The sequence below is a fragment of the Arachis hypogaea genome, chromosome 8, assembly GCF_003086295.3.
Source record: "Arachis hypogaea cultivar Tifrunner chromosome 8, arahy.Tifrunner.gnm2.J5K5, whole genome shotgun sequence".
In the NCBI taxonomy this organism is placed as follows: Eukaryota; Viridiplantae; Streptophyta; class Magnoliopsida; order Fabales; family Fabaceae; genus Arachis; species Arachis hypogaea.
In genome coordinates this window covers 50,258,803-50,330,891 of record NC_092043.1, presented here as the reverse complement: position 1 = coordinate 50,330,891, position 72,089 = coordinate 50,258,803, and the positions used below count along the sequence as shown (strand labels likewise).

General features: G+C 29.5%; 5 protein-coding genes across 13 annotated transcripts in view; 3 read left to right on the top strand and 2 right to left on the bottom strand.

The window, feature by feature from the left end:
• The window catches only part of LOC112708132 (omega-hydroxypalmitate O-feruloyl transferase), a 5,203-nt gene extending 2,691 nt beyond the window's left edge, over positions 1–2,512 (top strand). The window contains exons 3-4 of the mRNA XM_025760287.3: positions 724–1,081; positions 1,785–2,512. Coding sequence (XP_025616072.1) covers positions 724–1,081; positions 1,785–2,287 — 861 coding nt within the window. The 3' untranslated portion in view covers positions 2,288–2,512. The remainder of the gene's footprint in view (positions 1–723; positions 1,082–1,784) is intronic.
• A 15,113-nt stretch (positions 2,513–17,625) lies between these two features.
• On the top strand, positions 17,626–20,203 carry LOC112708131 (TPD1 protein homolog 1). Its single transcript, XM_025760286.3, has 3 exons — positions 17,626–18,349; positions 18,639–18,776; positions 19,427–20,203. The coding sequence occupies exons 1-3, from the start codon at positions 18,256–18,258 to the stop codon at positions 19,783–19,785; spliced, it is 591 nt and encodes a 196-aa protein (XP_025616071.1). The 5' UTR covers positions 17,626–18,255; the 3' UTR covers positions 19,786–20,203.
• Positions 20,204–22,322: 2,119 nt separating this feature from the next.
• LOC112708130 (membrane-anchored ubiquitin-fold protein 3) lies at positions 22,323–29,714 on the bottom strand. Of its 4 annotated transcripts, none has more exons than XM_025760284.3 (4): positions 29,516–29,714; positions 29,119–29,312; positions 24,509–24,679; positions 22,323–22,875 (listed from the first exon to the last, which is right to left on the bottom strand). In XM_025760284.3, exons 2-4 carry the CDS (start codon positions 29,246–29,248, stop codon positions 22,820–22,822), a joined length of 357 nt encoding a protein of 118 aa, XP_025616069.1. In that variant the 5' UTR covers positions 29,249–29,312; positions 29,516–29,714; the 3' UTR covers positions 22,323–22,819. The 4 variants fall into 4 exon arrangements, with proteins under 4 accessions (XP_025616069.1, XP_025616070.1, XP_025616068.1 ...); XM_025760285.3 differs by having other exon boundaries at positions 29,119–29,337; positions 29,516–29,683; XM_025760283.3 differs by having other exon boundaries at positions 29,384–29,659.
• A 7,166-nt stretch (positions 29,715–36,880) lies between these two features.
• On the top strand, positions 36,881–42,750 carry LOC112708129 (RNA pseudouridine synthase 7). 6 transcript variants are annotated; one of them, XM_025760276.3, is made up of 12 exons: positions 36,881–37,169; positions 37,262–37,305; positions 37,419–37,496; positions 37,957–38,057; positions 38,144–38,231; positions 38,944–39,022; positions 39,254–39,336; positions 40,136–40,201; positions 40,711–40,767; positions 41,183–41,293; positions 41,798–42,036; positions 42,402–42,750. In XM_025760276.3, exons 1-12 carry the CDS (start codon positions 37,052–37,054, stop codon positions 42,511–42,513), a joined length of 1,176 nt encoding a protein of 391 aa, XP_025616061.1. In that variant the 5' UTR covers positions 36,881–37,051; the 3' UTR covers positions 42,514–42,750. The 6 variants fall into 6 exon arrangements, with proteins under 6 accessions (XP_025616061.1, XP_025616064.1, XP_025616060.1 ...); XM_025760275.3 differs by having other exon boundaries at positions 36,892–37,169; positions 37,390–37,496; positions 37,962–38,057; XM_072201783.1 differs by having other exon boundaries at positions 36,918–37,169; positions 37,962–38,057.
• Positions 42,751–56,941: 14,191 nt separating this feature from the next.
• On the bottom strand, positions 56,942–59,890 carry LOC112708128 (bidirectional sugar transporter SWEET10). The gene is made up of 6 exons (XM_025760274.3): positions 59,563–59,890; positions 58,841–58,877; positions 58,543–58,753; positions 58,276–58,437; positions 57,973–58,092; positions 56,942–57,493 (listed from the first exon to the last, which is right to left on the bottom strand). The coding sequence occupies exons 1-6, from the start codon at positions 59,606–59,608 to the stop codon at positions 57,212–57,214; spliced, it is 858 nt and encodes a 285-aa protein (XP_025616059.1). The 5' UTR covers positions 59,609–59,890; the 3' UTR covers positions 56,942–57,211.
• Between the last annotated feature and the right edge of the window lie 12,199 nt (positions 59,891–72,089).

The window sequence follows — 72,089 nt, the reverse complement described above, 5'->3', positions numbered from 1 at the left end:
TAGTCTTTTTAATATAACAAACCAAACCAACAAGACAATTTAAAAAAAAAAATTCACTTTGGCTACACATAATGAATCCGAAAGTAATAATGCCAATATTTTTTTATATATAATTATCCTATTAATAATTTTGTATCATGTTAAAGTACACATGAATGCATGATATTGCTGAATAATGAATTGATATTGCACATTTCCACATATTGATGACGTGACATGTTATTAATAAATTTTACATAACTTGTGACATCATCAATTGACTAATTGCTATTTTATTAGAGACTAAAATGACTTAAGTAAATAAATTTGCAGATTATATATCAACGCTTTTAAAACTTCAAAGCCGAATTAAAATACATTTACATTTTGAATATCAAATAGACTATTTTAATTTACTCTTTTAAATAATGTACAAAATATAATATTCAACCAACTAGTATTCTTTTATATTATTTTTTTTTCTGTCAATATCAGTTAATTTATTCAGAATTATTTTATTTATTTTAAATTTTAAATTATAAACCTAAATATAAATTAAATCTGGCTAAGTAAAAGTTAGTTCTTTATATTTTTTCGTATATGAACTATATTATATTATGTCTTTGTTTTGAACAAAGATTTCAGTTATTGTGTTCCTCCAACTGTCTCATGAATTGAACATGTAGATTTCTTATAAAACATCATAAACCTAATAAAGGTATTGAGTTAAAAATGATGTTTCAGGTGACAAAGTTCAAATGTGGAGGATTCAGTTTGGGACTAAACATGATCCATTGCATGAAAGATGGAATATGTGCCATGGAATTTGTGAATGCATGGAGCAATGTAGCCAGAGGCTTGAGCTTGAAGGTTCCTCCATATCTCGACCGATCGATGCTCAGAGCGCGCGACCCTCCCAAGATCGAATTTGAACACACAGAATTTGAGCAGATAGAAGATGTATCAAACACTAACAAGCTTTATGAAGAAGAGATGATCTACAAATCATTCACCTTTGACCCTAACAAGCTTGAACACCTCAAGAAAATGGCTACCCAAGATGGGGTTTTGAAGAAATGCACAAGTTTTGAAGCACTCTCAGGTATAATATATAGAATCTCGATTTAACTCTTAAAATATTTTGATATTATAATTTTAAATGAATTAGTTGATTTCATAAAATTTGAGTAAATGGTCAAATTAATCTTCGAAAGATCACATATTTTTTAAATTAATTCTAAAAAGATTTTTTATAATCAAATTTATTCTTTAAAAATTTTAAATTAACCATTTTAATCGTTCTGTAAGTTTTGTTGATAATGTCATTAAAATTTATTGACGTGACACGTTAAATAACACTATAACACGCTCCTAGTAATCATAATTGGCAGTTAACATTATAAGTTTATAAAATTAGATCAAATCAGCCCTAAATTGAGGGATTCCAATACTTCAGGTTTTTTTTCTTAATTAGATTTTGATTTGATCTAATTTCATAAACTTATCATGCTAATAGTCAATTAAGACTCTTATGTGTGTGTTGTAGTATCACTTAAGGTGCCACGTTAATAAATTTTAGTGCTTTCGACAAAGAAAATGACAGAAGAACTATTGCGATTAATTTAAAATCTTTAAAAAATAAATTTGATTAATAATATTTTTTAGAGATAAATTTGGAGAACAAATGATTTTTTAAAGACAAATATAACAATACCATTAAATTTTGTACTAAATCAAACAATTTTACGATTTAAATCTTATTACGAATGATTTTATTTATTATGAAAAATCTGGATTTTGTGCAGGATTTGTATGGAGGGCTAGATCTGAAGCATTAAGAATGAAAGCTGATCAAAAGACTAAACTACTCTTTGCAGTTGATGGAAGGTCCAAATTTGTGCCACCAATACCTGAGGGGTACTTTGGGAATGCTATTGTTCTAACAAACTCTCTTTGTAAGGCTGGTGAATTACTGAATAGCCCTTTGTCATATTCAGTGAGTTTGGTTCATGAAGCAATTGAAATGGTGAATGATAGTTACATGAGATCAGCCATTGATTATTTTGAAGTCACAAGAGCAAGGCCTTCTTTGGCAGCTACACTATTGATCACAACTTGGACAAAGTTGTCATTTCACACTACAAATTTTGGTTGGGGTGATCCTTTGTGTTCTGGTCCTGTTACTTTGCCTGAAAGAGAAGTTGTTTTGTTCTTGTCTCATGGCCATGGAAGGAGAAGTATTAATGTTCTTATGGGTTTGCCTGCTTCTGCCATGAACACCTTTCAGCAATTGGTTAACCAAGTTTGATCGCGCTTGATTTGTGTTTTCGTTTTCCATTTTTATTTTAAAAAATGTAAGATATTTAAATTTCTTCGAGAGATCGGTTTGTCTTTATATATTTTGAAATGAAAAATTTAAATATCTCATATTTTAGAAGATAAGAAGCGCTTTTGTATTTTCAATTAGTCAATAATTTATGTATCTTCGAATTAAAAAGTTAAAAATCTATTTATTTTTTCTTTTTATTTTTAATATTTTTGATTTATAAATTTTATAAAAAAAAAAAAAACACAAATCAAACCCATTCTTAGATGTTTTTAAAAAAAGAAAAAGATCTATTGATTTTTCATTTGACATATCCATAAATACATATATGTAAGATTTACTGATACAAATATGTATCGCTATTAGTTGTATATTACCACATTGTACTAGGCCTTTGATGATATATTTTATTACTAGTATTATTATTTAAGTGTTGTAATAAAGGTATTCAATTTACATATGTACTAAGATGTTAATTAAAGCAATGTGAATGAAAAGTGGGATTTTTCTATTATGTTTTTCCTAGCTAGATGTTACATATCTCATGCTTAACTCAAACTTTAAGAAATGTTTCGTATTATATAAGGCAAACATTTTTTGGAACAAAATTAGGATGGCCTGGACATGAAAATGTCACATATTCAAAAAATTATATCAATTTTATTAATTAGCTTTAGCATAAGTTATAATTTAAATATCATAATTTTTCTATCCTCACTTAAAAATTTTAAATTCGAGTCTCATTCTCAATTTAAAAAAAAAAAGGCAAGCCTCCTTAGAGCTGTAAGCCAAGACTTTGGTAATAAATTAATTGCTCTTATCTTCATATCATATATATTTCTCAGGGATTTTAGAAAGATTAAAAAAAACTAAAAAATAATCAAAATTTATTTTATTTATTATTTATTAATTATAATAATAATTAATAAATATTAAATAAGATAAATTTAAACTATTTTTATTAATTTTTTTTATCTCTTAGATATTATTGATATTTCTTTAATTCTTCCTATTGCATTTAGGAATTTCCTTTTCCAACCAACATTCTTCAAATGCCTCCTCAGGTTTCACATACATTAATCAATAATTGCCTAACCTAGCATCATCATTAAAATTAATTTTGTTTTCTTGAACCAACTGGGCTGGAGCCCAAACAGAAAATTACATTAATATCTAACTTTTAGTCTATAAAATTCTCATCACAACATCATTCATTAAAACAGATTTTAACATTTAGAAATAATTAAATTAGTCTCTAAAATTATACAGTACTAATATAAAACATAAAAATATGAATATAATATGACTAAAATTTTAATATGTTCAAATAAATACCTAATTAATCATACTCATTTTAGATCTACGTCAATATAAAACTAATTTCATATATAAATAATGAATTTCAAGTTACAACAACAACAACAACAATAATAATAATAATAATAATAATAATATAGCATTGAAAATTGTTTACCCTCACCATTTCAGAATCCATAACCTTTATATGGACCATGATGATGATGATGCTCACCATTATTATTAGCATAACAAAGAAAACGTTTAGGACTAAGAAGAAGAAGAAAAAAAGTACAATAATACCCTTTTGACCTTATTATTATTATTATTGATATGTTGTTGTTTTGGTGGAATCCATTTGAGCCAAGACTTTGAAAAAGAAATCAAGATTGCAAGGAAGCAAAATTGGCCCATCAAATTGAAAAGCATATTCCAATTCAGCTTCTTCTAATAGCATCATGAACAAAGGGTGGTTTGCATCTTTTGTTTTCACTACAAACCTTTGATTTTCAGGCCCAACGAACATACACTGAGAAGCAACCATTTGGAGCCATCATCATTTCTGACCCATCTTTTTTTTATGAATAATAATAAATATTATAAAGCTTCCATACCTTCATAATCAAGCTCTTCAATTTTCCCTTCACATACCCCATTTATTTGGATTTAAATTAAATCCTGCAACTATAAGGAAAATCGGAAATAATAATTATTATTATAATAATGTTATTATATAGGAAGAGAAATTAATTATTAATAAATACATAATAATATAGATATATATATATATATATATAGAAAACTATTTCTAAAACTATTCACTAAGAGAGAGATACATATATTTGAGTCATAAAAGTGTATATATATATATATATATATATATATATACATATGAGGATTTGAGGAATGGCTACTAACCAATAAGTTGTGTATGAATGCATAACATTGTACTAAATTTATATATTATTAATTTCATTATTCATATATATGGTTGCTGATTTGGTCTTCATCTATGGGTGGGTTTGAGAAGAATTAAGAAGAAGAAGCAAGAAGAACAGCAATGATTAATTTGACAATTTTGGTCGTTGATGTAACTTGCATGCATTGTTGTCAAAATTTGCCGCAAAATTTAAAGTGAGAGATTAATTGTTGTATGAAAGTCAATTAACTCAACTCTATGACAAAGAATGAATTTATGATGCACAACTCATATAGAGACGGACACGAAATGATACGGAATACGAAATGATACTGAACACCTCATATGTAAATTTTAAAATCTTATAAAATATAGGACATATATACATATAAAATATAAAATATTTTTTGGATAAATTATAATGATATTTTAATATTAATTAATCTTTTAATTATTTTTAATATCTTATTTTAATTACAACAACAACAACAAAGCTTTGTCCCACTAAGTGGGGTCGGCTACATGAATCAAACAACGCCATTGTGCTCTGTCATGTATCATGTCTACAGTGAGACCGTTTACATGTAGATCTCGTCTGACCACCTCATGGATGGTCTTCTTAGGTCTTCCTCTGCCTTTCGCCCTTTGTCCATCTTCCATCTCATCCACCCTCCTGACTGGATGTTCTATCGGTCTTCTTCTCACATGTCCAAACCACCTGAGACGCGATTCAACCATCTTTTCCACAATGGGTGCTACTCCAACTCTCTCCCTTATATCTTCATTCCTTATTTTATCCAATCGCGTATGACCACTCATCCATCTCAACATCTTCATCTCTGCCACACTCAGCTTATGTTCGTGCTCCCCTTTAGCCGCCCAACACTCCGTACCATACAGCATCGCCGGTCTTATAGCAGTGCGATAGAATTTACCTTTAAGTTTTAAAGGCACTTTTTTGTCGCATATAAAACCAGATGCACTCCGCCATTTTGACCAACCTGCTTGGATCCTATGATTTACATCATGTTCAATCTCTCCATTATCCTGTATGATGCACCCGAGATACTTAAAACTTTTAACTTTTCGTAGGGTGTTCTCTCCAATTTTCACCTCTATATTGGAGTTTTCCCTTCTCAGACTGAACTTACATTCCATTTATTCCGTCTTGCTACGGCTTATGCGCAGACCATACACTTCTAGAGCTTCTCTTCATAACTCCAACTTCTTATTTAGGTCTTCCCTTGACTCTCCCATAAGGACGATATCATCGGCAAAAAGCATGCACCATGGCACAGGCTCTTGGATGTGCTCTGTGAGTACTTCCAAGACTAATGTGAAAAGGTATGGACTTAAGGATGATCCCTGGTGTAATCCTATACCAATAGGGAATTCCTCTGTCACACCACCTTGAGTCTTCACACTAGTTGTGGCCCCATCATACATGTCTTTAATTGCCCGAATATATGCGATCCTTACTCTCCTCTTTTCTAAAACCTTCCATAAGACCTCCCTTGGTACCCTATCATACGCTTTTTCCAAATCAATAAACACCATGTGTAGATCCCTTTTATTACTACGATACCTCTCCATCATCCTTCTTAATAGGTATATCGCTTCAGTGGTAGATCTGCCTGGCATAAATCCAAATTGGTTCTCTGTTACTTGTGTCTCTTTTCTCAACCTCCGTTCTATCACCCTTTCCCATAACTTCATAGTATGACTCATAAGCTTAATCCCTCTATAATTTCCGCAACTTTGTATATCCCCCTTATTCTTGTAGATAGGTACCAATGTGCTCTTTCTCCACTCATCAGGCATCTTCTTTGACCTTAAAATCTCATTAAAAAGCTTGGTTAACCAGTTGATGCCTTTTCCTTCAAGACCCTTCCAAACCTCAATCGGGATATTATCAGGTCCTACTGCCCTGCCATTTTTCATCTGCTTTAGAGCCTCTTTTACCTCGAAGTCTCGAATCCTTCGATAGTAGTCAAAGTTTTGATCTTCTTCGCTTGTGCATAATCGACCAAGGCTCGGAAGAGTCTTCTGTCCCTCATTAAATAACTCGTAGAAGTAGCTCTTCCACCTTTCATTAATCTTCTCCTCTTGAGCCAACACCTCTCCATCCTTATCCTTTATGCACTTAACCTGATCTAAATCTCTCGTTCTTCTTTCCCGGCTCTTTGCAATTCTATATATACCTTTTTCTCCTTCTTTCGTGCCTAAAGACTGGTAGAGACCCTCATATGCTCTTGTTCTTGCTTCACTTACAGCCACTTTTGTCTCTTTCTTAGCCGCCTTATATTTTTCCCAGTTATCTGCATTGCGGCATAAAGACCACTCTTTAAAGCATTCTCTTTTTATCTTTATCTTTTCTTGTATACTCGCATTCCACCACCAGGACTCCTTGTCTCTTGGTCCTATTCCTTTAGATTCACCAAAACTTTCTTTTGCTGTTCTTCTAATAACTTCTGCCATCTCCATCCACATTTCTTCCGCGCTTCCATTCCCATCCCACTTTGCCTCTTCTCCTACCCGTCTTAGGAAGCTTCTTTGTTCCTCACCTTTCATCCGCCACCACCTCGTCCTTGGGTTCTTCGTATGATATCTTTTCCTCAACTTTTGCTCAACGCGAAAATCCATGACGAGCACCCTATGTTGTGTTGTCAAACTCTCTCCCGGGATAATTTTACAGTTAATGCAAAATTTCCGGTCGACTCTCCTCAACAAGAAGAAGTCGATTTGAGAGCTTGTCATGCCACTCTTATAGGTTATAAGATGTTCATCTCTCTTTTTAAAACATGTATTTGCGATGAGAAGATCAAAAGTTGAGGAAAAGTCCAAAATAGTTTTACCCTCGGCATTGATCACCCCGAAACCATGGCCTCCGTGAATACTCCCATATCCAGTCACTTCTCTCCCAACATGGCCATTTAAATCTCCTCCTAAGAAAATCTTATCTCCCAAAGATATGCCTTGAACCAAACTCTCTAGATCCTCCCAAAACCTTATCTTGTGTTGTTCGTCCGAACCCACTTGCGGTGCATAGGCGCTAATCACATGGAAAGCACCTCCCTCCACCACAAGTTTGATAGAGATGATCCGATCTCCCACCCTCTTGACATCAACTACGTCCTTCTTCCACTGCTTATCCACAATTATTCCAACTCCATTCCTATTCTTCACCTTTCCTGTATACCAAAGTTTGAAACCAGAAGAATCCAACTCCCTAGCCTTTGCACCAACCCATTTCGTTTCTTGTAGGCACATAATGTTAATCTTCCTCCTTGTCATGGTGTCCACCACCTCCATGGACTTTCCTGTTAGAGTGCCTATGTTCCATGTCCCAAATCTCAACCTTTTGTCGCTTCGACCTTTACCTTTTCCTTTGTGAACTAGCTTATTTACCCTCGTCCGTTCACGAAAACGCGAGAACCCTTGCTCATTTAACACTACCGGGCACCGATGCAGCGGCTCTTGCTTTGACACCGTACTCGAGTCATACGGCGCGTTACTTCCGGGTAACGACCTAGCTTTAGCGCAATAATGTCTTTGATTCATGTCATGGGGGGTTCGGCTATATTTTTACGTTGGTTGCCGAAGACCTAACACAACCCTCCTCCTTTATCCGGGCTTGGGACCGGCTATGTACCGCAAGTGTAACATATGCGGAGTTTCTTATTTTAATTATATCAAATATTTAAAATATTTTTTATTTTAATAAATAATAATATATACTATATCTAAATTTATTTTAATAATATATGTTAAGGATAAAATTGGACACATTGACACGTGATGATATTTAAGTGTGTCCAAAGTGTCTGGAAAATAATTTTTTACATTTTATTAAAATACAGTTGGACACAATAAATATACGTGTCAAACAAGTATCGATAAGTGTTGTGTATAAAATGTGTTCGATACGCGAATACGACAACTCAACGAAGTATCTGTACCTCCTAGCAAAGAATTATAAGAAGGTCACTATCATGATTATCTTATTCTCTTCACTCAACTCATCTTCGACCATAGGAATTTTTTTTTAATAATGGAATAATCACGTAAATTGATTTTCAACAAATTTTAGGTGGAATATTTTGATTCTCAACAAATTTTTGTTGTTTAAAAATTTTAAAAGTATTATTTTTATCGAAAAATAGATTGATCCATTCATTGGTTTTATAGGGGACTAATTTCTTTATAATAATATTTTCTAAAAACGTAATTATTTTATAACAAAATTTATTAGGTATTTATTTTTTAACACATATATTATAAAATTTATTTTAAAATGATAAAAAATTAATTTATCTAACAAAAATAATTTTTGAGAATTTGTAAAAAAATTATTAAAAATCAAATTGTCGGACTTAAAATTCTTTGACAACCAATTCGAATATTTTGAGACAACGTCGTTCTTAACTTATAAAGCATTGGTTGACATTTCATTAATATTTTGTTGTTATCGCCATTGTTATTACAACATCTATACATGAATCCTAAGATTATGTCTAAGCATGAAGGAATATTTTATGCTTAACGGTTTCTATTCCTAAATCCTAAGGTATATTTTATTATATATAGTTTATATATTATTATGCCGTAATATTATATTAGTGTAGTTTCATGCTAAATGAAAATATGTATTTAAACATTTAAAAATGTTAAGTAATTAATTTTTTTGGATAAAGTATATTTTTTATTTTTAATTTATTAAAATTTTTTATCAATTTTATCTTTAAATTTTTTTTGTATCAAATATATTATTAACGACTAAATTTTCAAAAAATTTAGGACTAATCAATCAATAATACATAATAACTATATCTGATTTATTTGTATTCTTGTAAAATTATTGCTATATTAATTTTAAATTTTTTAAAAAATTAGCCGTTAATAATATATATTTTATCCTTTTTTCCACACATATATCTTGTATTTGAGTCAATATTAATTAATATTTATATATGAACTAAGATATTAATTAAAAATATTAAGTGATTAATATGTTTTTCATATATATGTATCTTTCTATTTGAGTCAATATTAATTAATGTTTTTTCTTTTTCCAAAAATATCAATCTCCTACACACTATAATTAATTACCTACATCCCAATATCTAAGCTCGTTTTTGTTTTATTTTATTTTTTGTTCTGATACCAAAAATTTTAAATTTTCTAATAAATAAAGGTGGTTAATTTATAAAAGGGTAACAAATTAATTAATGTAGAAGAATGGGAGAAAGTTGGAGGTGGGAAAAGGCTTAGCCGTTTAAACATCTACTGAAAAATTTTGAATGAAGTCCAATGCTACATAACATGAGGCTAAAAGAGGAAATTGACTAAGGCATCTAAAAAGATTATGCAAATGATCATGAAGAGAGAAATTACTAAGTAAAAGCACAATGTAATTAGTGATTCATAAGCATTTAATAATTGCAAATGATGTTCAAAGAAGATATGTGGCATATATAATCAACCTTTGATTGTAATCAAAGTGTTTGTAGAAAGCATATTATATATCAACGGTGCCACCATTTTTGTTTATTGCAATTGGTGTATATTGAGTATTATTGTAATTGTGATTGTAGCTTACTATGTCTGTGGAATTAGAGGCACCATTTTATGGAAAGTCATTTTCTTGTCTCTTCAACTGTGTTTCAAATTTGGAGGGTGGAGCCCTTCTATTAAAGTTACTCAAAAGCCAGATTATGTGATCTCCCAAATATTAATTAATAATTAGTACTTTACTTACTATAATAATTTCAGGTATTACTAATCTTAAAAAGTTATTATCTCTTTATTATTTATGTGTTATTATTATTATTATTATTATTATTATTATTATTATTATTAAAGAGATACCAAGCGGGCCTAATAATATTGAATTTTTTTATGATAAAATAAAAGAACAGCGAGGTACCTTGTTTAAAATAATATCTTAATTAAATACTATCAAGAACATGAATATTTCGTTATATAGAAGACGTTGTTTTATATAGGTAAAAAATTTAATTAAAAATTAAATTAATGGGGGAAAAAAGTGTGTTTAATGTATATACACACAGGGACGCACCTTAGAAGGTGCCCCAACAAACATTTTGAAAAAAAAAAAAGTAATTATATATAACTGAATATATTTGTTTTTATTGCCATATTGTGTATCTATTCCCACCATAAATATAAATTTTCTTAGCTTTATATTAAAGGAAAATTATTTTATTAAAATTAACATACAATAATAGTTATCTTAAAAATTTGATTTAGTATTGAAACTAAAAATAAATAAATATCAAAAGAAAACCAATAAAAAAACCAATAAATAATGATAATGACCGGGTTAAGTACGATTTTGTTCCTTAACGTAGAGGCCGAAAATTTATTTTGTCTTCGGTCTTTTTTTCGCTACAAAATGGTCCCGAAGGTTTTAGTTTGTTTTAAAATCGTTCTTCGAACGAAAATACCCTTCCTCCTTCTTCTCCAAAATCAACCAAATGCAGAGGCGTTGAGACACAAGCAAATGCAGAAACAAAAGCAGGCAGAAGCTGAATGCAGAAGCAGAAAATAGAAGCAGTGAAACAACAACAACAATGAAATAGCAACAGCTAGAAGAACAACACCAACAACAACAATGGATAATGAAATCAGAACAACAATAAAAGTAAAACCAGAAGCAGAAGCAAAAGCAGAAACAGCGAAGAGCATCGATGACTGAGTAGAGAGGAGGAGCAGAAACGGTGAGCGGCGCACGAGTGGCAGTGGCGGTGCTTAACGCGGTCTCCCTCTCCCTTCCGATCTCTCTCTTCTCCCTTTCTCCTCTCTTACTCTCTGTTTCCCCTTCCGATCTCTTTCTTCACCCTTGCTCTTTGTCTCCCCCCTCTTCATCCGTATGTGTGGCGGTTTTTCCTTATGTTCTCTCCATCACAGGCGGTGGCGCGGCGGTGCTACCTTCCCTTCCCCCTTCTTCCCTCCTCTCCCCCCGATTCTCTTTCTTCCTCTCGTCATTCCCTTTCTTTCTCATACTATCTAAAATAACCAACTAATTTTGGGTTCACCCATATCTTTATTTTAAATTTCCTTAGTATTTTTTTATTTCAATTGTTTTGGTTAGATAATTTTTATGTCATAAACATTGTAACAAGTGAACTTGACAATTAAGTGAGTCATAATAAATAATTGAATAGTTATTGAAGAATATATATATATATATATATATATATATATATATATATATATATAATTATGTCAAAAATAAATAATAGAAAACAATTATAAATTAACTTTTCACCATTTTAGATAGTGAAATTTTAAATATTTATTAGTTTATCCGTACCGAAAAGATAAAAGTTACATGAACAAATATTTTTGTGTCTAAGTTTCAACAAAGTTGTATTCTTTAATCTTTATTTTGTTACCTAACAAGTTCTGAATTATTTTGTTACCCAACAAAAATGACATCTGACTTGGTTGAAAATTACTTATACATCTAACATTAGTATTTTTTTTTTTAAAAAATTAGGCATATGTACTTAAAAAACCCTACAATATAATGACCAACCAAGAAAACACTTAGGTATATATAGAGAGAGAGAGAGAGAAAAGCAAGAAAAATCAATTGGGGGAAGCACAGTATTTAGGCATAAGTATGGATGTTATTATCTCATTGAAGAATCATTTATCTGAATCTGAATAATGTTAATAATAATTAAGAGGCAAGAAGAAAGAACAGGGAATAGCTTTACCCACCACCCCACAAAAAAGTGAAGGCAAAGAAAGCGCCACTACTTGAATGGTTAAAATATAAGAATGCAAAAGGTTACTTTTTAGGTGAGGGGCCATAAAAATGATAGGAATGTGTAAGAAAAGGACAAAGTTGAAGTTGTGATGGTTGGTTTATGGTTGGTTCTTTTATGACAATTTGTTTGTAATGGCCTTACTTGCTTGCCGGTCCCAATTTCTGTTGCTTTTAATTTTATGCTTTTGCATTTCCATGTTTTTTGTACTAATTAGTACTACTATTACTAGAGCATAGTACAATGTGTGCACAAATTACTATCAGAATCTGCCTCCTCCTCTTCCTTGCTACCCTACCTTTAATTAAATTCAAAGGATCATCACTTCTACTCTTGGGTAATAAAGGTTGACCTAGAATGGAAAATTTGGAATTCAATTAGGAGAACAATATTCTATTTATATATTACTAGTGTTTTTCAAGAGGTTGTAATTTCTATATGGTGAATATGTGAGTGTAGGGGTGAGCACGAGTAGTGGGTATCTGATTACCTGTCTAAATCCAAACCGAACAAATGCAATTGGTTCTGAAATCAACGGGTAATTAGGTTTAATTCGAACTAAACCAATGGCCTTTATTAGTGATTGGTTCGAGTATCGGCTATGGGGTGTGGAACCCGAAATAATCCGTGAACCCGATCATATATTAATTAAATAAAAAATAAAAATATATATAGCTTTTAGTGAGATTATTCACTATTAATATGTTTAGATTTTAATGAGTTTAGTTTTTAATGTATTTGGTGTTTAACATGTTTAGATTATTTATATTGATGTTACATGTTTATTATACTTATTAAATTTTTAAAATAAAATTTTGGTTTTTTTATGAATTTCAAAGTTATCGGGTACCCAATTATCCGAACCAAACCAATCTGTTCTTAATTGGTTTGATTTGGCTCAAGTATATGTACAAAAAATTTAAATCCAAACCAAATCGAACCAATTATATTTTACTCGGTTCAATTCTGATTTCACTTTGAACCCGAACTAAATCGACCCGTGCTCATCCCTATGTGACTGGTTGGATTACAAAATGGTGGTGAAGTAAATGTTAATATACGAGAGAAATGCTAATTATATATACAACTTGCAAGTAAGTAATAATAATGTTTAATTATTCTGTTATTCTTTATAATTTTATTAAATTTGTAATTAATTTTTTATAATATTTTTAATATTATAATTACTAATTAGGTTATTTTTGTATAAAAACAATAAAATTAATAAAATATTCTTTCTAAAAAATATGTAGTTAAATAAATAAAGAAATAATATATATGAGAGAAATGCTAATTTTATATATACAAAATGGAAGTAAGTAATAAAAAATAAATAATTACACTTTTTTTCTATTTTTTTTTCATTTCTACATATTTGGAGTGTATTGTATTTGATAGCACAAAGTGTACTAAGTGGTTGTTATTTGCTTTTGCTATATATAAATAATATTTGCCTAATATTTATAAGAAAGTGATGTTGTAATTCTCATTATCAATCATCTTCGTTATTTTATTTTCCATAGTGATAACAAATTTTTTTATTGAAATTAATTTAAAATAATATATAATAGAAGATTATTATTATCAATTAGCTAATGACAATATCTACTCCCATATTTATAACATGAGAGTCATATAAAGTGTAATTTATCGATTTTAATGCACAAAATTTAAACGTTGCTATATTTTTTTACTGTATTTTGGTGTCCATAAAACTAGTAATATTAATTTTATCTGTAGATATTTAATTTGATCTAATCCGTTTGAGTAAGATTGGTAATTTAAACCCTGACAAATCAAGTTGAGAATATGTTGGGCTTTGAGTAGGGTTAGATGCGGATTTATATCTAATTCTACTAATTTAATTTATTTGCATTCTTGATATATTAAAGTAGAAAAACTCTTAGAAATCAGTAATTTTTAGTATTTTTATCTATTATTTGACTAATACAAATATTAAATTATCTTTAATAAATAAATTTTATTAATTCATGTGTGTAAACTGTGAAAAATATAGGTACAAACTGTATTGATTCGTATATACAAAATTTTGATAATATATGTATAAATTATATATTTATTATGTATAAAATATTTATAAATATGGGTGCAAATTATTACTGGTCATGTAGTGTTGCTCATTAAAATATATAATTAAAAATTATTATACATATATAATAAGATTAATAGAGATAGAATCTATATTCTCTCATTTTTGTAATTTTAACATAAATTTTATTATATTTTTGTTACTCTTAATTTTAGTATGGAATTAATTTTATAATTTTTGTTTTATTAATACGTTTATAAAATATAAAATAATTAAATATTGTATTTGGTTGAAAAAAATTAATTTGTTGCTGGTAGGATTAGATTTTTTAGGTGTTAAACTTTAGGGTATAATAAGATTAAGATTAAAAATTTTTTAACTCACAGGTAAGATAATGTTAAATTTTATAGAGAATTTAAATCCACAGGTAATATTAGATTAGAATCTAAATTCTACGTTATTAATTGTCAGCCTTAAATGCCAAATAGGTTTTTTTACATACCTTCTAATTTACTAAATAAAAAATTAATTCCTCATAAATCAAAACTTTAATTTATTTATAGATTTATTATTGATTATAAATTATTGTACGCATAAAATACAATTCAAACATTCAACGGTTATTACTTACTCACGACGAGTAAACTAATCACTTTTTTTTTGGGGACAGTATTCGGGTCGGACAACCCATCCCAAACCAGACGGCATTACCCGACCCAACCTAAACCCAGCAAAGAACCAAGGACCAAGCCTCTCCGTATTGGTAACTTGTGATAAAGTATACTACTAATAAATTGATTAGTATCGTATTTCGTATATAACTAATATATGTAGCCGTTATTTTATTTTAAAAGTATTACTGCAGAATAGAATATGGTATTGGGGATGTTGATGTTCCCAGCCACAAAGCACCTGAATGATTTGTTGAAGAGTTTAAGGCGTTTACTTTTTGAAAGGTAACAATAATAGTAATAATAACAACAAGGATAAACTATAAAATATTACCAAAAGTTTATATCACCTAATAAAAATAATTTTGGAGAATATGAATAATAAATAAATGTTAAAATATTTAAAATATGACAAAAATAATTAAAAATATTTTTTTATAAATAATAAATAAATTTTATATTTAATAAATAATTTGTGTATTTGATTCGAATTTTTTAAAAACACTAAGATAAGTATTTAAAAGGTGTGCACAAAAAAAAAGTAAAATTTAACTACTATTTTTTTTTATTTTTTAAAAATATATGAATAAAAAAATTTTAATTTAACTTTCATTAAATTTTAAAGATGAAAATATCTTATTTTATAATTATATTTAAAAAAATACATTAAAATTTAATCTTTAAATATTTATAAAAATATATATTTAATATTTAATTATTTTTGTCATATTTTTATACAATCTTTAGCAATTACCCTAATAATAACAAGGTGGTGTAGTGTGGTATCTAGCTAGCATTACAAATGATTATCTTTAAGAATGATAATAATCATGATAATGAGTAATGATAATAGTAATCTATATGTATTCATTGATTGAGTATATAGTATATGATTGTGAAATGGCATTACCATATTTACCAGAGGGGACCACACGGTTTATAAATAACCCCACGTGCGTGCGGTGCTTAGCTATACACAAATCTATAACATGCATACACCAATCTTCATCTTTTTCAAATTAATAATGCTGTCACCGTGATGTATACATTTATACATGTACATGCATAAGCATATATGATAAATTAGTAATATGATGATGATAAATATTTCAAAGTTTTAAAATTTAATATCAAGTAAATTTTTTTTTAATTTCTGTATTTTTTCAATTTAGATAATTCATACTTTAACGATTAAAAAATAATAATTCGTTCTTTATTTTTTTCGTTAAATGCATGATTCTTTTTATGAAAATTTTCAGTAAAAAATAATAAAAAATATTTATATATGACGTTAATTTGTATAATTTGATTTTTATCTGTCCTATATAAATGATAACTATTTAATTAAAATTATTTATTATTGTCTATACAATCATAAAAATAACGTTGCAGAGAGATAATAACTATTTAATTAGAACATCATTTTAATAATTATATAAAAGTTAAACAATCTTAATTAAATAATTATCATTTAAGTAAGACTAATGAAAGTTAAATCATTTAAGTAAGTCTTAATGAAATACTTAAATCATTTAAATATTTTTCGTCATTTTATTAAAAATTCCTACAAGACTCAAATGTCTAATAAAAAAAAAGAAGCAAATAATTATTTTTTAATCGTTAAAATATGAATTATCTAAATTGAAAAAGAATAGAAACAAAAAAGAATTTTACTCTTTAATATTTAGACTAAAAATAATTTCACTAGAAGACCCGTGCCCAATCACATTAGATTAAATCAACAACAAATCTCAATGTTTGTTCTTCAATAAAGGGAAAAATAGAAGGACATTAACCCAAAATCATGGTGTTCAATCCAGTTCCCTTTTGTTTATTTACCTTTTTAACTAAACCATCATTTTAGAATCTAATTTAAAATATTCTAATTCAAATAAAATAATTTGAAATATTAAAAAAAGTTAGGAATACTCAAAAGATCACATTACTTTAAAAAATAGTTTAAGTTAGATTAGTTTGGTAAAATTATTTAAAATAAATAATATCATTGAACGTTTTGAATATTTTATTGAACTAATCCAAATTTTAATATGTATCAAGTTGGTTTACATCTTTTATTATAAAAAAATAATAATCTATTTATGTAAAATAATTGTGTATCTTTTATAATAATAGTAAAAAAAAAGAAAAATACTAATATTCATTAAAGTAGATCAAATAGTGTTACAGTAATTATTAGTTAAACAAATTAATTTTTTTATACATTACATTTTACATCAGTTTTAAAAAGAAAAAGTTTGAAAATTTTTAATTAATTTTTTTGATAATATTTAAAAATAAAAATTACTAATTTATTCATTAAATAATTCAATTATATATATTTTTAAAAAACTATAGATTTATACTAGACGAAAACTCACATATATTTATTTTTATATAAAATTAATTATTAAAATTCATTAAATTTTATGTTAAATATGTTTAATTATCTAACAAATTTTTAATTATTAACTTTACCTAAAAACAATTCAAATTTTATAATTTATACAATTTGTTTAAAAAAAGTTCACTTTTAATTCTTTTTTCTTGGAAAAAAAAAAACATTTAAACCCTACAGTGATAGAGTGGTAGAGGTTGAGGCAGTAATGCAGTGTGTGTGGCGCGCGCTCTGTTTCTCATTATGCGTCTCTGTGGGACCCCCTTCCCTAAATCTTGAACCCTCTCTGCCACTCTTGTCTCTTCGTTTCCTCTTCCTCCTCCTTCTTCTCCTTCTCCTTCTCCTTCTTCTTCTTCTTTGTGCCTCCACTCCACCATTTCCTATCATAGCTGGCATGTTTCGCATTCAATCGATTCAGTTTCAATTTCAACGCTACCTCTCTATCTATCTACACACAACACACCTTTTCTTTTTTTAACGTATCACCATAGCCCCGTGACTCACACATACATGATACATTCACCTTTTTCTTTCTAATCGACGCCTCATTCATACATCACATGTCCCTTTATAAATTATTATTTTATTTTCGTTATTATTAATAATACTTAATAATTGATAATATATATATAAATATCGCTCTCTTTTCATATTTTTTTTTTCAAGTGCAGACTGCAGCAGAGTGAGGTCTCAGTCTCGGTCTTAGTCTCAGTCTATAGACGACGGTTTTCTTTTTTTTTTTTTTCTCACTTTTTTCGGTGTCTCTGACTGAGTCAACTCGCTCCGATTCCACTCGCTGCTTTCGTTTTCTTCTTCTTCTTCAATGGAGTTTCGTTCGGTTAAACGGATCCTTCTAACGTTAGCGGTTTCCGTCTTCTCCTTCGCGACACTCGTTACTGTTCTTCGCCTCGTCAACGGTACGTGAACCTTCTACTTCTACAACCTTTTTTTTTTCCCTAAATCATCGCGCTTCTAAACCTAGTTTTCTTCATCGGCTTCGTTATTTAGTAAATGATATTGTAGTTTTTTTGAAGAAAATCGGATTCGTACTAGTATTTAAATGTTGTTGAAGATAATCATGTGATTCTCGGTTATGGCAACTGTGCCTTATTGTTTCTAGTTTCTAGTTCTTGAGGAACATTGAGGTTTTTTTTTTGGTTTATTTAGTTTGTTTTATTTATTATTTGTTGTTAATGGCGTTTTCAGGCTTTGGTTGTGGTGACTGTAATGGTGCCGTATCCGGAACCGGAACCGGAACTAGAACCGCCGTGTCGGTGTCTCTGAAAGTGGAGGAGGAAGGAGCCAACGTGCACCGCAAGCTTCTTAATCATCGTAGTAGTAATGGTAAAAATGCAAAAACAGTAATGGCTTGATTCTTATTATTATAATCATCATAATGATTTAATAATACTAATATTATTAGGATTAATTGTGACTCGGCTTTTGGAATATATTTGTTATTGTTATTTCAAGTTAAATGATGTTAAATTAGTACTTGGCGCTAGTTTTTCTTTTCAATAATTGGTATGACTTTTGAGTTTTAATTTTTTATAGCCTTTGTTGTTTGTGGTATATTGTTTTTGGCTTGATTCCCTTGCTGTCCTCCCTTTTTTTGCGTTAAATAAAATAACTCCATACTGAAAGAATGTCAATTTTTGTCTTCTTGTTGCTTCCTTTCTGTTTTTTTTTTTTTTACACTTTTACTAGTAATTTGATGCAAAAAAAAGGTAGTAAAGTATTGATGTATTGTTTTTTCAAAATACAGAAACAGCCCTTTCTATTTTTACTTTGTTAATCTTCGTGTTCTTTGTTCTGCAATGATTCATCTACCGTTCAACCTTTTTTTTCTTCTTTTTTCCATTCGGTAATAGTTCTTTTTGGGGTTTGTTTTTGACACTTTAACAAGTAATTTGATGCAAAAAGGGGATAGTAAAGTGTTTGATTTCTGTTGTGTATATCAATGTTTTTATATTTCTTTTCCTGTTGTTGATCAGTGGCAGGCACAGGCACTGGAGTGGTGGAACCTAACAGAATATGGGGTGACAACAAGTGCAGCAAATCAGATATAGTGATAAGCCAAGGTCCCACGGCCCCACTACCGAGTGGGATACCAACATACACAGTTGAGATAATGAACATGTGTGTCAGTGGCTGTGACATCTCAAGGATACACCTCACCTGTGGCTGGTTCAGCTCTGCAAGGCTCATCAACCCCAAAGTCTTCAAGAGGCTTAGATACAACGATTGCCTTGTTAATGATGGAAGGCCTTTGCTCAATGGTGCAACCATTTCATTCCAGTATGCCAATACCTTCCTTTATCCTCTCTCTGTTTCTTCTGTGTCCTGTATTTGATGAATTCTGTCAACAACCCTTTATATTGATGAACGATGACACATCACTACCACCACCCACCATAGGCACACTCAACTCCATTTTGGAGTTGGTGATTTGGTCATGGTCTGAGAGAATGGTTGACATGATCATGTTTGGTGTTTTTTTGGTTGATTTTGGGTTATTGGGGGAGAATAGGTCATATGGTGAACTGGGGTGGTTTGGAATTTTTTTTGGATGAATTTTTTTGGACATGTATATACACAAATATAGGTAAATCAATCATCATGGTATATTCCAAATGTATTTTTCACCTACTTGTCTGCAGTTTGGATGGGTCTTTGAAATGTGATCAGATCAGAGGAATGTGGTTAAAAGTTTTGTACAAATATTATAATAGAATATAGGAAATAGTCGAGGGTGAGGACTACTTACTACTTAGGACAAAGTTCCATACTCAATTCCCTTCCCTTCCCTTCCCTTCCTTTGTTTTAATGCATTTATCTCTTTTTGTTTTCTTTTGGGGTATGATGATATTGGTACACACAACTTATTAACCATTACCCCACTTGGGTAGGTTCATTAATAGAACTGTACAAACTACAAAGCATTAATAGCAAGTGAATTACTACTACCCACCTGCTAAAAATGTTGAGTTTCTCTAAGCATTGAACTCCTTTTCTACTGATAAATTTAAGGGAAACTTAGTTGGAAAGAAACAAGAAATAATGGAAGGGTCCCCTACTTTTATTCATTCTCTGTGCCGTTGAAAATTTTCCTTCTCAGTGTGATGTATGTTCCTATGTAATGTATAGTGCATTGTATGTGACCCGGGTGGCCCGTGACATATCATAATGTTTCTACCAAAATCCACCGAAAAATACCTAGTCCTATTCCTTTACCATAAATATTAATATCATTCACGCTTGTGCGAAAGAATAAAGGGAAGTTGGGTTTGCATTATAGTAAGGGAATTCAATACCTTGTCTTATTCTTGCCCCCAGAGTGGGGTGATGTCATGGTGGGGATTCAAAGTATGCACTCTGTTGTAAAAGGTATCGATTTATTAATTGATTGGGACAATGATTCTGTCGCTGCATTCATCATTCTAAAGAATCTTGGTGAGATTAGTTAATTCGTTATCATAGTTTATAAATTTACTAAAGCTATGTCTTATTTGATTAATTTTAGAGATTTTCAGCACATTAAAGATGTAGAACTTATATTTTAATGTAAAATTCGTGCATTATTGAAAAGCATACTTGAATTAAATTATTTTGCATCCATGATCAGATGTAGTTTATATGATGACGTATTTTGAAATCATACTACAAATTTATTATGAATTTCGAGGAGACAGAATAAAGGGTTTTTTTTTTTATTTGAATAAAAAACATATAGTTTCTAAATGTAGTAAAGAGCAGAGAACGTATGTTTTTGTGCGCAGGGTTATTTTGCAGGCAATAATAGCGAAATAAAAAAATATTTTATAGCATTATTGCAAAATATAAACAAATTCACTAGTTTTTATTTTTTGATATTTATATTTTAAAGTCAGTAAAAATTAAATATTCCTATGTAGATTTAAATAAAATATATAAAAAATTAAAATTAATAAGAATAAAATTTTATTATGTATTTTTGTTCAAATTTAAAATAGAACGATTTTTTATAATTCATTCGCATTTAAGAAATCAATTATCAGAATTTTTGAAATGGAACAAGCTAATCTAATGTATAGTCCTCAATTTTAGCATAGAAACTAAAACTTGAATTTTCTGAAGTTAGAACTCCTTTGTCGCCTTGAAGGATTATATGCTTATGCTGTATACACTTTTTAACATCCAAAGCCAGAAACAAACAAGATGACTACCGAAAAATAGAGAAGAGCACTATTGCTACGATCTTATTTACTGCCAATATTTACGAATATAGCATGAATTGTACACGCGAGAAATCAGAATGAAGGTATGAAAATGTTGGTTTCATAATAGGTTTGGTTCACGTTACATCAACTGCTCTATCTTCATATGATGTTGAACACGTTACATCATCATTATAATACTATATTACTATATCATTGCTACAAATTTGGTTCAACTCCATCCATCATGATTTCAAGTTGGAATATTCATTCCAATGCACCTTCTTGATTATAGATATTTGAATTTGTAGATCAATTAGGGTGTATTATATAGACCTATAATTAAGTAGAAATACACTTGGAAATTTTGATTTAATATGCTTACACTAAATGAGGTCAACATCATGGTAATAACAAGTGCAAAGAAACTAAATGAGGTCAACATCATGGTAATAACAAGTGCAAAGAAACAACGGTGTTAAGTCTAAATATCAGAAAATTCAAAACGAATTTGGATTGGTTGAGTGGTCAGCTCACTCATCCATTTAAACAAATGTTGGGAGTTTGAATCCTACCTTGCGCATACAACAATCCATTAACCAACGACAGACCCTTAAATAGAGTTTAGATCCGCAGCATGGATTAATCATTGGCCCATCAGGCCGAGGAATACCGTGAACAACAAAAAACGGTCTAAATCTCAAAAAAGTTTATGTAATTCATCTTTGATTTGTATTTTTTCTTTTTCATTTTTAGGGCCATTAATAGTCAAATACTGCCTAAGAATAGAATTCCTGAGACTTACCAATATACCCACCCATACACATGTTTAACAAAACGTCATCATACCCAATGAATGGTAGCAATAAGTGGCTATTATGTCATCATCAATTCTTCAGAACTTTGTAATAAAAGAATGACATTTTTTGAGAAAGTCACAACTACTAAGACACTTCTTTTTTGTGATAGGGTATCCTCCATCATCATAATATAATATTATAAAAAACTATATATGTATACACATACTTTACACATTGAATGTTGAAAACTGAAAACACAAGAGTTTTTTTTTTTTTCCTTTTTTTTTGGTCCAAGCATATTGATGATTTCTGTAGTTTACCAGTGGTGATGATACTTGATACTGATGAATTAAGGATTGAGGATGTCCCAAAATATGAAACCAGATTGTCCTCACAAAATGGAACAAGCACAGACAATCTTCTTGGGTGAATCATCAATCTTCTTTTCTGTTCATGAAATGATATCCAAGAAAAAGAAAATGTCATTCTGGATAGTTTCTGCAATCCTTCAAATTAAAGCATAAATCTACAGTTGATCACATGCAAAAAACACTCCTCAATGCCCCCATCACATGTGAATTCAAACTTTCATCTTCATAATCTTGAGATGTACTATTAGTGTAAAGTGTTTAGACTATCAACCTCTAATATTTTAGGGTTAATTACACTTCATCCCTTGTTAAACTTTACAACATATGTAGTTTAGTCACGAAACCTTAATTGATTTCTATTTTCATTTTTAGTGTTTCTGTTTTTAGAATTTTACCAAGAAAAAGTTGAAAACAGTGGAAATAACAATATCCCATTTTTACTATTTTCAATTTTTTCTTTACCAAATCCTGAAAACAGAAAACATTGAAAATAAAAACTCAAACCAAACAGATGCTAAACTTTCCTAAATGTGCATCTTACCTAAAATAAGTGAAGTATACACCTCATCTTGAACTTGGGATTATGTGCAAAACACTCCCTTCTCTAAATATGTAAGTTTGACAACCTAAACTTTGTGAAAAATTAATGGAAAAATTGCCAACATGACGATTTTGCACATTCGGGCAAGTCCGATGGATTAATTTGCATAATTTTAAAGTTTATGATGAATGATTCTCCTCCTTACCCTCCACATTATTAGAATAGAAAAAATAACAATAGAAAAAAGCCTTACCCCATTATGATGCATCACTTAACCAAAGAAAGAAATGTGCACAATGGAACAATGGTAAGAGCTACATTATTGTTTGACTTGAAAATATAACCCAAAAACAGCAATCAATAATAAATCAGAAGCAGTGGTTGGATGGTGTGGCAAATAATCTGTTTCAAGAAGAAGTAATATATGATAACCAATTTTACATAAAATGGTATCTGACCACCATATACAGAATAGGAGGATAAACACAAAAACATGATAACTCCCCCATTCATATGCTACTTATTTTGGCATTTGTTATTGACATTTCAGATCAAAAGAACTGAAGATTCCTTGCTTCCTATACAAACTGCTCCAAATGTGCAAAAATAAAGATTCTCATTGACACAAAAATATTGACCAGCTTGTTCATACCTAAAACTAGCACTTGATATTATAAATCAGGTTAGAATGTCATGGTGAAAAAATGGTATTATCAAAAGCCTGTCACATGCATCTGCATGACCTATATTAATTTTGGTTATCATCACCTAGTTTCCTTTGACATTCTTGACCCAAATTTTGACATGAAAAGAAAACTTAAAAAGAAAAAAAAGATCCCATCTGTAGAAATCTATGGAAATGAGTAGGGTGCTCCCACAAACTATGGTTTTATTCCAGCTTTACATCATCTATTTGATTTTAAAAAATTGAAATTTGAAATACTCTGGAGAGGAGCTTAAACCAATCCATCAATGAATATTAGGGGACATGTTAAATTAATAACCACCGCCAAAAAGAACAAATATTCAAACAAATATGATATATAAACAGCAGTAATTGATGTAAACAATTAGATAAATGATAAAAAAAATAAAAATATCTGATGTCCCAAATTTAATGTTACTAAAACTGGTGCACTCTTATATGTATAAATCAATACAAACGTACCAGGTTTTGTTTTTGCAGGAGATGGCTGTACAACAACATGCATTATTATGACACCGCCTGCAACATCAGCAAATGGTACTTTACATTGACCAACAGTCTTGTTGTTTTCCAATATTTTACCAGAATTAATCAATTTCACTTCATTTGCTGCCTTTGGGGTGACTGTTTTGCCTACAATCAAATGGGGGAAAAAAAAAACGAGAGAATATGAAACTAAATAGAAGGAAAGATACTCCATAAGAATGATACTCAAGATAAGAGCTTTATACAACTATAGCTATACCTTATTCTAAATAAGGTGTAAACAAGAACCCAATTCAGCCACACAAGTAATCATTTGTAAACAAGTTGATTGAATCAGTAAATACCACATTTTGTTACAGATAACCATGATTAATTCCCCCCTTATAACATCTATTTGGGTAAACAAATAAGGGAATTTCATAGGGTCCTCAATCTGAAATGCATGATAGCAAAGTGAAGAACTTAGCAAGCAAAATTTTCATTTCAGTTAGGCCAAGAAAAATATGTATTCTGTGTTATTTCTTATTTGATATCATGTATTTTAGTTCGACATAATTTCTTATGGTCCTAAGATTGACATAAAAAGACAAAGGAGGGCCTTGGGTTTGTAGTATAGCAAAAGGCAGGGATATGTCCCTTAACCCATCCATTTGATGCTGGTATAAGGGAAAGGAACAATGGGCTAAAACCCAAGAGCTCTATTGTTGAGAAAGGCACCAAAAATTACTGGCTCTTTCTAAAGTTTATGGGATTTACAACCAAAGGTAGGGTGAAATCAAAGGAATGGATCATATCAAATCCTTAGTGGTGCTTAAAGCAATTGTTTAGCAACCAAAGTTATTGAAGAATTCAGACTGTCAATAGAAAGTATTAGTTCATTCATAATGGAGGTAGGAAAGACCAAAAAAACACAAAAAAGATAAATAAAAAGGAGATGGAATTTGAAAGTGCTGGTAGTGTAAGATAATATAACATCTGTTTCCCCTAAATGAAGCTTGAGGGGATGAAGGTACTTCTTGGTCTTGACTTGTAGGCGATTCTTGGAGGGGGAGAAGATAACTTCCAAGAGCTGGAACTTCATGAATGAAGCAGGGAAGACATGACTCTTGAGGGTTATCCTGCCTTATGCAGAATCTAAATCTTATGGAAAACCACAATGGTGTTGAAAGAGAATGAAGAGAAGTATTACTTTAATGAGAATGGAATTTTTTCATTCGAAATTTCACATGATAAAGTCCTGTATTATTTCTTTTAGCATTGATCACGAAGGTGAAACCATGTGTGGGATGCATAAGAGTATAATCAACGGTGTAAAATAACACGACTTGGTCATATGGATTTTGCTTGAGAGGATCCAATTCGATTAGTTACCTCATCCAAAAGCATCAGCCCAAGGGTCATCAATTTCTTTCTAAGACGTGCCACAAGCATTACATGAATTCCAAGACTTAATCTAACTTACAAGATTAAGACCTATAAGAGAGTAAAACAATGCTATTATATTAAAGGAGGATGAAATCCCAACCAAAAAACTCCAAAGATATCCTCACTACCAAAAGAATGAGTCTGAGAACAAAAGTGGCTGAAGTGTTACATGCTAGAGCTATAAGGCATAATACCAGAAAAATTTCAAAATTTCAATCTTCGATGAGCTTCACGATATACTAAGGCAAATCTCCTTACACATGGCTTGATAACCAAAATCCACTAGTGCCTGAAATTTGGAAGAGGAATGGGAATTATTTAAGCTATTAACCAATTGGCATAACCAAAAACTCATAATACCCGTCATAGGGATGTCTTACAAAATTTGTTCTCAAGCCATGGTTGAGGAGATCTGACTAGGTATTTTTGGATGACATGCTTATATACAGCAACAATATGAAGCATATAGAGAAGATTTGAGAATTGAGATTAGTTTTGGAGCTGTTAAGACAGTGTCACTTATTAACAATAGAATAACTTGCAGCTTCAGGCAGTTTAAACTGGTGCATCTAGGAGGAAATCTTCAATAAAGGGTGGCAACTTACCCCAAGAAAATGTAAGCCATAGAGGAGGAGCCAACCCCCACAAGTTTGAAAAGGGTTGGGAGGAATCCTTCGGTTAACAGTACTATAGGAGGTTACTTAAAAAAACATATGGTAAGATTGCTTGACCTATGACCCAATTAACTGTGTGTTAAGTACCTAAGAAAGTCGGAAACCACACCTTAAAAGTTAGCTATTGAGGGGAAAGAACCTTCTCTTTAAATACAACATCAAACATCCCATACTACCTGATGTGGGACTTTGGGCACTGCAGAATACCCAAGTGGGAATAGAGGAAGATTTGATCACAGATGAGAAACTTAAGTATTATGCAAGAGTTACTATTAATCCAAACTCCCGTCAAGGTCTCCGAGTGCAGAAGGGAAATTGAAGTAGGGCAGAATTACCTAGGGGATCCTAGAAAATCCCTTTGTTAATGCAAGAATAGAGAGAATCCCATGACTCGCTTCACTTTCAACGGATCACTCCAAATTTCAGAGAAACTACAGAAGAATATCAACCCTATTGTATTTTGAAGGGCTACATATTTAGCACTTTCTCCATAAAGCCTCCCGCACCTATTCTAGCTAATACATGGACTGATTTGTATATGGATTTTGCTATGAGGGCTACCAAAGACTATTATGAGCTTGGATACTGTAATGGTGCTGGTGAATCAACTCACCAAATTTGCACATTTTGTTGCACTGCTCACCTGCAAAGGGTAAGCTTTGATTCACTACTGCTACCACCCTCCATCAATGGACAATCCGAAGTGGTAAGTACTTAGGTGTCTTTCTGATTTTAAACCTGAGAGTCAGCCAGTGGTTGAGTTGTCCAGAATATTGGTATGACACCAATTACAATTCAACCTCAAAAGCTAACCTATTCAAGATTTGATACAGGTATGAACCAACTGCTGCAAGATCAAAATCAGAAAATGCATAAAAATAAGGAGCTCTTTCCTCAAAACAGGATGAAAGTTCAGGTGCATATACATAAAATAGTCGAAGCTGGAATTTGGGAAGAAAGTTTATATAAAGATACAGCTTTATAAGTTGCAGTCCTTGTCAATAGAGTGAATTGAAAATTCAATTAACGCTTTTATGATCCATATAATATGAAGCCAATGAAAAGGTCAAGTGGGAATAAATGGCAGAGGAAGTTAACAAGTCAGCAGGAATTACAGGTCAAATGGCAGAACCTCCCACGCTTTGGAAACTCGTTGGATCTTACATTCAATGGGGACTTCCTACATTTCACCTTGAGGATATGATGGATTTTGAAAGGGGATGTTGATAGGAACCCCAAGCCTACTAAGGCAAAAAATTTCATCAAATTTTATGAAAGAATAGGAGTAGAAACAAGAAGAGGTTGTTAAGCTAACTAGGTGAGAAAATTTGAATGGTCATTTATGCCCAATAGTAATATACATGCTGGAAGTTGAATTTCCATGCTGGATAATCTTACTTTACAAGCTTCTGAAGTTGAATTTCCCTGCTGGAATATTAGTTCCAATAGTAATATACAAAGTTTTTTTTTTTTTCTTTCTTCCCTTATGTGAATAGGAGCTAGTTGTTATCAAGGTCAAAGAAAGAGTTCAAATTATCAAAATCAAATGTAATACTTGTAAAGGTATAAGCAAAACAAAAGCTTTCTATTCATAAGCAAGAAATTTGTGATGAAACATGCATCTTGCAATATCATGCTTCACATAGGAATTGACATCCATATCCTAATTCCTAAATAGGTGTGAAGGTTGGAGTTGTTGCACCAACTAAGGCATGTATGATGAATGACTGTTGGGACTAAAACACTGCAAAAAATAATGTATGGAAGAGGATCGGAAAGGAAAAGGAACGAAAGCATGGAAGCTTTGGTGCAGCCAAAACCTAATTTTGGATGCTTTTCAGAAGAGGGGACACAAAAGGAAAATGAAAGTGTGTGTGAAGGAGGACGGACTTCCTCTTCTTTGCATGTTTTAAGGAATGGAGGGGTTCCCTCCTGTTTGTTCAGTAGTTGAAATCTATGCAAAAACACTTCCTCCTGGCTGCTCAGAGTTTCGGCGAGGAAGTGTTTTGGGACCTTGAGGGAAAACAAAAGATCACCACCTCATTCTTTCCCTTTATATATATCGAATGATACCAGCCGAATCAAATTTTACTTGACAAAATAACTACAGAAGCCAAAGAAACCAAAGCTACCATAATTTAGCTTTAAGAAGAGACTTACAAATGCTGAATCCAACTGTAAACTCCCAAAATTAACTAATTACACAAGCCTGATATGCATATTTACATCACATGATCACACATAAAATGACAAACTTATCAGAAACAATAAAACATAGTATCAAACATTAAAATTCGACATATCAATGCATTCCCCTACTCATATGAATCAATAATCATGAACATACAGCAACTAATATAGCTCAACAAGTGAAAAACGCAAAATCAAACACCCAAAAATGGACATAAACACTAAGCAGCATCAAAACACCCAAAAAAAAAAGCGTAATTCAGGGGAAAAGTAACCAAGTGATGATGAAGTTAGAACCTTTTGGCCAATCTGAGACAACCCTTTGTTTGAGAACATCAACTGTGGCTGCTGAAGAGTACCTGAATGGCCCCATATCAGACCCATCGTACAATCTGAACTTTATGTCCACCAACTCCTCTTCCGGCATTTCACTCCAATTTCAATTTCTTCTTCTTCTTCACTATTCACTTTTCTTCTCCAAACCCAAGTTCCTAAAAATTTTCAATTGAAGTGGATCTGTAATTTTGTAATCATAATCATACACACAGAGAGAAAAACTTACCCAAAGATTTGAACTTTGATTTTTGATTTACCAAAAGCAACAGAAGAACTAAGAACTAAGAAGACCCAAAAGTTAAAAAAGAATAAAAATTGTGAAAAAAAAAGAAATAAAAATTTGGAATTTGTAAAGTGCCTTGGTGGATGAGTGATTCTCTCAGAGGAAGACTTGTTTGACTTCTCTGGGGATTTGGGAACGAAGCGAAAATGCTCTTCTTCTTCCTCTTCTCTTTTCTTCTTCGACAGTGTTTTTGTTGTAATAATAATAATAATAATAATAATAATAATAATAATAATATAATAATAATAATAATAATAATAACAAATAACAAATAGATCCTAATTTTTTTATCTGGGATATAAATAAGTGATTTATTAATTAAAAATATAAAAATATTTTTTATTATCTAACCTCTAAGTCTTCCGTAAAATATGAAAAATTTAAATATTTTGCATTTAAAAAATTTAAAAACGTTATTACATTTTTTATTGTCTACAAATTTAAATATTTTTAAATTAAAAAATTAAAAATTTATTTATTTATTTTCTAATAATAATAATAATAATAATAATAATAATAGGAAATATATGACGGACAAATGTCACAAATTCTATTTAGGAGGAAGACTTTGGATAGAAGAAGACTTGGATTTTTTTTTCTTAATTGTGTGTGTCTACTTAGATTTTGCATTAAGAAAAAATAATGCATGCTTTAACTTAGATGTCACAAATTCTAATACTCACATGATTATTTTTTCTCCTTGTATGTATGATTATTCATCTATTTAAAAATCATCATTTTAGCTTAAAATTATGTTTATTTTTTATCACACACGACTTTTAAATTTTAAAATATATTTTTTTATTGCATATAAAACTTAGCACACTATTATTCTGACCAACTCACTTTAATCATATGATTTATATCATTTTCTATTTCTTCATTATCTTAATTTTTTCTTAAATAATATAATTAATATATTTAAAAAATTTTTTAGTATAATCTTTTTCCAATTTTACTTTTATGTTAATATTTTCTCTTTTGGTGCAAAAATTAAAACTTCATATACTTCTTTAGTCCTTCTTACTATAATTTATACGTAAATATATATTTCTAAAACTTATATCTACAAATTTAACTTATCATTTAAATCATTATGTGATTCTTTTAAAAATATCATCCACACAAAAAATAGATTAATAAGTATCACATGAATTGTTAAATTTTTGGGAGAAAAGATAATATTATATGTGAAGATAGTCAAATTTTTGCATTGAAGTTGTTGTTACATAATACAAGAATCATTCTATTTATAGGATATTACCAACTAACCTCATAAATATTATCTACTAACTACTAACCCATTACTAACTTAACTTTCAATTACTAAAAACTTTGATAATATTTTAATATGCTCTCGCAAGCTGTGGATGGAAGATGTCAATAATCTCTAACTTTGATAAGTTTCGATGAGATGGTTAAGGAAGAGGCATGCAGCGCGATAACGCAGAGAAAGAGGGGTGTAACGCGAGACGCAAGGAAGAGAGAGGTGCGGCGTGGGCCTGTCATGACGAAGAGGAGGAACAAGTCCTCTGGTCTAGTTAGGGGAAGACGTGAGCAACGTACGGTGATACAGAGGAGGAAGAGGCGTGTGTCGCGGGCCGGCGATTCTGATGGAAAGAAGTAATAGGATTTTTGCTCTATTTCTGTGTTTGAGAGTGAGACAAGAGTGAGATAACAAAAAAGGAGTAGGAAGAAAAATAAGGGAAGAAGAAAGTGGACATCGGGAACGCTGCAAAGGTGGCCGGCAGCGGGGTGAACAAATAGATAAAGAAAGAGAGAAAAGGGACAAAGAAGATAAAAAGAAAAAGAAGTGACAGTGACAACAAACTTTGAGAGGCACGTGAAGACGCGTTTCAGATCTCAATTACCATAATTTTGGGTAATAGTGGGAGAGAAGGAATGAATTAATGAAATAGCAAAGACAACACTAGGTTATTGCAACGCTCCATATTGAAAACAGATGATTAATTTAGAGGAGAACGAATATAGAACGGACTAGTGGGATCTTGTGCTACGTTAGAAGATGATTCTGCTATTAGAGAGGAAGAAGATATCGGGGACTGATTATTTGAGTTTGAAAAAGAAGCATGGTGATTTTTCACCAAAAAATTAATGGCTTATCCTTTTCAAAGAAGATACCATGACTCTGATATTATGTTAAATTTTTGGGAAAAGAGCAAAATAAGATTATTTGTGAAGATAATGAAGTTGTTGTTACATGATACAAAAATCACTCTATTTATAGAAATATTACCAACTAGTCTCATAAATATCCATCTACTAACTACTAACATTACTAACTTAACTACTAACAACTTTGATAATATTTTAATATAGATGCCACCTAAAAATAATTTTAAAAAATAGAGGTTAATAAACTATTTTTTAAAATATTTTCTCTTTTCTAATATAATGTATTTTTTTCTGTTTTCTCATTTTTTTCTTTTTTTTTTGCATATGTCCGTATATTAATTTTTTTATTAATAATCAACTTATGTTTTAAATTTCTCTCTTCTTTTTTCCTTAACTTTTGTCTTTTCACTACTTTATAGTATAATTAATTATAATTCATAAATTTAAAAATAAAGACTCATATATAATTGTTCCTACCATGCTCTAATGCAATGGCCAGATCCAATTAAGCTCAAAAGGCCCAATCCAAAGGGTTGGTCTTCACTGCTCACCTGACTTCTCTAAAAGAGGTCAGATTCAACATGAGCTGGCAATTGAACTTATTCAAATAAGTAACTGCCTCCTAAAATCTCTCACCCACTTCTAGAAGAGATATCTCAACGACCCCAAAATAAAGGGAAGGTTATCCATCATCAAAAGTGGAACTACTCCAATTGTGGTTATTGGTTCACCATCTATATATACACTAACACACTCAGGTAAAACTAAGTTCTAATCTTTAAAACCTGCTTAACCCATTGCTGACTTAGGCATCGGAGTGTCTTTGTAGGTACCACCCCCATTCTTTAAAATACACAACTCGAATAGCGGCTTCCAAACGCAAAGCTAGTCGGAGACCCCATCCTCAATCATTTGGGCCTTCCCTTTGAGCCCAATCATCCGGTTCTAGGTAAGTCCCGGAACATTGGTGCCGTTGCCAAGGAACCTGGAAGATCAACCAGTGACGGCAGACGACCAACAAGAAGATGGACACACCGCATCGGAGTATGAGCAAGAACACCAAGACGTGGTTAACAACGACAGGAAAATAATATCCCTAAAAGAAAAGGAAGAACAACACGGCGAAGATCCCTCCAAACCCAGGGATCAAAAAGGATTTTCTCTAAAGTTCATCAGTTCGGAAAAGATGGACAGCCCCACTCTGTTGACCTAATGGGACTACTACGTGGTCACCAAGATCGGCTAGAGTACCTAGAACATGAGTTGGAACGACAGTGTGAAGCGGAACGAAGCCTAAGGAGAGAGATCGAGCGACAAAGAGAGCTTGAAGAAAAGCTCTCAAGGCTGGAATCCAATCTCCGAAATAAGAATTCCCGCAGAGATCGAGAAGACACTCCAATAGGAGAAGAATACCCATTCATTGAGGATATCATGAGGTCTAAAGTTCCCAGAAACTTTAAAAGCCCCGATGTGGACCTGTATGATGGGGCGACATACCCGAAGCACAACCTCGGTAATTTCAAAAGTCGGATGTATTTAGTCGACGCATCAGATGCCACTCGTTGTAAGGCTTTTCCGACAACCCTAACAAAGGTGGCCATGAAGTGGTTTGATAGCCTCCCCCCAAGGTCGATAACCAGCTTCGATGATCTCTCGTGCAAGTTCCTCGAGCAATTTTCAATTAAAAAAGACAAGGTCAAGCACGCTCCTAGCCTACTAGGAGTAAAACAGGAGGTTGGAGAACCCCTGAGAGACTACATGGAGTGGTTCAACAAAGCGTGCTTGGAAATCCAAGATTTACCTACTGAAGCAGTAATAATGGGCCTCGTTAATGGACTCCGAAAATGACCTTTCTCCTAGTCCATCTCAAAGAGGCACCCGACTTCCTTGAGTGATGTACAAAAACGGTTTGGAAAGTACATCAATATGGAAGAAAACGTCAGGTTACAAGAACCCAACTGGCGACTAGGGCACTCCAACCAATCAAAGGAAAAGGAGATGGAGCCCAAGAAAAAGGAATAAGTCGGGTCTGAGAGGCCCAGAAGATATCATTCCTACACTTCCCTACGAGTTTTCCTAGTCAATGTTTATAGGAAAATTTGTCATACTGAAAAGCTACTTCCCCCGCGACCAATAAAGAACAAAAAGGGGGGAAGCATCAATGAATAATGTGAGTACCATAAGTTGTATGGACATTCCACTAATGATTGCTACGATCTGAAAAATGTGATAGAAAAACTGGCCAGAAAAATTCGATTAGACAGATATATCATAGAAAGTTCGGACAATTATGTGAAGAGAAAAAGAGACGATGAAGGCCACGGACGAAGAAGTCCGCCCCCACAAACCCCCCGAATGACATATTCATATGATATCGGGAGGCTTTGCAGGAGGATGGGTGACCAAATTATCTCGAAAAATACATTTGAAATAAGTCTACCAAGTCGGGAATGAAGGACCCGACCTTCCAATCATTTTCTTCACCAAAGAAGATGGACAATGTATTGTGCCTGGGCACGATGACCCAGTAGTAATCACCATGATTCTCGCTAACGCTTATCTACATATAACTCTAGTGGATCAAGGGAGCTCGGCAGACATCCTGTTCAAGCCAGCATTCGCCAAGCTGAGACTGGACAAGGAGGAGTTAAAAGCCTACCCTGACACTCTCTTCGGATTAGGGGACACTCCCATTAAACCATTGGGCTTCATTTCTCTACACACCACTTTTGGAAAGGGTGTAAAATCCAAGACTCTAAGCATTGACTTCATTGTCGTCGATGTAACTTCTGCCTATAACGCCCTGATAGGCAGAACAACCCTAAATCGGCTTGGAGCAGTGGTTTCTACCCCCATCTTTTCATGAAGTTCCCAACACCGAAAGGGATTGACACCATCAAAAGAGATCAGAAGTTGACGAGAAAGTGTTACAACGAAAGCTTTAACCTAAGAGGTAAAGGCAAAGAAGTCAACACTGTTGAGCTCGGATGAGTCCGAGTTAAAGAAGAGTTACGACCACAGCCTGGAGGAAAGACTGAAGAGATACAGATAGGACAAGACGTCGGAAAGAATAAGGCATGTCCAAAAGACCCATATCCTCTACCAAATATTATACCCTAGTGGTCTCCAATTCGGGGTATCAATACTTGTCATTCATGGATGCTTACTCAAGGTATAACCAAATCCCGATGTACAAGCCTGGCCAAGAAAAGACGTCGTTCATCACGTCCAGGACAAATTATTGCTACGTGGTCATGCCATTTGGATTAAAATAAAAATGCAGGGGGCCACATATCAAAGGCTGGTGAATAAGGTGTTTGCACCTCATCTGGGAGAGTTAATGGAGGTATACGTAGACGATATGCTGGTGAAAACCAAGGATGACGCCTGCCTCTTGGACGATCTCTTGAAAGTCTTCGGCACCATAAGAGCACACGGGATGAGACTAAATTCCCATAAATGTACCTTTGCAGTGAATGCTAGAAAATTTCTAGAATTCATGCTAACACAAAGGGATTGAAGCTAACCCCGACTTAAACATCCCCGAATTCAATTAATACTCTAATCCAACTCGCAAATAAGAGATCGGACTTGAGTATGGGCACTGTTTCTACCTTGACCCAATGCAATGGCTAGACCCAATTAAGCTCAAAAGACCCAATCCAAAGGGTTGGCCTTCACTGCTCACCCGACTTCTCCAAAAGAGGTCGGATTCAACATGAGCTGGCAGTTGAACTTATTCAAATAAGTAACTGCCTCCTAAAATCTCTCACCCACTTCTAGAAGAGATATCTCAACAACCCTAAGATAAATGGACGGTTATCCACCATCAGAAGTGGAACTACTCCAACTGTGGTTATTGGTTCACCATCTCTATATATATACACTGACACACTCAGGTAAAACTAAGTTCCAATTTTTAAATCCTCCTTAACCCCTTGCTAACTTAGGCATCAGAGTGTCTTTGCAGGTACCACCCCCCATTCTTCAAAACACACAACTCAGACAGCGGCTCCCAGATGTAAAGCTAGTCGAAAACCAATCCTCAATCATTTGGGCCTTCCCTTTGAGTCCAATCATCCGATTCTTAGATAAGCCCTGGAACAATAATTATATTCATGTAAAATTAATAATTAAATATTATAAAATAATTTGATATGTTCATGTGTAGTCATAACGAAAACAACTTATAGAACGATGTCGTTCTACGTTTATTTTTAGAGACAGGACAGAACATGACACTGAGACAGAGACAATAGGATGGAGACACTAAAAATTATCTTTTGTGTATTATGTTTGGATACGATGTACAAGACACTAATGTAATGTCTAATAGTATGTTTGGATACACATGGACAAGACTAAAATATTATATGAAATGACTAAAATAGCCATGTGATTCCAAATTTTCTATATTAAGTACAAACTAATTTAATAAAGGATGAGTATATAGGAGTACAGACGGAACTTGAAAAAAGTGTTTGAAAAGGCAAAAAATTTTAATAAAAAATATAATAGTATTTATATTAAAATAAAATTTATAAATATAATTATTTTATTTTTAAATTTATTATTAATATATAGAAATACATATGATTAAGATTAACAAAAAAATAAATCAGAATTTGATTAATAAAAAATTTTGTTTAAATTAATAAGCCAAATTAATTTTAAATAAAAAATCAATTTTAAAAAAAATCCATTTTTATAAGAAAAAAATTAGTTTTTAACATAAAAATTTATTTTTATTTAAAAAACTAATTTTTTAATTTAAAAACTGATTTTTCTTTTAAAAAAATTAATTTTTCTTTAAATTATATAAAATCAATTACAATTTATAATTTTTTAAGTATTTTAAAAGATCAATTTTATTTTTGATAATATTTATTTTTTAAAAATTTTAAGATTAATTATTTTTATTATTATTTTTATTATAAATTAAATAATATAATATAAAGTTAAAATGGTATTGAAGTAAAAACGACAAAAAGAAAAGAATTATCCACCCCAATGGATAATTTTATAAAAAAGAGAGGGTACTTGAAAAAGAAAGAAATAGAAAAAGAATAAAAAAAGAAATTACCTCTTTGAGAACAACGCAATAAAAAAATAAAAATAGATAACAATGAAATAATAAAAAATATTTCTGGACAAAAAAAACAAAATTTATAAAAAAGTCTGAGTCCCTCTTACAAATTTTGTATCTATTATTATCTTTCGTAAAAAAATAAATATAAAAATATAAAAAATTATCTCAAAAACAATGTGTTCAATATTTATATCTCTACTCACCAAATTCTACACGTATAAGTATGGTGCATCCGAAAACAAACGCTACCTTGAGGCTTTAGCTACGCCGCACTGAAAACAAAACACTGTCGTTTTGATAACCGCATGACACTATCCAGTATCCAAGTTCCAAGCTTGAAACTTGAATGCTTTTTGGCGCACCCAGTGGAATCATAGGCTCATAGCATGAACAAGAGGAAGAGAGAAGAAGAAGAAGAAGAAGAAGGAATCAGAATGGGAACGGATATCGTGTGGCAAACCCCAGCGAATCCCCCGCACCCTCACGACTACATCTTCCGAAACGGTACCCTTTTCATTTCCTTCAATTCATAATCATCAACTACTTATCACACTCTCTGTTACCTTCATTCCCTTTTTGTTTAATAATTGGCGCAGGAATTCGATATGTTAAACCTTACTACTTCGAATTCATAGCTCATGTTAGTTCCTTTTACTATTTCTCTTATCTATTAATTATAATCCAATTTATCTGTTACATGTACGGTGTAATGTAAAAACCCTAGAAAAATGGTGTATTTTTGGCTGGTGTCAGGTTAAGAATCGATGGGCAGGGAAAACTATTGTGGATTTATTCGCCCAAGAGTTCAAGGGTCGACCTTATGAATATTATGTAAGTATGCAACAATAACTACCCTTTTGCTCACATTTTTTAGTTTGAAGCAAAATATCCTTAATAGTTAGTAATATCATTCCTCCATGATTATGCATTTGAAATTTGTTTCTTGCATTTTTCTTTAAAGAAATATTTTAACTTTTAAAAATAGAGATTAAAACCGTTAGAGGAGAATGTAGTCAAAATTGTCAAATTATCTACGTTTCTCAGTTATTAACTTCACACGAAGACAGTTGTATGTGAGTCTCCACCTTAAAAGAAATGGCAGATTCATAGTTTGGGGGGGGGGGTGGGGGTGGGGGTTGGGAGGATACAACTTATGTATTTCATGTTATTGAAACTTAAACTTTATGTCTATCATTAAAAAGTTCCCCCTTTTGTATCATTAACGAGTACCCTTAGCAGAACCTCCAAAGGAAAGAGCGGCTTTTTAATACGATTTAGTGTCTTGTTGTAGGTTAGTGCAGTGAAATGTGGAAGGATTCAAGTTGATGGTGAGAGGGTACCAGTTTCATACATAGTTAAATCATCACAGAAGATTAGCCATTTCGTACACAGGTTTGTCTTTGCACTGAAAGATTTGCATTTTTACTTTTGTGGTTTAGAAGTGATTGAGCTTGAAACTGATGCCGCAAAGGTTTTAGGCATGAACCGCCTGTGATGGCTTGTGAGGTTCCGATTCTCCAAAAAGAACTAGACGTGCTGACTGTTTGTAAACCTGCATCTGTCCCTGTAAGTATGCATTAACAAGTGGATTAGTTACTTTCCCCGAGTTTTAAAGCTGCCATGTTTAAGTAAAATACATGTTGAGAGAATGAGAACATTCTTCCGTCATTTGTTCAAACCATAAACTTATCAATATGGGAAAGTGAACTATATTTGCTAGTCACATGATGTTCTCATCTAAACTTATATGAAAAACAGCATAAATTGTTGTATGTACCTGCCACGAATATGTAATGTTGCCATCATACAAGGCATGACTTTTTCAGTATAACTCTCATGTTAAGCGGTTATTCCCTTCATATTACTACCAAAGATACATAAGACTTAACAAGAAATAGCAAATTGTTAGTAGTGACATCTTTTTTTGGGTTTTCAATTACCACCAAAGGTGTGGCTGAACATATCTACGTGTACAAGTGTTTAGTCAGTTTCACAAGGATGTTTGTTTCTCCTAATGTTTTACATGCATTGGGTTTTCATTATCATAATATCTGCCAAGTGCGGAAGATGGATTATGGAGATTAGCATGTTAAATTAAATCATTAACATGATGATGCTTTTATGTAATTTGAATTGCTTCGTGCAATTAGAAGAAAACAATATCTGGATTTTAATTGGGTTATCTTCTAGTTACCTAAGGAAATGGTAGATGCTTCTACCTGATCGTTTAGTTTGTATGTCATCGATGCTAAAGCCGTGAATTTTAGCTGTTAAATAGGTTCATCCATGTGGTCAATATCGTAAGAACACTGTTGTTGGCATCCTTCAAGCTGAGCATGGGCTGGCACCTGTATTTCGTATCCTAACAGGCTGTTTTAGATATATTTTATGTCGTCGTCGTCATCATCATCTTCTTCTTCAAGAGAAGTGTCATATATGATATATGCCGATAAGGTGTTTGATTTCCTGGCCATAAAATATAGCTTTCCCTTGTGCCTTTTTGTTGTTATTGTTTGGGGGTATACCAACCCAGATCTGTAGACTTTATCCATTTGTACCTGCATTTTCCCTTTACATCATAATCTCAGCTGTTCATCGACTAGATCGCCTTGTGTCAGGACTTCTTATTTTAGCCAGAAATGCTTCAAAAGCTGACATTTTTAGGCAGCAGGTAAATTTGCACATTTGTTGTTCCCTATTTATTTCCTATAAATCAGATAAATGGTGGATTTGTGTAATTTTACATGAACATGACATATACACTGTGCAGCAATACTATATATAAATATATGATGAAATTATTTGACTAAATAGGAGGTGCCATGATTTATTTAGCAAACCTAATTTGACTGAAATATTTAATATTGCACCTTATAGTTAAAGTGATGTACATAAAGAACTATTGATGGTACTTTCTGTATTTATTACCATGAAGTTATGAAATATAATTAATCTGATTTTGTGAATTGAAGTTTTCTGTTTTTTACTTGCATGTTAGTCTTTTCTATTTTCTGAACTGCAGAGTTACAATGCCTGCATGTAAATTTAATAAGGGGTATATAGCAAGTTTACATGTGTACTTTTGCTTAAATTTCTTAAGTTTAGGTATGTCCAGAGATGGCTGGTTTTGCAGTCAAACTAGATTTGTAAATGACAGTTTGATTATTGAAAAATGTTTTATATCTGCAATTTGTGCGAAGAGTATCCCATTTAGTTTCAGTTGACAATCATGTAACCTATACTAAAAGACAGGGATGCTTGTATAATGTAATTGTCAACTGTTGGCTCGAAAAAGTAAGTACATTTTCAAAATTTTGGTGAGGCTTGCTTCCATAGCAAAGGGGAAGAAATGAAACAACATTTCAATTTCTCGTGTCATGTTATCAACATTCTAATGAGTTCATAACATATAAATCATTTGGATTTTTTCTTTTTCCAGTACACTATAATGTAGAATTTGATTGCTACAGATTGAAGGTGGCTTAGTCCGGAAAAAGTATATAGCAAGAGTAGTTGGAGAATTTCCCAAGGATGAGGTATTTTGTTATTTGAGCTGAATATAATATAGCAATTAAATGATGTATTTGTCACAATCCGAATCACAAGCTGGAGCAAATTTAATTAAAAGCTAGAGTTGGAAAGCAAAAGTAAGCATATTTATATTTGTGATAGAGAAAATTAATGAAGCACCTTTTTTTAGTGGTGTTGTCATGCTGCGGAAATTTATGTAGTATTACTCTTCGTTAGAGGATTGCTGTTTATGAAATTTACTAATTACTAAGTTGCCAGCCCAGAATAGTTGTTCTGAAAACATTGTTTTTGGACACATTAAAGGAAAAAAGATCACTTGATTTTTATTTTAACAATTGTACATGGAGTGTTTTTTAAAGAATCTCAAAACAAACATGAATAATCAAAGTCTCGGGCAAATTCTCAAGTTCTACTCACATCATCTGTTGATTTTATCTGTAAATAAGTAAACGATGTTCTGTTAGTTAAGATTGTGATACTCTTCTCTTCACTTGACTAAGTTTTTACTTTTTAGCTAGTTGTTGATGCCAATATAGACTATAATGCTCGGGAAGGGAGGAGCACAGCGGAGGTGAGCACCTTAATCTCTATAGCTGACAGAGGGTTTTGGTAGCTAGTTCCAACACTTCGCGTATGTTTTTTTATGCATAACATCCGTCACAACTGCATCAAAATATAAGCAATTATTTAGGACTGCTAAACACTCTTCCTCCCTGTTTTCTACCACTTTAACCATAAGAGATATGACTAACCACTGATTCACTTAATGGTTAATACTTGCCCTATTTATTCACATGTTATGAAAAGTTAGTCATTCAGCTACGAAATTGATAACTAATGCTCAGCAAAAAGAAGTTGCCAGATACTTTTAGGAGGTTCAACATGAAGTTGATACATTCAGTTATTGATGAATAAACTCAGGGATGAAAAGTCTGGAAATTACTTTACATGATAAATCTGAATAAATATTTCTTTCATTAATGCAGGTCAGAGACTCTGCAAAGGGCAAGGCAGCCTCTACAAAATTTACTCGGATTTCTTCTAATGGTGCTCAGAGTATTGTTTTATGTGAACCAATCACTGGTCGTACTCATCAGGTAGGAAACTATCAGGTTAATATGCGATCCGGCTTGGATTAATACGAACCCCTGAGAATTCACATGCATGTTGGATTTTATTTTTTTGCTTCCCTTTTTCATTTTTCCTGCTGGTGATGATTTTGATATGTGGTTCTATTTGTGTCTGATATGTTCTTTGTTGAGGTGAACTCTTGCCGCTATGTGGATGTAAACATATGGCATTTTTAATGCCGAATGTGCTGACTCACCATTGATGTGTTGCGACAATGACAACACTTTCTTCAGTGGGCCGCACGTCAGCAATGTTGCTGCACGTCCATATTGTTGTATCGAACACTTTGCTTGTCAATGAAAGTATTCTATTCATTGCCAATAGAGGGAATAAAGATAATAGAATAAAAACCACAGATGCATTTGAAAATCTGAAGTCCACTATGGATCAAAGGCATCCTGCATTTGATCGTTGTCCACTTATTACAATATGAATATATAAATGCTAACAAACACTCGCCCCTGGTGTAGATTCGTGTTCATTTAAAGCATTCGGGACACCCAATAGCCAATGACATGCTGTACATATCAGATGAAACTGTCAATCGATCAAGTAAAGGTTCAAGTGCTGATAGATCAGCTTGCACATCTGCCACTGCTCTAACATCAAGTATTGAGGAAAAAGTCGTCAATGATTGTGAAGAGAAGTCCAATGTGGGTTTTAGCATTGATCCCATGTGTACAAACTGTCCAAATTTGGCACCAAAAGGGTAAGAACCGTTTATCCCAAAAATAAAAAAATTTGCTTCTTGTTTGTAATGTAAGTTGTAGAACAAACCTTTATGATTAAATGCTGCATTCAAATCACAAATGATATCCTTTTTTTTCCCTCAGTGTTGACAATATTGCTCTTTCTACATAGATATGACAATATTGCTCCCAATGAGTTTTTTATACTATTCTATTTTACTTTATACTTTTTCCCCCATGCTTTCCAATTTTTTGTTTTTGGTTGTGTTTAGTTTGTAATGATATGTAGAAGCTTAGTGTTAATTTTCAGTTTGTTAGCCAGCATCTAGTAAGTCATGATTCATATGATTCCATTCCGAATTTCCTTCTGGTTTTGTGATCGCAGATATGATACCGACGAAGAAGGTCTATGGTTACATTGTATTCAGTACTCTGGCCCTGATTGGACATATGAATGCCCATATCCTGATTGGGCCAAACTCACTCAGACAATTTAACTACATTTTCCATTGACACAATTTCACATCATTTTGAATGTTGCACATTGTTCTAGTTCTGCAGGGTCAGTGCACATGTTCTTTAATCTTTCCTGTTCATAGGAGAAGAGAATGTGTATTGTTCATAAACTGTTTGAGGCTTTATTTGGCTAATGAGATAGAAAGGGAAATTTGTATTGAAATATGAAAATGTCTTGATTATTCATTATTCATTAATTTGAGTTCTAGTTAGCAAAACTCATCATTGTACTAATTGTTTTAGATTTTTTCTTGGGTATAGAGTGTAGTAGAAGAAACATATGATGATGCTGTCCATTTGAAGATGAACACGTTTTGTTAGTGCATTGTGTTCTTGATTTTTGTGTTGCTAAACTTGATTGATTTCCTTACATTATATTTTCCTACAAAGTCGGTTCAAAAGGGAAGCCAAGTTTCTCAAGTCATGATTTGTAGTAGTAACAACAGCTGTCTTTTGCTCTCTAATTTGAAACTAATATCTTTGATTGGGTTGTTGAGTGTTTTAGTTAGTGGTTGTTTCCTTTCAGTATTGTTTAGAAGTTTGTGTGTTTTCTTTTCCTTTGTTTTTTGAACTTTTCAAAGTGGTTGCTATTTTGTTCTCTAGTACATAATGTACTTGGGATATGTTTGGTTGGGTTAAATATTTTACACAAAAAACTTATTTAGGTATATATATATATATATTGGCTTTATTCTCACTTATTTCTTACCAACAACCAAACATTAGAAGAAATGGAGCATAAATAGATATAACATATCTACAACCATATTACAGCATTAAGCATATAATATCTAGAAGGGAAAATCTAGTTGTACTCTCTAATAGATATTCATGTTTAAACGCCTAACTTTGTAGTCTTCTCATTTGTTTCAACTTTTTCTTTATTTTAGAAAATAGAAAATGTTCTGTATATATTAAAAATTAATCATTATGTATTTGTGTATATTTATGTATTTTTTCAACAAAAGAATGAGTCAGCAAAATTATTAAATTTATCATAATAGAATAATTAAATTTGTTATAGTTGAGTAATAAAATTTATTTATATCAGCTTAGTCATTATTTACAAACAGTAAATGCTTTTTTGTAGTGAGTGAGTGATTTTTGATATGTATGTAGCATGATCATTTAACACATCGATTAATTCTCTCTTATGTGTTACGCGAACATTGGTCATGGAATATGTTCTGTCTAAGATGGAATTCGCGAACAGTGGTCATGGAATATTTTCTGTCTAAGATGGAATTCAAACTCCTAACTTCTTAGTTAAAGAATCATAATAAGTAATCAGATAATACTTGGCTAAATAATTAAGAACTTTAACTATGTGAGTTAGAAACTGAAACAAAAAGAGTTGAGAACCTATGTTTGGTGTTAAATGTGTGGTTTCAATAGCATTATTCTACCTAAAAAATGAAAAAAGGGACTTAAAAGGATGTGGCAATATGCATGATAATATGTAGTAAAGGACTAAAGGGATTTTTCTTTCTTGTTTTTTTTTTTTTAATGCACAAAAGGGAGATTTTGTTATACCTAACAAGGATTTATTTTGGTCCATATTTTGATGATACGTTAATTTTATTTTAGTGGAAACATCACTTGTAATTTCAACTTGGCTCTTAACAACTTATATACTCACTCTTCAATGATCACGTTTAAATGATCTATTAATCACTAGTAATTTCATCAAATGATTAATTTATTTAATTATATTGTTAATTACTCGCATTAAGTGGATAATGTGATCTCTTATATTTGTTTATACTTGAATTTGGTTAAAGTCAGTGGGTGGTACCCATATCCCACTTAAAAGTGCAAATTTTCAATATTCTATCTTTCACTTCAAGTGATTTATAAATTATAATACTTGAATTTTTGTTACCATCTTTGAACTAGAATATCTAAAGAAGGTTCGTGCATTCTTATATTGAGTCTTTTACTTGATAAAATAAAAATAAGATAATTCTTGAATAAACAAATATTTCATTGGTCATAGTTGCAAAATTCTCCAATTACCAATAATAAAATAAGAATGAATTCATTCATTAGAAAAAAAAATATATTAAGATTAATATATGCTTTTCCTTTTTCTTTATATTCGGATACGGATACGTATACTCAACCAGATAAGAACTAATCATGCAAGTTTCATTAATGAAATCCTCAACCAAATAAATTCTAATCATGTATAGTCATTAATGATAATCAAGATTAGTGCCTTTTTTTGTTCAAATCAACATTATATCTTTGCATGATATTTAGGGTATATACTATATATAGTGCATGCGCAATTAGAGGATATATAAATGAGATTAAGAAATGAATGGTATTTGATTTCATTCATTATTAGATTATTGATTATGCATAGACACGCACTTTATATAATTGAAGTAGCACACGTCTTCTTGTCAAGTTGATTCGTTTAGGATCCTAAGAAACATTGATATGTCATGTAAACAAATAACTAAAATGTGTCTCAAGGTCTTAATTATCTTAATTAGTAGTAGTTAGTGATCGATTTAGTAACTAATCATAATAATAAAGATAATAAAGCTAGACATTCAAGTTATTTTTTAACCAAGACTAACTAAGTTCTTTTGTTATACACACGCTTTTTCAACGACGACGATCTTCTTCACTTTTCTTCTTTTACTACAAGAAAAACATTGAGTACCATCGGATTTACTAATAGAAAAATAAAAATAATCTGCCGGTAATATGATTAACCTCCAATTTTATTGTCCGCTGGTAACTTGCGGCGGATTTAGCGTCAAATATGATGATTCAGAGACAAAAAATCTTATGAACATTACCGGCGAAAAAAGTTTGACAGTAACGTTGGTGCCATAAGTTGAGCCTTCGCACCACTTTACCGTAAAAAAAATTCGACGAAAAGTGTTTTCTTATTTTCTTTTAAAATAATTTGAATGATTGCTACTGTAGAAATTTTTCGTCGGTAAATTCACTGGTGCCGTCAATATTTTTATATATATTTTTTTTCAATCTATGATGTACCTCGATAGTTAATAATTAATAGTCAACTATCAATTAACAACGAATAAATTAGTATTTTATCTGAAAACAGTGATTTATATATGATATAAAGTATAAAATATATAGAATGTAAGCACAAAATAAAAGTTTGATAACGATATACATAGGATAGAACTATGTTGATATTAATCTTATTCAGATTGATCATCTTCTTTTTCTAGTTCGTCCTCCTCCTCTTCTGAGGTAATTTTCTAATCATCGAACTCGTCTTCTTCTTTTTCTTTTTCTCCACCAATCCCGTCTTCTTCTTGAAAATCGTCGTCGTCCAGTGGTAGTGTGTCGTCATCTACCCTAAGATCAATGATGTCATAATCCAGGCCATAACAGCCGACCTAAGGGTGATTGGATCACCAGTATCCACCACTATTTTCAAAGGAGTTGGGTCATCAATTTGAAAAGGTTCCTGATCCTCTGTCCCATCAGATTAGAAGCGACCTCTTGGGTTAGTCTTAATAACAACCACCTAACTAGACTTGCATGACCCTGGATAAAGCAAATAGTATAAATGTCGTGCATTTCGAGGTAGAATAAAAGGATAATAGTGCTTATATTTTATGGTCACATTTACTTTAGTGATATTGTAGTTCTTGTACTTTCGTGTTCCTTATCACGAACTTGAATCATACCATTGACATTTAAACATGCACATCTTGTACATAGTGCGACAAAAATACTCTAATTGAATTATATTGTACAACACACCATATCAATCAGAATTACCACCCCCTGAATCTCCACGAACCCAAATTTCGGTGTTATCTATTTTTTGTTTCAACCGACCATTGTAAAGAATGAAACCAATATCCATTAATATTGTATATTACGTAGCTTGTGCTTTTATTCACTGAATCCTAATTAAGTACAAGTAGTTCCTAATCTGTTGTGTCAGCTAGATGCACCCTGACGTATTCTCTAAACCAAGAAAAAATTATTCATTGATGTATCAGGATTTGTTTTTTGGAATAATCTATGATATAATAGGATAAATAAAAAAATTTCAGTGTACTGAAGTTTTGATTAGATGACAAAGATAGTATCTTACTAAATGCAATAGTCACGAAGACTTAAAAACTCACATCAGGTAGGGTAAAACATGGTCACAGTTAAGCAACACATGTGAGATGTGTGGCATCAATTTTTTTTCTCTAACTAATATTCACTACCTGCGCCCATTGCAACTCCTTTCGAAATAAATATTGGATACGTTGGTCCATCTAACGAGGATTCTTCCCTCTCATCATTCCTTCCAACTCTTGTTTTACATGAAAGATATGTACAAACTACGAAAAAAATGAACTCCAATTGATCTCAGAGAAAATAGCACAGTCCTAATACAAAGACAACTTATTAAATTCACAAGTTGAAACTAATTCAATAAACTAAATAAAATTTTTTAGCAGCTCAAGCACTCTTAATCTTACCCTACTTAACCTACTTTAACTTAATTTAATTTCTATTTACATTAAATTAATAAAATAAATCCTAATCACAAATTTCATTACACTAATTTAATTAATAATTTAGTAAAATACCTAACAAAATCCTAAACTCATAAAAAAATCTGAAAAAATTAAAAAACATTAACAAATTCTAATCACAAATTTTATTACACTAATTTAGTCAATAATTTGATAAAATACCTAACAAAATTATAAACTAAAAAAAAAATCTGAAAAATAAAAAACATGGCAAAATTACCCTCTGATGGTAGCCGCAGGATGGTGAAGGCAAGGTGGTGACAGGAGGCGGCAGTGACGGCAACAACGTGATCACCACTGACGACCATGAATACTAACAGCGGCGGCGGGGTCGACCTCTTCATCAGTGATTGACAGTTCAAGCGGCGACAATGTGTAGTAGCGGCAAAAGCAGAAGCTTCAGATGGTGGTGGCAACGGTGGCAGCTTCAACGCCAAAGAGAGAAGACGAGAAGAGAGAGAGAGTTCATAAAAGTAAGGAGGAGGAGTTTTGCGTTTGAATTTTACCGGCAAAAATTTTTGCCGGTAAATTGCCTAAATGCAGGGTTTTACTAAACCGAGATACCAGCGGCTAAATACGATGGAAGATCCGCGGGTAAAGTTAGCACTACTAAAATAAGATTTTGCGCCACTAATTACCGTCGAATTAAATGGTGAAGTATAAAATCAGACGGTAAGTAATTTTGGGAACGAAATTTTGCTCGCATCTGATGTAATGGTTGCCACTAAATCTGACGGTAAATTTGATGGTATTTAATGTGTTTCTTATAGTGTTTTACACCTTTCTTCTTCAATGTCATCATTATCGTCTTCTTCTTTTATTTTAGTTCTTCTCTTTTTTTTTTCTTTTCTTCCTCTTTCATTATCACCTTGTTCTACAATTATGTTAGCTATGATGTGTTGGGTTTTGGAAGTTTAATCGATACGTGAGCTCATGGCCAATAAGACAAGCATGCATCATACAACATTTGTTTACATTTGTTTGGGTCTGTATAATTACTTTGGCTTGCCTAATTGACATCCTGTTAATTGCTAATTGTACTACTTGTCGTACTTATTCTCTATGTGTGATTGTCTACTTGTCTGTTTGATTGCTTAAGTTTGATTTAGAGTGTGGTGGCATGTAAGTGATTATATGTGGGGTCAGAGGCCGAGGTTTGATATTGTTTTAGGTCGGAGACCAAGAATTAATATTGTTTTGGGTCGGAAGTTGAGAATTGATATTGATGTGCTGAGATTTCATATTGTTTTGGGTCGAAGGCTGAGATTTGATTATATTGGGCAGGAGGCCGTGACGAATTGGGGTGGAGGTCGTAATTTGGTAAGTTGTTAAAGGTTGATATGCACTTTGACTTGTGGTGGGTTATGTGTTGATTGATTTTGTTTGGGTCGGAGGCCGTGATTTGATTATATGAAAGGTCGGAGGCCGCGATTGATTTGTGTTTAAGGTTTAGTAAAGTATGAAAGATCAAACTGATTCAGTATAGTCTTAATAAATTTATGCTTGGAACAGGTTGGTCATTTATACAGTTTAAGTAACCTTTAAGATTTTATAATGGAAATATACATTTGGGTTTTGAATAAGTAACTATTGGTTTTTGAAAAAATTCACAAGACGAGCGATGATCACTGTTATTGAAAATAACTATCCTTTTTATATATCATTCTATAGCAATTCTAAAACTTCTTTAGTAAGATTGTGTGGTTAAGTTCTCACCTCTTTACAAACTTCTTTTTTCAGAAAATGGACGAGAAGCCTGCGAAAATTGCTTTGAGTATTTTAGTTACAATGCATCTGTTATATATATATATATATGTCATGTGCTATTATTTAAAGTGTATGTATGTATGTTTCTATAATAAAAGAAAAGTATATTCGGTTTTTCAAATAAAATCGAGGTAAGTTTTAGATAAAGGCTCTTATATGTAAAGATATATGTAAAAATTGTCGTAATACTCCTCGCTATTAGAATGGTGCAGCTAGAAGCATGACATTTTGATAGTAAGGGTGTTACGCATAGAATATTGACTTATTCAATTAAGGGTGTTACGCATAGAATAGTAAGGGTGTTGAATTTGTGTTAACTTAATTAGACTTGATTATAAGAACACTTTTAAGTGTATTATCACCGTAATAATGAAGATAAATAAATTAATAGTTGGGTTTAATGCATATATAACCTTATTTTTTTGGTACATAGAGAGTTAATAGAAATATAATTATTTATTTATTTGTTTTCTTTTATCAATTTAAATTATTAAAATAAGTGACTTCAAAATATGATATTAAAATTTTTATGATTTAAAAAATTAGAGTTCGATTTTTGCTATGTAAAATTCACAAAAACCTAAAAAAAAAAATTGTACATGGAGACATGTAAGAGATATAATAGTTATTATTCGTGTATATTTTTCTATTAGCTTATATTTTTAAATTAAAACGAGTCTTTTCATGACAAAACTAAAATATTATCCTAGAATATAATGAGGATAGAAAAGTCATTAATCTAGATTTCTAAACTAAGTCATTTGATAACCTTATTAACAACTAACACTCAAAGATTTTTCTATTAAAAGTGGCTAATTAGTCACAATGCAACAATACCTAAATAGTTAACCCTATTAGCTTGAAGCATTAATGTCATTGCCATATCTTGTGATCAAAGAAAACAAACTAATTCAGGTGAACCAACAAAATAATAATATAGGAACATAAAATCTCAGATATATATTATATTGATTATTATTTGGCAGAAAGTGATAGGGTTTGAATTGAATGGAGGATTATATATTGATGGAAGAAGTACAAAACGAAATTCATGCCAACATAAGTGAACAGATGGAAGCGTTTAAATTGGGGAAAATAGAACAAGACAAAGAAAGCAGGAGGATACAGTAAGATATGATTTATGATTGAATTGAATCATCAAAGTATGTATGTGAGGTAAGCATGCAAGGCCTACCACAAAAAATAATAATTAATATTGATGCATGACACATGTTAATGCATTAGACTTTCAAAAAATCATAATCAATCATATACACATATATTTATATTCATATATGTTTGTGTATGTATATCTATAGGACCCCATTATTAGGCAATCATTGGCATGGGAGAGTTGAAGTTAGCCACTAAAAAGCATAAAATAAAAAAGCATAAAAATATTATTTTGAGACCCAATTCTTTTCTTTTTTCTTTTCCTAGTGAAAAATTTAGTTAGGATTTGTTTGATATATATTGTCATTTAATTTTATCAAAGTTATAACTACTAATTTTATCGTAGAGGAATGAATTGACCACGCACTTGATTAACCTAAATTAATTATTTTAGATATAAATTATATATAAAAACGCACAATATCTTTATAGGGTTTTTAGTAGCACATGTATTTTAAGGACATTAGCAAAGGGTACTATGAAGAAATATTTTATAAAAAATTATTAAAAAATATAAAATTTTTATATTTCAAAATATTGATTATATCATTTTTTTAATTTTTTATTATATTATTAAAATATACCTTAAAATACATTTTTAATTATATATATATATATATATATATATATATATATATATATATATATCATCTAATTTCAAAAGAAGTAAATTTTACCGAATTAAATAGAAAAAATGTATCTATATAGGATACCAACTCATATGTCAATTGGACATATATCACTTCATTGACGTATGTGAATAGAAGCAGATAAAGCATTATTATTAGAAGAGGAGGGATTTTAGGGTTGTTGTTGATATATGAATATGACACATACGGTAATGGGGAGTAGTGATGTTTTTTAATAATTTTAAATAATATATTTTCTTTTATTTATTAGTATCCTTTAATTTAAAGTATGTTGAAACCAAACGAAACAAGTGGTTTATTACATCACCTTATCTCTGCATGCTTGTAGGGTTTTGCACGAGAACAAACCAACCAAGTATTGTGATTCATTGCATGCCATTGTTGTTATCTACTATCTTATATATTTATATAGCTTTCAATTCAATATACACCCAACTTTTTTGAGAACCACCCTTATAGTACTCTTGGCTCACCCATTTTGCGTAAAGCCTTCAAATGCTTATCCTTTCATGCATTATAAACATCCCTCTCTTATTTGTTGGGTCCACTTTTCTATTTTCGATTCTCATATGTCTACTCAATTTTAATTCTAATAAAATATTAGAGTTTAATTTATCTAATATTATTAAATTATCTATCTGTAAATATTCATTCTTAAAATGATCATTTTTGGGCGGAAAATAATGGAGTAAAGGATAAATAAATTTTTTATTTTTTATTTCGTAAACAAATAAATTTTTTACTAATTAAAAATACAAAAACGTCACTCATTTTTTAAAATATGAGATATCTAAGTCTTTTTGAAAGATCGATTTGTTCTTATATATTTTGGACGGAAAAAGTCTCTCATATTTTATTTAGAAAGTTAGGAATATTTTTGTATTCTCAATTAGACAGGAACTTATGTGTTTTCAAATTAAAAAGTTAGGACCTATTTGTATTTTTCTCAAAAAGATGTACTATGAATTTCTACTCACGTCTCTTAGGCTGCGTTTATTTTTAAGAACAAAATAAGACAAGACACTAATAACATGACATAAATGACAGAGATACAAAATTTAGTGTTTTTGTATTCTGTTTGGTGATCAAATAAAACAAATTATGAAAATCTAATTTATTCTCATTTTTTTATTCAAAAAATTTGAGCAGAAAAACATAATAATAAAAAATATAATTATAAAAATTTAACAAGAATAATGAAAGAAAAAATAAGTTGTATTCTTTATTAGTGTTTTTGGACACAAAATACACTAATTTAATATTTCTGAACACAATATATATCTCTGTCTATGTCTCATATATCAAACACGATTTTGTATCTCAGTATTTATATTAAAAAAATATTAACATGGCACTACGTAATTCTTGATGAATATTTGTACACATTTTTAGAATTATTTTCTAATAATGAATTTCCTATTGAAAAAATACTAATTCCAATTTTATAATAACATTAAATACATTAACTCTTATTTTTCTAATAAAAAATTCTCTTATCATTAATGAATTCCTTAAAAGGCTAAAACCACAAAGTGTGTTGAAATTAAAGTCTTCTAATTTCACGTTTAGTTAGTGCATCATAATTCATATTCATGCATTTTCTTCCGCCTACCCTTTCGTTAATTCCTTGTCAAACAAATTTGAATTAATTCACATGCACAAATATAATCGAGAAGAAAAAATAGGTCTATAGCCAGCTAATATGATGTTAAACAATAACATTATTCATACACAAAAAAATTATTTAATATTTATATAAAAAATATAGTTATTATTAATTAATTATATATTTAATTTAAATTATTTTTTAATTAATAAAATAAAAAATACATATTAGTTATTTGTTAAAAAAATATTAATGTCAAAATAATGTCTATTATAAAAATATACACGTAACAGAATTGAATTTTAAATATATTATTTTTAAATTTTGATGTGCAAATTTTCCGTTAACCAATTATTAGATGATTTTTATTCTCTCTCTAATAATAAGAACGTATCCGTACTTCCAAATTCAAATATTGAGAGACATTTGGAACAAACTCCTTCAGATTTTTTCTTCCTTTATTTATTTATTTATTTATTTTTAATTAGAATGTGACACCTTATTAAACATCATATTATTAAAGGCGTACGTACACAATTTATTATGACAGCACAAATAAACAAAAAATGATCAATCTTATTCTTTCTTAGATGTGAAAAAGACGGGATATATAGTGAAAACAAAATTTCGAATTGTCTTGTTCTTTTAATTATTTCAACCAAATAATAATAATAATAATAAGAATTTTGAGATGAAGATTATTATTGTTCCTACCTTGTATAGTACTACAGAATATGTGGTGGACCAATGTAAAATCGATTTGGTTTCAATTGAAATCTGAATATTATTGACAAAAATATCGTACTCGTTCCCTCTTAGAGAATCAAACTGAAAAAGGTTTCAATAATAGTTTCGTTTGTTTTGGGTATTAATCACATTTCTATTTTGATGGGAGAGGTCACATTACCATGCATGCATGCAACGGTGTGTGCACATCCACCTAATTTACCTAAGACACGCCTCCTAATTCAAATATAATAATATTATTAATTAATTATGTTATGTATATACACAAAATTTAAGAGTTGGATTTAAATAAATATATAATAAATAAAATAAAATCTCAGATGTAGTCCAAAAAAATGGAGTTAAAATAGATAGTTTTGTAATTTTGAAAAATTGTGTAATTTTAGATGTAATAAATTTATAATTATAGATGTTATATATATAAAATTATAAATGTTATTATATTATATAATATAATTTTAGATATTATTTTTCTAATATTATTGTCTATTTTTTCTCTTTCCTTTAATAAGGTTTGTGAGTTTAATGGTGAAAAAAGATCAGACGGTTTGTCAATGGCCTATAGCCTGATCTGTGTTTGGTCTGATTTGTTATAAGATAGGCACATATTCAATTTTTTATAAAAGTCTTATTATGTTAATAGGTCAGGTCCAAACTTACTAATTAGTCTTATTACATAATTATATATATATAAATAATCTTTTTATTATTAAAAAAATTATGAGATATTTTAAATTTATTATATTTAATTATAAATAGTTTTGTATATTTTAAATACTTTAAAATTTAAAAATTTTTTATAAATATTAAATATGGCATATTACATATAAATATATTTATTAAAAAATAATTTTTTTAAATAATAATTTTATTTTTATAAAAAAAATTATCAAACCTTTTAACAGATTTCAGATCAGGCCAGGTTAAATAACAGACCAAGGTTAATACTTTAAAAAAAGTCTATAACAAACTACAAGTCAGACTCAGGCCAATTAACTACATGATAGGTTAGGACTATTAAAAACAAAGTTTGGCCTAACCTGACCTGTTTTCACCCATTTTGTCTAACAAAAATATTTTTTTTTCTTACAATAGGCTAAAAATTAATTCAACCTCTGCTATTAGAATCTTTTCTATTAGCAATGATTTTTCTTTTTGATGGATCTTTATGGATTAGTGATGGATATCAAATCAATGTTAGCGACGTATATTATATTACTGGTCAGTAAAAGTGACATGGTTAATAATTTTTTGACAAAATTTTTTTATCCGCCAGCTAAATTTATGATGAAATTTAACGACAGGTTTTTAATAATATCTATCGCTAACTTAAACAGAAAAACTCTTTTGTTTAGATGCTAACAACGGATAATATCAATCAATTCAAATTGGTTACTACTAGCAAAAATATCATCTAAATAATTTAGTATGTAGCACTAGTTTTTATTTCATTCTTAATTGTTTGAAAAATCAATATATTTAATATCTCAAATTAAAGTAATGTATCTCCACCTTAAAACGTGGTACCCTATCTTGAGAACTTTATATCAAACTATAAAATAAATTGTGAACATTATGAAACATGGAAAAAGTAAATAAAGGAAGGAACTATAAAAGATTAGGCAAGTGGGTGGTTCTTCCCAATCCCATGAACTTTTTTGAGCAATTTCACTTTTTTTTTTTTTCCTTTCGTAAGCACTTATCTGATCTTTGTTATGACTTTCTCCTAATACATTGTTTCCGAATTGATATTTTAAGTGAACATGAAAAGTAGAATAATTATAATAATATCATTAATAAAGAGACAATTATTGTTCTAATCCGCAGGTTTGGTAATGTTTTAGTCTTTTAATTCTATAATTGGCGTAGGTTTAACACTCTAGAATGTTAATATAATTTTTTAAATTCTTTTTTTATCAATAGTAATGTAAATTTTTTTAATATTATTTTTCAATTAAATTTGTTCTTTTACATTATTATTGAAATAGTGAGTATTTTCTTTCACAATAATGCATACAAATCAAATAATTTTTTAATACCACTTTGATATTTAATTTTTTACATTGTAGTGTTAAAAAATTTAAAATTTTTGTGGGGCACAAGTCCCACGCTTGTCAATGTGTATTCATTCATTTTATAACAATTATAATTTAATTTTTTTTATTTTATCATCAACTGGTGAATAATTTACAGTTATTAAAAGAAATAATAAATTAATAGACTTTTTAGAGTATCTATTAATTTATTATTTTATTTATTAAATATGTACAATACATAGTAATAATTGTGAGATTAATCAAAATAAATAGTATTTTGTTTCTTAATGCAAATATATTTTTAAAAATTAAAACTTTATAAAAAACTATGTATTATAGATGATGTATATATGTGTCAAATTTTGATGGACTGAAAATATAAAATTATATTTACACTAAGAATTTGATAATTAAAAAATTAGTTAAAAATAATCAAAATTTATTTTATTTAATATTTATTAATTATTAATAGAATTAATAAATCTTAAATAAGATAAATTTAATTTTTTTAATCTTCTTAACATTATCGGTTTTTTTATTTCTTCTTCCTTCACACATTATTCAAGCACATAACAATGCATTATTACTATTATTGTTATCTTAATTTGTTAGAAAAATAAAAAATAAAATGAGACCACATTACTATCATAAAATCATATGTTGATGTTATTAACGACAAATTCTTTACACTGCCGTCATCAAGATATACATTAAATTACATATTCACCTTTTTTTAATGGTGTCCCTTTTTATCTGCCCCCTTCTTCGTTCATGGTGGCATCATCACAAGGGAAAAAAGTGAAACCTCTCTATTCACCATTTGACATAAATTATATTAAATATATTGTGACAAAAATTTGCATATAGCTTAGGCCTTAGGGTGTATCATTATGAACATTTTTATAAGTACAAAATAATTTTTATTTTTGGAACTAATAACTTTTAATATTGAATTAGGCTTATTCAAAAAAATTTTTTTCACTAGTGATAGAGTCTATCCTTTTATATTTTTAAGAGATATCATCATAAGACTAATATACATAGATGTGAGAAGTCTCGTTAATTGATAGCCAGTTTTAAGATTAAATTATATTTACTATATTTTAATATTTATATTTTTTGGATATAGTTATAGAGTTTCTTAAAAACATTGGTTAAGAGAGTAAAAGAAACCAAATTAAATTAATTGAATGATCAGTTTATTCATCTGCTTAAATGAGTGTCAAGAATTCAAATGTTGTTTTATGTACGTACGTAATAATTCATTGGTTACTTTTAAATAGAATTCAGATTTAGAACAGATTAATTTTTGACCAATTAAACTAGAAAATATTATAGACAATAAAAAGAGAGTAGTAAAAGAAAAAATAAAATTTTTTGATGCATTAAATAAATAAAAAATCTAAAATATTAGCATTTATTTTATATTTTTAATATTTTTTTATAGTATCTTGTCTATAAGACACTTGTTAGAGAGATCTATTAATTAGCATTAAGCATATAAAATTCAACATTAGGATAGGGATGATTATAGTGCGCTTTAAGCTAAAAGTGCTGCTAATAATTAGCCATAACATCACAAAATAATTAAGTTGCTAAAATAATTAACTCTTTATTATTGTTATTATTATCACATCATACAAAGAGAGAATCCAAGAGTTTGACCGAGAGATCCATAAATTATTGGAAAAGAGAGAACATAAACTATAGCATGTTTGGGTTTTCATTTAGAATAATTATTATATATAAACCATGATCCAAGCAAAAATTATATATAAGATGAAAAACTTTCACCCAAACCATGGTTATAATAATAATAATAACAACTTCTAAATGAAAAATCAATCACACTATTCATTATATATATGAGAGATTGTGAATCAAAGATATGTAGAAGATGTCAAAAGAGTGAAGCTTTTATGATAATAATAATAATAATAATTGAACATTAATATATGTACGTATCCGTACAATAGTACTAGGTGGCCAATACATAATATTACTAATAACAATAATTAACCAAAATTAAAACATAAACCCTAAAATTAAACCACCCCATGTTGAAAATGAGATCATTGAGAGGACCCCACTAATTTTCACTTTTAATTAGGTTAAAAACCTAATTTTCTTCTTTTTTTTTTCCCTTCTTCAAACTCTTGTTCATTGGTTCACACTTGGTTCTTGTTGTGGAGGTTATCATCATGATGATCTTCTTGATTATTTCCATTTATGTCCTCAACAAGTGTCACATTCACAGCTACATGATTTGGTTCTGAGGGTACCATTGTGCTAAGCTTCACAACATCAATGACATGTCCATTGTTATTATTATTATTATTGAGTTCTTGCAATTTCACTGGCTCCTCTAACACCACGTTTTTGTTCTTCCTATAAATCATGTACATCACCATTTGAATTATTCCAAATAGAAATCCAAGTGTATTTGGAAGCTGCAATATAAATAAAAATAAAATATTAGTAAATAAAAAATTGAGAAAAAAGTGTAAAATCAAATATAGCATTTTCTTACACGTATGCATAATAAAAAGCTAGTAATTCTAATTTTAAATAGTAATGATATGTATGCACTTTGAGTGTGGGTCCCATGTTGCACTCCATGATTTTTCTTTTCATGGAAACTCAACACTAATGTAGAAGTAATGCGCACACTTTTATTTATTTATTTATTTTAATTAACCATTATAATGATCCCTAATGAAATATGATTAAAAGTTGAGTTATCTATTTATCTATCTAACCATGCATGAAATAAATGAGAGAAAAGTGAAAAGGGATGATAGCTTTTAGTGCTATGAATAATTAAGATATTGAAAGGTCAATTATAACACATGAATTATGTGTTCCTATATAGTTAATAATTAATTTAATTAATTAACGGTAGAAGTTAAATTAAATTAATAATACTTACAGCAATGTAATAGTCATGACGAAGAAGACCATAGAAGAACCACATGACTGCATTTAAGGTCAAAAAGAAAGACAAAGTAAATGGCATGAATTCCACAGATTTTGTCTTCACCACACGTCTCTGCATGCATCAATTCCAATATTTAATTAGTTTCTTTGGACTAATAATTAACATGTCAAATAAAAAAATAATAACATCTAATTAGATATTATAATTATGTATATATAAAAAATTATTTCTTTTAAACGTTATAAATTGTACAAAAAATATTTTTTAATTATATAATAATTAATTAATTCTTACCAAGCTGCCAAGAGGGGAAGCAAATACACAAATGTTTAAGATGAGATTAAACCATCCTATAACTGTAACACGTTTGTCTCCTTTTGTAAGGTACAAAGTTGATAGAACTATAGCTCCAAATCCAAACACATTCAACAGTAGAATAACCTTGATTGTAGAAAGCTGTCATATTAAAAAAAATTTAATTATTAATTTTATAATAATTTAAAAATAATAATAATAATAATAAATATGGGAGACAAGAGTTAGTTATATGAATATTCATACCCTGGCTTTTTTGGTGGAATAGATTAGGAATATGGCAAGGTATATTGATTCAATAACAATTCCAAAGGTGTTTATTGTGATGAGAAATGTTGCATCCTTCACAAATATTGCATAATAAATCCAAAGTGTTGAACTGAACAGTGCTGTTATGTATGGAATTGCTTGAAACCCTTCCGTGGTTTTTTTCTTGTAAATTCTATAAAAAGTTGGCCTGCATCAAAACATAATTAATTAATATTTAATAATTAATTAATTCAAGTATATGTTATTAAAGAAAAAAATATTATTCATCACTTACATTGGAGATAGGAACACCATAAAGGAGATGGCGTTGCCTGAAAAAAAAATTAAGAGACAAAGAAGCATTCTTCAGCATTGAGCATTAAATTAAATATCAACTGTTATAAATGAAATGCAATGCAATCTGCATTAATTATATGTGTGTGTAGTATTATACTAAGTTAATTATCATGTTTTTATTTAGTAACTTAGTATTTATATTTTGATATAATATACCTCTTGAAAGATGTATACTTAGTTCACAAAATTTTTTTTCAACCACATTATATATGTATACTGAATTTAATAATCAAAATTAGTTATTAAAATAATATATATATATATATATATATATATAATAATTTTGATATACAAATATTATTTTTGAATATTTTTATATGTCTGAATAAGGTATAATCGTTTGTATATCTTTTTTTTTATCAACCTAAATTCTAAAAAAAAAAATAGTATCATAATATAGTATCTATTATGAGAATTTATATAATTTAAAAATCTAAAATTTTATTTTTATTAATTTTAAAAAATGAGTTTTTTAATATAAAATTTTTAAAAATATAAAAAAATATTTGATAAATATGACATGCTCTCAAGAAATTTAGTGAGAATATAGCATGGTCATAACAAGAAAGAAGGAAATGAGAAAACGAACTAAGACAATGATAAAACATGAATGCATATGAAATAAGAAAAAGGATGAAATGAATATATAATGATATATACCTATGAGACCGCAAATAAAAACCCAGAAATGATGGTTGAACTCCATGAGTCTTAATAATAATTATAATAGAAGTTAATTAGATGTAGTAGTAGAATAGAGGATGGTGTGTTATCTCTCTTTCTCTCTATATATATATAACTCTTATCTCTCTCTCAAATTGAACGAATTGAAGTATAGGAAGAGAGGTGTATTTATATACTCCAAAAGGGAGGAAGGTGAGTCCAAGTTGCTAAAGGCAACAGAGAACAAATATAGTGCTAATTGCTAAGTGCTAACCATCTATTTAGCTTTTAATCACTTTCCAGGTTGTTGCTCCCATCCTAATACAATTTTTAATTCAATTACGTTATTTCTAATCATATACCCTCTCTCTCCCTCTCTATCTCTATCTTGCACATTATTATTTGCTTGTGGAGATAGAAACAAAAATCTATACAAATAAAAGTAGCTATATTTTATATCTTATTTAGTAGTATTATATGAAATAATTAAAATAAATAAATATTATTATGGGAGATTTGTGGTATTTCAAAAAGTTTTATTAAAATTAAAATATTATCTTTTTAATTATTATTTAGTAATACTTTTCAATACGTGTTGTTAAAAAAATTGTTACTAAAATTGAAACAAAAATATAATTTTAATTTTAACAATACTTACATAGCTACTATAATCACCATAAATATAGACGTATTAGAATCCAATATATATAAATTTAACTACATATATGTTTTGCCTCTATAATTATTATGTTTTTACTTTTTTAATTAGATAAGGTCATATTGTCATAAAATTAATTTTTTTAAATTTAAGTTTATATATGAAAAATCACATAAAAGATTATATTTCTAACATAATTTTTTATGTAAAATTTTTTTTTTTGAGTTTGTGTAAACTTTTTTTTCATATACTTTCTTTCTCTTTTTATTGATTTTATGCTGAAATTATTTTTTTTATGGTCAATAATAAATATCAAACTATATATTTTTAGAAGTTTCGATGTCATATTATGAAATTATTTATGCATAATTATATTTCTAATTCATATATAATTGTCATAAATTACTTCTTTCAAAATTTAAAATTAATTAAAGGAGGTCTCCTTTTGATTTGCCTAACAAGAAATGGCTCTAGACGTTTAGATCATAAAAATTCTCACACTAAGACATAAAGCCACTTTTTCTAAGATTTTAAACAGATAGAAGAAGAAATATAAATTATTATATCTAACAATAATAAGTTAACATATAATTTTTAAGGTGATGTTATATGTATAAGTATTTTTGTAACCAATTTTAATTAAGTTGTCATAAGTCTAGCAAAAAAAAATGTACGTCACACGTTTCTGTTTTTTCAATCTTCTTTAGCACAAAAATTTTTATTAGAAAACACAAAAATTTATTGATATAGGACATGATTTTTTTCATATACACAGATTTTTATATATACCACATAAATTTTTACACATAACAAAAAAAATTTTCATATAACACATAAAATTTTTGTGCAAATATATTTTGTTTACCCGGTAAGTTAATATTCTGAGTATGTGATTTTTAAAAGATTATTGTCTTGTGTATTAAAATTTTTGTGTTGTACAACAAAGTCTCTGTATTATATATATTTTGTTGATTGGGTCTCAATATTTTAGACATGTGATTTTTTAAAAATTTTTATACTGATATTTTGATTTTAAAAATTTTTGTATGATGCATCAAAATTTATATATTATGTATCAAAATTTTTGTGCTAAATAATTTTGATGAAGAAAACGACAATAATAATGATAATAAAAGAGGATAAAAAAAAGAAGAAAAAAATAAAAAAATAAAAAATATATATTATTAAAAAAAAAGAAAAAAAACAAAAAAATAACGACAATAACAAAAATATGTGCGTACAATAACTCAATAAGTGAGATTTGATTAAAAATTCACTTAGCTGTTAGTTTTTATTTTTATTTTTTATTATATTATTGAACTAATATAAAAGTCATTTCCTTAATCATATGTAACTCACGTTAATTCCATATAGTAACCAAAAAGGTACTATATTAGTTGAATATTTTTGAAGTGTTTAGCACAACAAGTTGAAGAACTTTTTCTTACCCTATACATGGACCTAACTAAACTAGACTTGTTTGGTGGACATCTTTTTTCACCGTACCATTACCAAAGAGGCCATGGTAATAATGTGTTCATCTAAAACTAGTTACCATTATTAATTACTGGTGCATGCTTCCATGAAATTCCTGGGCCCCACCACAAAAGTTTTCCTTTAATTCTGACGTGTCACCCACCATGTCAATGTGGTGGTTTTAAGCCTTACAACTCATAGTTTCAGTTTCCCTCCATTCCCCTCTTCCTCTCTGCAATTACATATCTATAATGAATCTGTAAAAGTGAAAATTTAAATACAGTCGATTTCACATAAAATTGACAACTGAAAATTATTAGATTATTTGATTGATTTGACTAAATATTTATCTAACGACTCTTAGCTATTAACTTTACATGAAATCGACTGCACTTAAATTTTCACTATCCGTAAATGATTGTTTAAGAGTTATTAAATAATTTAATAAAATTAATTAAATAATATATAATAATTTTTAATTTTAAGTAAAATTAACTGCATTCAAGTTTTTATTATATTTAAAATAATCATAATTATTATTAGTATAAAATATCGTGATTGGTTATTAGTGATACAAAAAGGTTATATATATTGGTAATAATTATTAGTAGAATTTAATTGTGTTTTGTGGCTAAGCAAAAAGTTATATATATTGGTTGATATTATTAATACAATATATGCAAGCTAAGTTTATCCTATTTGATCAATTATGATGTAAAGATAACAAAATATGGTAAGGTAAAATAGTATGAATTGCCATGTTGTAATCTTTTATTTATTTTTTAAACTCAAATAATAAATCGCGGCGGTATGATACGGTCGCAATTTTATTTTCCAATAACCTATATTACGGTTTTGAACCACTGCAAATAAAGATGAGAAATTTACAATAATTATTCCAACAGTTTCTCAAAACCATCAATTCGTTCTAATGTAATTTTGAAATGACCATAAAATTCTAAATTGTTACGAAAGATGAAAAATAACTTTTATCCGTCAATTTATCATTGTGGTATAATTCAATTGTAATTGCATCCATTGATTTAATTTAAGTCTGATCTTTATAATTTTATTAAATTTACAAGTAGATTCTTAAATATGTTTTTTAATTGAATATCTATATTGTTTTTAATTTTATAATAAAAATTTTTTAATGTAAAAAATATTAGAATTAACTGAATAATAACTATCTATAAATTAAGAATCTAATTAAATTTTTTACGACATATTTCTTCAAAAAATATTATACTAATTTTAATAATTTTTTACATAAAAAAACTTAATTATAATATTAAAAAATATAAAAACTTAAATAAAAAATATATATAAAAATTTAATTATAGATTTAATAAAATTACAAGGATCAGCATAATAATTAAACCTTTAATTCATAGAAGAATTGGCTGGTTGAATGTGCATAGAATATTCTCTACTAGCTAAGGTACAACATATTGCGCTTGAATGGATCATTAAAAATTATGGATTGAACTTTAGAATCAAAATAGTAGTATGTAGTGGTGTAATTGAAATTTTACTTTGCCTAGTTGCATCTTCTTGATCTGTAATAATATAGATACACTACTGCTCATGATGATGGAACAAAATAACTTTTAAAGAAAGAGCAATTCCTCATTGCTCTCTTTATATATATATCTATCTATAAACTCTTGATGGTGAGACAAGTGGCATGAAACTTGAAATATTACATCGTTTGTTTCTATCAAATTACATGGGTTGAAAAGGCAAAACAGGAATATTCCATCTCCATTAATGCATATATATAAACTATGTTCTATCTATCCTTCTTTCAATCGTCTTAGGACTATATATTATGAGAAAAAGAATTTAGCACTATATATAAGATTTAAGATATTTCTACAAGGCTAACTCTCATTACTTTGATGAAGGCTAAAATTTGTTTCGCGCATAAAATGTACATTTTTTATAAAGGAAAAAAAAACTCATTGTATTATACTTTATATCTTTACTAACATATCTTAAAATAACAGATAAAAAAGAGAAGGAAGTTCACTTACAACAAAATAGTGTTTTTGCGACTATTGTTTTACTCTTTAATGACAGTTTTAATATTCATTAAATTTTTCATGACAATTATTAAAAAAGTATTGTCAATTTGAATTTTGTTATCATAAAATTATTTATTCTAAAAACATAAATTAAAAGGAGAACGTAACATTAATGGTTATATTTTTAACATTTTGCTTCAAATAAGAGTCTCTTTTAGATTTGTTTAATTTTTATACAAGCCTTCTTTTTTTTCTTTATTTATCTTATGTTATTTTTTTACTTTTGAGGTTTACAAAAGAGATCAAATTCTAGACTTTTTACATATAGAGCTTTGATATATATCATAAAACTACTTATTTTAATAACTTAAACTAATAAAAGAATACAACATTAATAGTTATATATTTAGTGGTTGTCAATAGATATAGTGACAGTTTTAGACAATAGTTACTAAAAATGATAAGGAGAATGAAAAAAATGGTTATAGCACACCTTCAAAATATAACTATTATATACTAGTATAATAAAAAGAGAATAATTAAATAAAAATAAGAATAATAACACAAATTTAAGTTGTTTTAGATCACATAGCCAAACTCTTTTTTAAAGGGAGCGCTTTGTTATATACTTTGTTTTGTCGTACTAATAATTTAGATCACCTTATATAACTGTGCTTGGCAACATTTCTCCTTACTTCTGTTAATGTTGCAAGTGTGAGGAGAGTTGAAGTAAGTTCCACATTAAAGAAAGTAAGGAAGAGTGAGGAGTGTAACATCCTCACTACTAGAATGTCACGCTTCCGACTGCGCCACTCTAATAGCAAGAAGTATTACGACTACTTTATATACTAGATATTAAAATAGGAGCCAGTGACTCGATACTGTATCGCTGATTTTCTTAAAAATCATAACTAAATACTTTATCTTAAAAAAACAAACACATAGATTCATATACAAGATTTCTTATCTAATAGCTTATAAAATAATATACATATAAAACACAAAACTCCTATCCCTCTTACAGAATTTTAATAACAAAGACGAGGGAAGAACAATAATCTAATTAATACAACATCATATAAACCAAAACGTAGTATAACTCTTCATAATAGTTCTTCATTTGATTCCTGAAAAGGTAAAGCTATAGGGGGTGAGAACCTAACCACACGGTCTCACCACGGAGTTTTAGAATTGTCAAAAGAAAATATTTAATAAGAAAACAATTTTCAAGCTCAATGATTATCATTGCCTTATGAATCTTTTCAAAAACCAATAGCTAATCGTTCAAAACCTTTTCAAAGAAACAATATTCAATCTTTTAGAAATCTAAACCCTTTCTTTTTTATAAAAAAATCTCACTTGATTCCTCCCCAAAATCTCTTCGGTGGTCGAAAGCTCTCCATGGTTGGCCCAACAAGTAGTATCAGAGCCGACATAAGATGAGATTTTGGGAGGAATCAAGTGAGATAACATAAGATGAGAAGACACCACATCCAACTCAAAACCTTAAGGTAGTAAGTTAATGAGTCTCTTATCTTATAAACTCCCCACTCTTCCTTGTTTTCTTTAATGCGGGACTAACTTTAACACTTCTCACACTTACAACATTAACAGAAGCAAAGAGAAATGTTGCCAAGCACTGTTATATAAGGTGATCTAAATTATTAGTACGACAAAACAAAGTATATAACAAAGCACTCCCTTTAAAAAAGAGATTGGCTATGTGATCTAAAACAACTTAAATTTGTGTTATTATTCTTATTTTTATTTAATTATTCTCTTTTCATTATACTAGTATATAATAGTTATATTTTTAAGGTGTGCGTATAACTATTTTTTTATTCTCCTTATCATTTTTCGTAACTATTGTCTAAAACTGTCACTATATTTATTGACAACCACTAAATATATAACTATTAATGTTGTATTTTTCTATTAGTTTAAGTTGTTAAAATAAGTAGTTTTATAATATAATATCAGAGCTCTATATGTAAAAAGTCTAGAATTTGATCTTTTGTAAACCTCAAAAGTAAAAAAATAACATAAGATAAATAAAGAAAAAAAAGAAGGCTTGTATAAAAATTAAACAAATTCAAAAGAAACTCTTATTTGAAGCAAAGTGTTACAGATATAACCATTAATGTTGTCTTTTCCTGTCAGCTTATGTTTTTGGAATAAATAATTTTATGATAACAAAATTCAAATTGACAATACTTTTTTAATAATTGTCATGAAAAATTTAACGAATATTAAAACTGTCATTAAAGAGTAAAACAATTGTCGCAAAAATACTATTTTGTTGTAAGTGAACTTCCTTCTCTTTTTTATCTGTTATTTTAAGATGGGTCATGCTACACATCTATGTAATTTTGTATCTAAATCCATCCAAGTTGACCCAACACAAAAAAATCTAATAGCACTAAATGAAACGTGAAATACACGCACCTAACACACACGAAACGACCGCTCTTGCCCAAGGCTTCTTCTCTTCTTCTTCTTCACTTCTCCCTCGCACTTCTTCTTCTTCTTCTTCGCAGGGACGGATCCAGAAATATTATCATGGGGGCCAATAATATATATAATATTAAAAAGTTATGAAAAAAATTATATAATGTAAAATGTATTACAAAAATATACCGATAGATACTATATTTTAAAATACAAAAAATATGTATGTATTTTTTATTAACAAAGTGGTCGATTTTTCGTATCATAAAATTCATCGATAATAGAATATGTGTCAAATTTTTCATCAGTTTTCTTTTTAATATAATTAAAAGACAATTAGTAAGAAATTCATCTTTCATTTTGTTTCTGAGTTATTCTTCACAATATTCATAGCTAAAAAAGATCTCTCAGTTGTAGTAGTTGAAACATAGAGAATTAATACCAAATGAATCAAGAAGAACGCTCAAAAGAAGAAAAAAATATACTTTATGAGATTTGAATAATTTTATTTAATTTAAAAATATTAGTAATAATATCTTTTCAGATTTTTTTAATATTGTTACTTTTTAGATATTAGAAATCATTAATATTTAAGTTAGATTAGACTTTTATTTATATTAAACTAAATACTAAATAATTTTTTTAAAAAATTAAATCATACTTAATAACTTATTACTATTAATCTTTTTTTAAAAAAATTGGGGGGTCGAGGACTCCATTCGCCCCCCGGTATGTCCATCCCTGCTTCTTCGCCTTCTTCTTCGTGTTCCTCCTTCTCCTCATTCTCCTCCTTCTTTTTCGCGTTCCTTCTTTTTCACGTGTTTTCTCCTTATCATCATTCTTTTGTTGTTATTTGCTGCTGTATTTTTTGTCTTTTTCTCATTCTCTCTCTGGTGAAGAAGCAGTAGAAGGTGAAGAGGAAGAGTTTTGAATTGTGCAGAATAGAAATAAACCAAACATGTCATTATGGTGAAACAATTCTATAGTACTGAGTGAATGAAACATAATACATTATATAAAATCAAATTCAAATAGTTTCTGCATAATGAACCGAACCACGTACTCATGGTGAAACAATTATATAGTACTAAATGAACGAAACATAATACATTATATAAAATCAAATTCAAACAACTTTCTGCATAATGAACCGAACACAGTACTCATGGTGAAACAATTGTATAGTACTGAGTGAACGAAACATAATCCATTATATAAATTCAAATTCAAACAGCTTTCTGCATAATGAACCGAAAACATCATTATGGTGAAACAATTCTATAGTACTGAGTGAACAAAACATAATTTATTATATAAAATCAAATTCAAACAGCTTTCTGCATGATGAACCGAAACACATACTCACGATGAAACAATTATGTAGTACTCAATGAACGAAATATAATCCATTATACAAAATCAAATTCAAAACACCTCTATCTACAATTTAGATATTATCAATTCAAATAAAATTAGCAATTGCATTCCATTGAATTCGATTCAAAATTTAATAATCAAAATCGCTCTGATTCAACTGATTTGAAGTTGATTCATTCATTGTTTCAATTCAAAAGTCCAAATCGAAGAAGAAAACAAAGAAAAAAAAAACGACGAAGCTTATTACAGTGAAGTCAATCCAGATCCATAACGAAGAATGCGAGTAGAGAAGAAGAAGAAAAACAAGAAAGAAAATGCGAGTAGATGAGAACGACAAAGCCTATAATGCGAGCAAAGAATGAGGACGAGGAGGAGAAGGAGGAGGAGGAGGAAGAGGAAAATGCAAGCAGAGAAGAAGGTTTACGCTTAACAAAAGTCATAGAAGGTTTACGTGTGTGTATATATATATATTAGAAATAAAAAATAAATAAATTGACAAGTTATTGACTGCTTTTTTTTATTGTTTCCTGGTATTTAATTTATCAACTATTCTTTAAGAATTAAAAATTAATTAGATTAAATTTAACCAACCAATGCAACTTATGCTTTTTTATTTATTTTAGGTAATTTGACATGATAACCCTTATTAGGTTGTTAATTAACCCACAGTAAAATGTTATAATTTCAACCCATGTTTTTTAATTAACTACTCAACATGATGAGACACGCAAGTCGACAGAAGAGTTGACCCATTAATAGATTTAGCCATCTCTATCATCCACAGCATTAGCCAGCCACCAAGATTTACATGGAACATGAATTTCATTGCTCTTTAATTAATTACTAAATATTAATAAATATGAATTGTGTGCGTTTTTTCTTTATCGTCCCTAAACAAATTATTAAATCAATAATTAATGGTGCAGTCAGCCACAAATCAAAATAAAAGAGAAGATTTTTTAGTGCGCCGATCGAATAATGATGTAACTTTGCACAATCCAATTATTTTAATTTTATGGTTCCTAGCTACCTCTTTCAATTCCCATTTCTCTTTTGCTTTCTCAATGACGATATGCTTTGCTTCCCCAAAAATCATGTTGATCACTAATTCTGTTTTACGATATTTTCTAATTCCACAAATTAAAATTAATTAGTGTATATATAAAAAATTTTATTTAAAAATTTATTATTAATTAATAAATTATTTTATATATGATTAAATTTAAATTTAGCCGATAATATTTGTTTAAGTAAATAAGTTAGTTGAATATTTAACCAATTTAAATTGGGTTATACTGATCATTAAATTATTAGCGGTAATAAAGCCTATGAATTTTTTTGGGTAGACAAAGCCTATGAAATTGAGAGGCTTAACTTGATTCGTAACTCTATTTGAATATTGCATTGATTATTATATTAGATGCATGAAAAGCACAATTAGAAAACTAATTGACGAGAGAAATTAAAGTTTAGCTCAATAGAAAAATCATGGGTTGAGTTCTAAGCAAACTTTTCTATCAAGATAAAAATAAAATAAAATTGTGACAAAAAAAGGGCAAATTAATTATTTAAAATACATTTAGATTAAACATTTCACTTCATAATAAAAATTAATTACTCCCAATTCATCCCTAATATAACTTATAAATACTCTAAGGATAAATTCATTTCTCAAATTTAAATTTATATTTTACTATTAGAAAACATGTGATAAGTTAAATTATTTTATGTAAAATTTGTATATGTACTAAACAATATTAATATATTTATTTTTATGTAAAATTTGTATATGTATTAAACAATTAATATATTTATTTTTTTGGGTTAAATAAAATTATTTCACAAAACACAAATTTAGCTCTTTCCAATTCTAATGGACTAGTTGGTCCTTGAGATTTTTCATGGAGACAAAATTGGAGTTTTCTTGCTATAATTATTATGTGTCTCTATAATAGACCTGGTCCTGGGGTCCCGGGAGCCACCATGTCCCTATTCGTGTTCATTTTAATTTTTCTTTCTTTTTGGGTTTCTTTAACACAAAAGACGTTTGGATATCGCTTACAAATAATTTAATTTTGATATACTATTAATATAAATTAATTTTATATATATATTTAATTATGTAATATTATATTAATAAAAATAATAATATTTTATATTAATTATATAAATACTCATATAAAAAAACGAATATACTAATACAATTATATAAAATATTTTATACTATCAGTACATCAAAATTAAATTTCAATTACAAATATTTCCACAACCACAATGGGTGGGAAAAAGGGCCACAACTCTACCCTAATAATAAAGCTTTAACATCTTCCACACACCAAATTTTGTGCAAGGTTCACTGTAATGCACTGCCCACTTCTACAACATAAATATTTAATCAATTATATTACATATATACAACCGAGTATCAATAATTAAATTAAATAATACTTGTATAAAATATATATAAAAATGTATAATATATGAATATATAGTAATTAATTTAATAATTAATTTTTCATAGATATATAGTATTTTTTATATTCAATTTAAAGGAGATTTAATAATTAAGAAATATTTATATATTTTTAGAACACATTATTAATACATATATATCATTTAAAAATTCATAATCAAATCACTCTTTTTTTAATAATACAAATTTTATTCAAAGTAAATAAAATTAAATAATTACAATAATAAATATTTTTAGAATAAACATATTTAATAAATTTAAGAGTATACGAGTATTTTTTTTAATTTAAAATCAAGTTGCATCTCCGATCTCCCAATAAATTAAAGTTTGTCGTCACCAAAAAAAAAAAGTTTGTGTCATGGCAATGTTATTTTTCTTGAGTCCATAAAATTTAGAATAATTATATTGCATTAAAAATAGCTAATTACTAGCTACATATAGGGGGGCTTTTTAGATGCGTATAATGAATCACATTTTGAGGTTCGGATCTTAACATGTGTGGTATAAAGCTACCTACGAGTAATTGTTTGCAAGAATATGCTGATTATGAAAAAATTAGGATTCAAATGAACGGTGTATAAGCAGGTCAAGATTGATGGAGAATATGCTATATATGTGTTGTTCATAAAAGAGACGCTTTATTATTATTATTATTATTATTATAAGTTTGAAATCGCTTGAGAGTTGAGAGTAGTTGTGTTAGCTTTGTTTTTGTTTTTATATATTAACTTTTCTAAGTGTACTGTTAAAGTTACAATCTTTTAGTTAGTTTTTGGGATTAAGGTATAATTATTTTAGGTTTGATTATTCTACTTTTATCTTAGACTCAATTTAGCTCTTCAATTTTTAATTGATTCAAATTATATTTTAAAATTTTGAGATTTGTCTCAAACTGGCTCTTTTATTTACTTTCATCACTGGAATAATAACGTGTCACATTTAATTGACACCTGACACTTTTAACTGTTATATTATGACGTGGCGAAATTTTTATAGGTATAACCATTTGGAATTTGGGATTTGAACATAAAAAGCTAGCCCCAAATTGAACCCCTTTTTGGTGAATTAGGGAGGATGTTGAGGAGTAGTAGCAAAACTTCCCAAAATTTGAGTAGATCTCGTTTGCATGGCAATTAGGTGAGAAATGTAGATCATGACAGAGGTGGGAAGGTTCCGCGTTAGTGTGGCTATGGGATACGACCCGTTTTTTGCTGGTCTGGTATAGACGTGAACCCAAAAGACTATTTTATGGATGCTCTAATTATAATGTGAGTTGCTTGAATACTCGATACTTGATTATACATTTTTTTTACTAAATACCTTCTTAGTTTTGTATTGTTCTTCCTCTCATTTTTTTTGTTTTTTTTTTTAAGTATTTTAGACAGTTGAAAAGATATGGTGTGGTTTATCTGTATAAACAGATGTAAGTGAAAATAATGGCATGGTTGGAAAAAATAAAACTCAAATCAACGAAGAGCATTTAAAGATCAATATGAGATGAAAGATTAATGTAGTTGAAACTGAAATTCGAATTTTCAGAATATGAAATATTGTTCTGCCTATCATTATTATTCTGTTTGGACTTGTATGTATAGGTTATTGTCTATGAAAGAGAAAGTGATAATTGAAATATGAGATAACATGTAAAGTCATATATATATATATATATATATATATATATATATATATATAATAAAATGATGAACCATGTCTATTGTGGAAGCTGTATTTCTAAAATAAAAAATAAAATATGCAAATTACATATAAATAAGTTAACTTAAAAGTTATACATATTAATCATTGCAACAGATTAACTACTGTAATATATCAAAATAATTAAACCAAAACAAAATTAAACATATTAACTAAAATTCATAGTAGTTAATCATAACATTCAAGCAGCAATAGCTAGAGTATCATCAATCATAATTAAGTTTCTTCAAACCAAAACAAAAAAAATGCTAGCAACCAAATTAAAAGCAAAAAAATATGTTGCTACTAACATCCAACTTAAATCCTCCATTAAACCCAACTTCTCATAAATTGAAAAACAGAAAAATGCAAG

Excerpts from the sequence above, each read along its gene's own strand:
- LOC112708131 (XM_025760286.3), top strand. The coding sequence starts at position 18,256 with ATGGAGTTTCGTTCGGTTAAACGGATCCTTCTAACGTTAGCGGTTTCC. Across the intron at positions 18,350-18,638 it reads TGTTCTTCGCCTCGTCAACG|GCTTTGGTTGTGGTGACTGT; the intron begins GTACGTGAACCT and ends TGGCGTTTTCAG. Across the intron at positions 18,777-19,426 it reads TAATCATCGTAGTAGTAATG|TGGCAGGCACAGGCACTGGA; the intron begins GTAAAAATGCAA and ends GTTGTTGATCAG.
- LOC112708130 (XM_025760284.3), bottom strand. The coding sequence starts at position 29,248 with ATGCCGGAAGAGGAGTTGGTGGACATAAAGTTCAGATTGTACGATGGG. Across the intron at positions 24,680-29,118 it reads TGTCTCAGATTGGCCAAAAG|GCAAAACAGTCACCCCAAAG; the intron begins GTTCTAACTTCA and ends ATTTGATTGTAG. Across the intron at positions 22,876-24,508 it reads TCCTGCAAAAACAAAACCTG|AAAAGAAGATTGATGATTCA; the intron begins GTACGTTTGTAT and ends TTTCATGAACAG.
- LOC112708129 (XM_025760275.3), top strand. The coding sequence starts at position 37,052 with ATGAACAAGAGGAAGAGAGAAGAAGAAGAAGAAGAAGAAGGAATCAGA. Across the intron at positions 37,306-37,389 it reads ACTTCGAATTCATAGCTCAT|AAAAATGGTGTATTTTTGGC; the intron begins GTTAGTTCCTTT and ends TAAAAACCCTAG. Across the intron at positions 40,202-40,710 it reads GAGAATTTCCCAAGGATGAG|CTAGTTGTTGATGCCAATAT; the intron begins GTATTTTGTTAT and ends TTTACTTTTTAG.
- LOC112708128 (XM_025760274.3), bottom strand. The coding sequence starts at position 59,608 with ATGGAGTTCAACCATCATTTCTGGGTTTTTATTTGCGGTCTCATAG. Across the intron at positions 58,878-59,562 it reads TTTTATTTGCGGTCTCATAG|GCAACGCCATCTCCTTTATG; the intron begins GTATATATCATT and ends TTTTTTTTTCAG. Across the intron at positions 58,754-58,840 it reads ATGGTGTTCCTATCTCCAAT|GCCAACTTTTTATAGAATTT; the intron begins GTAAGTGATGAA and ends GTTTTGATGCAG.